Genomic DNA, 72,089 nt, shown 5'->3' on the forward strand with positions numbered 1-72,089 from the left:
CAACTGCAGCTTGGGGTGAACACACTTACTGGCTGGGCGGACACAAACGGTTTTAAACTGCACCCTGGAAAAAGTACTTGTGTTGTGTTTTCCCGGAAGCGCGATATACACGTGGACCCTGATATCTGTAATAATTGTGTAGTAATTCCTGTCAAAGGGGAAAAGAACTTTTTAGGCCTCACAGTAAGCTCACATTTACCCTCTACCTGAAACAGCTCAAAAACAAATGCCTAAAAATATAGAGCACTCTTAAAGTGCTGCCACACCAATCCTACGGTGCTGATAAAGAACTCCTTCAACGAATGTATAGTTCTCTGCTGGGTTCCTGGCAGGACTATAGCGGTGTTGCCTATTGGTCAGCGACTAAAACATCCATGAAAATGCTGGACTCAGTGCTGCACCTCGGCCTCCGGCTTGCACGTGGGGCTTTCCGTACTAGCCAAGTTTAAAGCCTCTATGTAGAATGTAAAACATGGAGCCTAGAACGTCAGCCAAAATACCTGAACATTCTTTATGCTTTTAAAATATCGTCAACGCCTAACCATCCTTTTATGTCAGTCTTTTATGATACATTTATTTCGGAGCTTCTCTTAACTCTTTCGTTACGGCGGAAAAACGGCCGATTCAACCAAAGGTTTTTTTTCTCTTGAGCTACTGGACATACGTAGCCTTGCTATGCATGAAATTGTAGCTTATAGCTTGCTCTTTCAAACAAAAAGCAGCAGTTTGGTTAAAGGTACAGTTGCTTATAGTTTATTTGTGAAGTAATCAGAAAAAAGCCCTCAAGAAAAGTAGACGAAAAACACAAACCGGCACTTTTACCGAGACTAAAACTTATTTCACGTATTTTAAGATACACAAATTGTTCCTACGTTCCCTGGCTATGATGCAATATACAAATCAACAGTGTACACCAAATTTTGGATTTTTGACGGCCCATCAACCTAGCGCGACTGGCGGCTGTGCCACGCCGCGAGGGCACTTAAGGGTGAGTGAGTCTCTGTAAAATGTGCATCCAAGTGCCGTACTTACCCGATTCTAACGCGCACTTTTTTCCCGGAAAAATAGGTAGAAAAATCGCATGCGCGTTAGAATCGGATACAAAATCGAAACCGAAACAGCGTAAATTTCATCCCACTTATCGCCATCACCATGTCAAGATGGCGCTAAAGCTTTTAGCAACAATTTTTCGGACGCAGGAAGCATAACCGCCTAGGCTTGTCTATCGGCGTTCACACAAATCGTCAAATCGTTCCACTTGCGCGCTTGAAAACAGCAATGGCAGTAGCGGCTCTCACGCGTTCAAAACGAGTGGTCGGCTGAAGCGAGCACCTCTGGAGAAGCTCGCGGGATGGGCGTGTGAGGCGTGGGCCACGATCCCATCCACTATGGTTGAACGTTCGTTCAGAAGTGTGGTATCGCGAACGTGCTTGACGGCACCGTGGACGAGATGTTGTGGTCAGGGGAGAGCGACGAGGAGTGAGATGAGTGAGATTACTTCGGAAAATAAATCACCCGTTTCTCTCGCATTCGTTTTTCTTGCTCACACAGTTCAGTGCGCGTTACAATCGGAGGTGCAAGTTTTTACTGTTTGTTGTCAGGAAAATCGTGTGCGCGTTAGAATCGGTGGCGCGTTAAAATCGGGTAATTACGGTATACTCTTTTGTGTCCTAGCACAAAATCCTTATTAGTTCGGTGGTGAAAAACAAGAAAAAAAATCGAGCGCTCTCGACAAGCGTTGCAGCGCTAATGACACGAGCGCCAGGTTATCTTGAAGGTGATAGCGCGATACGGCGCGGTGAATTTGGCAAAATATCCCGGCCGTACGTTCTCGGGACCCTAAACACAAAATCCAAACCGCAGTCGTCAGATAAGCAGCACGTTTTGTTTATAAATACAGCGCGGCGGCACAACGAAATTACCTGCCAGAGCTGGTTGAAGTGCGAGGCACCTGAACCGGAGTGTCATCGTCCTAACTGAAATCTGAAGATCCCACATCATTGCTTGACCCCTCACTGCTGCTGGAATCAGAAAAATCGACAGCAGGAGCTGCCGAAGTGCTTGTACAGCAGTCCCACTGTGCTGAGCGCGGCGCGAAACCGACGTCATTTTAAATGCAGAGCATTTCTTTAACTCACGATGTCACCCGGCGTTGGCGTGCCTCGGCGTCCGCAACAGCCGTTCCAGGTGCGCCCTCTCCCCCACTCCTTCTCTCCCGCATCACGCTACCCTCCTCAGAATGAAAGGCTACGAATGAATGAAAGGCTACGAACAGAATGAAAGGCTACGAACGCACAAAATGAAAGGCTATGAACGCGCCTTATATCCTTGACTCATTCAAACTACGTCAAGAAGCTGCTGATACAACGCATTCACTACCACCAACTCCCCAAACACTAAACGTTAACGCAATACACCCACCCCCTATGCGACGCATTTACTCGAGTTCCCCTCGCGGGGAGATGGGCCTTTTTTCCTCCTCCTTCCCTCTACCGTCGGTTCAAATTTCTCTTGCTCACCTCACCACACGAGACACATAAACAAACGAAACCGAAATTGAAAGAGAAGTTGCCAACGACCACACCAGATGGCGATAGTTGTCTGTGGAGCGCGGGTTTCAGATTTTGCGGGAGATTTAAAATCACCGGATGCCGGCTTCCGATTGCCAATGGCACCGACGTTAAAGAGTTAAACCGCCCATCTATTTCTTCTCTGTTCTCATACGGAGCCAGAGAGGAAGCATCAGAACTCTCAGCCTCCTTTTTAGGTACCATGAAACCGACGGCTAATAATTCTATAGCCCCATGTCATCTTCATCTTATACCATGTGACTTATCTTTTATACATATCGATACAAACGGAGTGGCGAGAAGTGCGATCCCGCCACACTGGTTGTCTCTTCAACACAAATACAAGTGTGTAGAATTTCATACCGACCCCTCAACCACTTCACCACTCGGTCCTGTGCTGCACGGGGACCCTGCTTGAATATTAGTAAAACCATGAATGTGCATACTAGTATCTTCAGAGCCGAGGCTCATGGTATGTCATGAACCATATCCTCAAAACTAAAATTCCACAGTCCGTAATCTATACTGATTCCTAAGTGTTGTGCGGGAATGGTCAGCGAAAAAAAACGTTTAACTACCATGCAGTCAATCTTGTGATTAGCACCATTATGTCTTTATATGCGATAGATCTCGAATTGACCGTGTGCTGGTTGCCAGGTCACTTTGGGATCATAGGGAATGGGACCGCAGATCAAATGACCGCTGCTGCAGCACTTAGTGCGACAGTTGACATAACAACAGTAGCATACACTGACATGAAGCCACGCATGAAAAACCAACTTCGAGAAACCTGGCAAACATACTGGAGTGGACGGACAGACAACAAATTCCACGTAATATAACCACACTTGGTACCATACACCACTAACACACACAACAGAAACACAGAAGTTGCCTTTGCTAGGCTATAAATAGGGCACACACATGCAAAACGGTCGTATCTGCTCACGGGGTCTTCAAGACCTGTGTGTAGCAGGTGCGGAGGGGCCCTATCTGTAGTTCACATACTCATTCCATGCAAAGCACTCCACACAACACGACGGAAACACTTCTCACAAATGTACAGACTACATTTTCAATTACACCCAGACCTTTTCCGCTCTGACGATCTCATGTTTTCTGTCCAGTATATCTTCAAATATTTAGAACAAGCAAAATTTTTCAGACCTAATTTCCTTCTACGTATAGCCACAACCTGGCATTCTGCACCAGTCCTCTTCATTGTCTTTTAATGATTCTACTTTTGTTCTTGTTGAATGATTGTAGTGTTTACACCTTCACTCTTCATAATAACCACTGTTTTGACGCTCCTTGAGCCAGTTGGCCTTGCGCCATTACCATCCAACCGTCATCATCATCATTACAATTTTTTCTCGGGCCGTACTACTTTTCTAAGACACCCTCCAATTCTGTTTGTGTGTGTTTGGTAATCAATCTCAGACGTTGCCAGTTTTTTTAAATAGACATTCTCCAATTTTACGAAAGTGGCTAACTGTTGGTAAGGGTACGAAACAAAGAGCGTTTTTTTTCAGATAAATTTAATAAACTCGATCACACACTTACAATGGCAACATTTTTGTCTGCCTAGATGTCGTTAGGTGGCAACGCCCTCTTATGCACCCTAAAATTGTTACGATAACTTCAGTGTGTTTACCAGGGGACCCGTATGTTGTTATAAAAGCCAAAGATATGCATCTATATTCTATTTGTTGTATCCGGCAACACATCGGGTGCACGGGTGTGCAAGTGAACACACAGAACATGTTTTGCAGACCCGTGTACTCGTCTCCAAATACAAATTGCTTCGACCACGCTGAACTGGTACTATCGAATGGACGTTGGGACACGAATCCAGGACCCTGGGTCATGGGAAGCTGTTTACTTTTTTCTTTTCTTCATCTACGGTCCTCATCAGCGTCATCATCAGAGAAAGTTGGTTTTCCTGTAGTGCGGTTGTGGTGCGTTTCCTTCTGAAGTGTTTTAGGTCATTTGCGAGTTTACGACGGTCTGCAATAGTACAGAGTGTTTGAAAAAAATCCAACAAACGATACGTCTGATGGAGGCGAAAAGTAAAAACCGCCCGTATTTTCGAGATTTCAGCGCACGTTAAAGATACCAAGGTGGTCAAAATAAATTTGGAGTCCTCGCCTATCACCTGTATAGCGTCCGCACGTTAACACCAACAATCAATCAATCAATCAATGAACAACAGTACATCAATTCATCTAACGACGACGATGCTTGAAAATATACGGAAAGCCATCGTATGGCCGTATCAGTAAACCTCTAGGGGGCAAAAGCGATGTACGCTAGACCGTCTTAATAGGCAACAGTGCATGGAGTTGTTAAATCACATAGCTGTTTTAAAACTAAAGAGTTTGACGCCGGGGTCCACCAATATCACTGATGTCATATCCGTAGGTAAATGTCATCACCAGAAAAACTTCAATTGACGTGGCGGCGCCGGGTTTCGATCTACGAACTTACACGCTTACGCCACATCGGCAGGTACGAAACGCTCTCCCGACTGCGCTATGAACAGACGCGTAAACAGGATGCCGAACGCGCCTGATATCGTTCCCTGCAGATTGTGCTGCCGTCTAGGAGAGGCGAAGCGAAGTAGTGCATTATGACGCTAACGAGCTTTGATAGTTGGCTCCTCGATGCCTCGCCTACGTGTACGGGGGACGCGTAGTGTAACCTGCCGATAAGCCCGTAAGGCAACGATCACGGAGTAAGATCTAAGCTGACTTGCGAATTTTGCGATCTTGGCACGGTCCTGTGCTCCTTTCGCTACAGCGAACCGTGTGTTCACCAAATGATTCGCTCACAAGCCGTTTTGTTTCGTTCGCATGGACGGTTTTCGAGCGCCTGTGGTTTCAGTTGGATTTAGCGAAACATCCGGCGCGTGCACTCCTGTGTCTAACGTTGATGCGTATAACGGTGCCATGCCGACGAAATACAAATAGCAATGTGTAAGTTCATATCGATGCACAAGAAACATTCAACGGTTTCTGTGAAGGCATATTTTACTTTCGTGTTTTACCATGCCGACGAAATATAAGTAGCAATGTGCAAGTTCCCACGGATGCACAATAAACATTCAACTGTGAAGGCATATTTACCTTTCGTGTTTTACCCGTACCTATGGAAGAGGGATCAACCACATTTTTTAGGAACGCAGTAGGCAGATTGATAATGCTTTTTGCCAAGGCCGGCTCATTTCTAGCGAACATTTTTTTGCATATCAGTAACATACCAATTACTTCTTTGGGTAGGCTGATAAAGATATATAACAGCACTGCCATTTTTTCAATAAAAAACTTGTTAGAAAAGAAGACGGCGCAAGTTTCCACGAAGGATTGCGACTGTTGTGAATGCTGTAACTCAGCTATGATGTAAGGCAATGCTGGCATGTTGTCCGAACTTTGTTAGTGAAGGAATAGATTCCTGTTGTGTTTATTGTGCTCATTCAGGGTTGCAAAAACAAGATTATATGTAATCATTTTTTTCCTGCTGGTGGCGGCACAGTAATTCAGTTGGCCGCAGATTGCAGAGCTGGTTTCAGGGCGTGAATGGCAAAGTCTTGGAGCAGCACTAAGGTGTTATGCGTTTTGAGCCACTTTTTCATTTCCTCGCGAGCGTCTCGAGTCAACATTTCTTGTTCTGCAGGCGCCAACGACTGAAGTCCAGGGATCAGGGCAGCCAGCATATCTGTGAAAAAACCATGCCATAAAATTAAGATTAAGTACACAGAAAAATATGGCAAAATAAATTTTGAGCTGTTAACTACTCGGAAACGATCTGTGTTTTACGTAGAAAAGAACTTTGGGGCAGTGTAGGAGAGGCAATCAAAATAAAGAAGCTTCACAAGAGTGACCGAAAGAGGACAATAAGGAGTCAGCGCTTTCCTGCTGCAGCATAGTGCAATCATCTCGACAGAGAGATGTTTGATTGCGATGATGCAGAATAGAAGTGATGCTGTGTTTTGCAAAACATTACATAGGTCTATGAAACGTGACTTCCTATAGGCGGCATTACCCCTGGCATGAAACGACCCTTAGCGGGGTCAGTATATCCCCAAGAAAAAAGAAGAAAAGGTTGTTAACTGAAACACCAAGGGGAAGAAATCTTAGTCCGAATAAATAAAACTTTTAACGTGTTAACGTGGAGATTAGTGACAGTAAAGAGCGACTGGAAAGCACTAGGGCATATCCACAACATCAGGCGGACGTCGGCCATTGCAGTCAGTTGTTCATCAACACTCTGTTTGCGTGCTCGCATCTCATCCTGTTCTATCGGGCTGTTGTGGCGGCGAAATCGCTCTGGTTGTGGACTCGCTTTCACATCGATGTAGTTCTCAAAGGCGATATCCTCGAAAACATCCGCCTAGAGTGTTTTATTTGACTGTAGCTAATTTTACCTTCTCTATTTGTTCTCTATGCCCCATTTACAAAACACCACCGTGTTAAGGCAACGGGTGATGTGAGCAGTTCTTCCAGGCTCCAAGTAGCGGAACGGTGGCGCGCAAGGTGAATTGTTTGTGCGGATTCCACTCGCGTCGAAGTGACTGCACTCTTTGTAAATAAATTTCTTGAACATTTCGCATAACGAAGACGTAGATTTTATATGATTTTTAAATTGTAGAATAATACAAAATAACGATCTTTCCATGAACCATAAACAAGGTAGCAAAAGTATTTTAATTAGAGATTTGACAATCGGAAATTCACGTGGCGCTGAGCCAAAAGCCAGTGTAATAGTCGTCCAGAAAGTACCACGGGCAATGAAGCTTATGCTTCATTGCCCGTAGTACTTTCCTACAGTTTGTATGATATGCTTCTTGTGTTACTATACGTGATTAAGTAATCCGAATTTTATTACACTTTCCTGTGCTTGCTGCTCTTGCCTTGTATGTGGTTTCCAGGGCGTTGTCAAGCTGCTAAGGCAGCTTATACCTGGGAAACCACACCAGTCTGGAAAAATAAACTCAAATTGCAATTGGTAAATCTCAAGTTGTAGACGTTTTTCACCCAAGCTTATACATTCAAAAATGTGTTGGACCTTTGTCCTGTTCACAAATTATTTTATTGTTGTTTTTAACGACGTTACGTTATTGTTAGCCACTAACCTACGTTCTGTCTTTTTGAAGTGAAACACAAAGGAAGTTGATAGAAGCTGTTCTCGATGTTCTATAGCCAAATAACTTAATGAATATGATGCGTGGCCGCGCTGATAGGAGCTTCATTTCGAGAAATTGTTTGTGACAAAACCGCTCTCATTTGTGCGTGCTCCACCAGTAGTAAACAATGACTTACGGATTGGTTGAATAAAGGAAGGAAGAGTCCCTTTATTTTACAGCAGTATAACCTGTTGCACAAACTTTTATTCGTAAAGGTAGCTATAAAACTTGAATCAACGACAGGGCTAAAATATTCCGGCCTTAAAAGTTGCATCTGGCATTCTAGCCGTATTGACTGTGCCTCGGATAATCAACCGCTCGTTTTTTCCCGCTTAGATTGACAGCCCCCAGAAATGGTGGGCCCCTTCAGTGATCTCGTATCATCTCATTTGCAGAAATAGTCCTGTCATCCAGATTTATAGATGTTTAATATTTCAATGAGTTCATGCTTAGTCGCATACCTTTGTTTGCGCTTTTTATGTCGTAGTTTGTTTCGTTATGAATAGGCTACCGGAAACGCTGGTGAATCACCGGTGGAGCAGCTGCGGCTTGTGCGAGTTTTTCGTTTTCGAAATGGGGGCCCGCAACACCAACGAGGTTATTTTCGGAAATACTGCTGTATCCAGCAACCGACGGTTTCACTACGCAGGGGCGCTCAGTGATTGGGCGGGGCTGCGGCGGTGGAGTTGAATTGTAAGTGTAAAAGAGAAACCTGTGTTAGGAGTAAAAAAACACAACCCATATCTTAAGAAATACATGGTTAAAACACGCACTCCCATAACACCTGAGATTAAGTCAAGGTCCGAAATCAAATCTGTTTCGATTGTGCCGGAACGATGCAATTGAAAAGGCGTCGTTTTGATAACGCGTTGGAACAAGGTTTGATTTCGACTACAGGAATCTTTTTTTCTTTTCGGGTGCTTGCTCTACCTTCGCGTATCGTAGTTATTTTTATATAAACCACATTGTTCAAAGTTCCCTTTCCTGTAGCGAATTTTCGCATGACGCCGAAAGCTATCAGTGAGGCATAAAATACTTTGCTTTATTCTGAGTACGTCTGTTCGAATGGAAGCACTGTAATAACAAAAGGTCGAAATATAATTGCCCGAATGTGGAATTGCCGGAACGTGGAGTGATTTGCAGGGACACCCAAATCGCTAACTAAAATCACACCTGTTGCCTGTGCAAACGATTCCAGGTGTGTCCTCGAAGGGGAATAAAGTTGCTGTGCACAGGTGCTTTTGCGTGCATTAAAACTAAAAAGTGAGGGTAAAGGTAGTGTAAGTGTGATTTATATAGCGAAATAAAGACGCCAATGACGTTTTGGGATGCCACCTCAATTTATTCTGGGTCACATAGTTTAATAACGTAGGCTCTCCTCACCAGCCTTAGTTTTGAGATGCCACCTCATTTCATTCTCGCACACATAATTTAATAACGTAGGCTCTACTAACCGGCCTTAAGTATATTTGATAATTTCATATCTAACATGAAATGTTGACGTTCGACGTTTACTTACGTTTACGCTGACGTTTGACGTGTACTTACTTATGTTGACGTTTACTTAAGTAGCGGCAACGCGACCTGCCTTCATCAAAATACATTTATATGATTTTGCTGTCACAAACATTTGGAACACATTCATTATATAGATTTGGAGAAAACTGCGTATACAAATCGCTTTCATTTTACCATTTTGGCAACAAAATGTTTTAAATTCAAAAACATCTACATTTTCTTCGGGTTTATTTAGGTCATACAACAGGGTTTTGGTTTCGTCTATGCCAGTCCCAACTCTGTCACGATAAAGCCAAGGACTACTTATCAAATGCAGGGTATGTTGACTAACTCATGTGATGAGAATTTGTCGCTCCTTCTTTTGTACCCTTGTTGCTGTTGCTGTTGCATCTAATTACGTTGAAAATTCAAGAAAAGGGTGCAGAAAAGGAACCGGAAAAAAGATTAGGCTGCGTGGTATTAGAAAGCCAATAAAGGAGGCGCTGGCTGCATTCATTTCATTCCGACTTTGTGACTACAGTACCGCCTGCAACGAGAAGCGTCAACGTTTTGTGCAGCAATTGCGCGCGGGTTCACAGCGTGCTTTTTTCTCCAAAGCCGAGCTCGCAAAACACACGTTATCCGCGTTAAACCGAACCAGAAATTATGGCTACGATTCCGCGTATGTTTTGTTTCCGAGATGCAAAACCTTTCATAGTGGTGATCGCTGTATTCGCTGGAGAGAAATAAAATTGGCTGATCCATTTCCCTTTAATTTTAAGTCCAGTCTATGCTGTGTGCTTAAAGCATTTACTGGTCACCATCCTTCACAGAATACAATGATCCTGAATTTCTTTTTATTACTCGAAAGCGGTACCCGGGGACCAAAGCAGCTCGGCATCGCGACTGTGGGGCTCAAATAATCTCATTACAGGTATTATCGTGAGAAGACCGCCATAAACAATCTGGTTCCAGCTGATTATATGGGTATGCATATTCGACGATCCTAACCAGCTAATTCTAGCGATAAGTGAAGGGCATAGTAGCCATATCACGTCGTTGTTACCTTAAAAACCAAATTTCTGAAAACTAACGAAAATGATTACAATTTTTCGCTCGTGGTGAAATTTGCGAATTGCCACCATAACACAACATGTACGATGATCTACCAGTCGCTGTAGATGAGTTACTCTTTTAATAATAATTACAAATGATATTTTGTTCTATTTTGTGAGTAGACCGTTATTCAATATATTCTGGTGTCTGTTCAAAAAGGCACCCTAGTTCATTTTGTCGAAGTGTTTCGACGAAACGGGGTATAAAAAGTGCGTCATTGGCAATGCTCCTTTATAGGGTACTTAAATGCCGTGACGATACTTTAAAACTCAACAAAATGTAGTACTGTAATGCACTGTTTGTATGAATACTCGCCTTCATATTCCTGCGGCGCTAGGTGAAGGTTCGTCATCTCGCAACTTCTCAAAACGAGTCCGACATTGTCTGCCAAAGTGCGCGCATATTTCAAACGTTCTTCGGTGCTGTCCATGTCTTGCGTGGCTGGAATAATGCTCTCCCAGAGCTGCAGATATATGAGAAGGCCGTTTAATACAAATTGAAATACAACTGCAACTAGAAGTAGTCGTTTGAAAACATTCGCTTTGAAATGGTTCATTGCAGAAAACTGTTTTACGCACTCTTTTAAAAGACGTATTAAAGGACGGCTGCCAATTATAATGCGGGCTGGTATGAACGACTGAATTGATGATAAGCAACAGACAAAAAGATTAACCCCAAATAAACAGCCAAAGAGGGTGAAGTGAAATTTTACTTTATGTTTGCGGTTTTGAACGGCAACAGCGTGGATTTCAAAACTCCGTACTCCTTTTGGTTTTTTGTCATTGGGAGACAATTTCTGATCTCTTCTGATAATTCTTTGGATATATTGGAAACCTCAAAAAACTTATGGGAACAAAGTACCGTCTGTAACGTATCCGACTAGCTTTCTTATGTGTTGCTGTTTTTATGAGATAAAAAGACATCGGGGTGTCCTTAATGTGAACCTTCGGTATTTTTAAAATGATAGACATTACCGGCTTATAAAAAAACACCGCGAAAGTTGCGAGCTTGATGTAAGGAAGCCGTTTTTGTGTCGGTTGAGTTTTAAGATAACTTTTGCTCCCGAACTGCAATGCTTGTTCAATGCTTAATAAATCATTTTATCGACAGTATTTTTTCTACATAGAAGCAAAGCACAGTAACCGTGGCATATTTGCTTCAGACTGTCGCGAGTAGGTCTGACCGCCATTCTATTTTACGTTCCAGTCAGTAGGATGAGTTTTATATGTTTAGCGAAACAGTAAAGCCGTTGCTTCTAAAGATAACTTCACAATATGTCCATAAGTTGGCAATACCTTCCAAACACGTACGTTTCTCAGTACCCGATATTTACCCAATGACTTTTAGCCGCCCCTTGAAGGCTCAAATTTTCAAAGAATAATATCGTGTTCGCGGTTACCATTTTTCTGGTTTTTGTGGTTGTTTTCTGGCTTACGCAATACCATAAATTATTACTTGTGTGGTCATGACGCCGAAAATAAGTTTAATGCAATGGTAATCGACACACATTTCTACAAAAACTGATTGTGAAAATAAATACTTAAAAGAAAAAATATACAATTCCGCACAATTATACGCCTAAGACAACTCACCTCCGACAAGATAAAAAGTTAGGACTCTATCATTATGCTGCTGCTGTATTAGTGATTGTAACCAGATGCATTGTGCTTTTCAATTTGTTGTGCCATCATTTCCCTTTGGGAGTATTCTTGTGACCCTTAATAAAGAACTAAAAAAGCCCAAAAAATGTTCCCAAAAATTGCTTAAAATAATTCCTCTTAGTAAAAGTGAATTAGGTGTAAACTTCGTTCATCAGGGAACAAACTCGAGCAGACGATATCACACTTCAAATTAAAAAAATAGAAATGGATTTGAGGTGGGTCTGTATTGAGGCGAAATGGAAACCGGTGGCACACCAGGGTAACAGTGTAAATACGAAGACACGGGCACGGAATAAGGGAAAGGCAAATAACTCGACGGAGTGAAGAAATAATGAAATCGGTAGCACAGATTGGACCCGAGAAGCGATGGACAGGGTGGTTGGATGTCAATGGGATAGGCTCTCACCTGACCGTGGAACTCATTAGTCTATTCAAGATCGTGGTCGTGATAATTACCCTTAGGGGGCTCACGCAGTTATCTTCTTTATATCCAAAACAGTAGGATTGGAGCTAGAATTTTTTGCGTGTACCATTTTACCCATTTTGTTCTTCAAGCTCTGTATGTGATGTTCGATAATGAATCACACAATGGCCATTTTGTTTACATACATATTTCTTCATGGTGTTCAAATGCATAGATCCTATACGGTGCGTTACAAACAGCGGTTTTCTTGAAAAATTTACTAAAACGATAAAACACACTGTATTTTGTACTGTGCGCCTACAAGTCGTCCTGTGGAAACCCTGAGTCACTTGCTATGGTGAATTAGCAAAAAGAATACTGCAGTGTACACACTTTCTTAGCGCTAGGTTGATAAATCCGTCGGTTTATCTCCCGCTTTGTTAAAATAAGTAACACGTCAGATGGTGTGAAAAGCAGCAACATGAGTGTTCAAGGTGATTTTAGTAAAAAAATAGAAACACAAAAATTTTTAACATCAAATAACTAAACGGTTCTCAAAATATTTCAATGAAGGTGTTATTATTCTTCATTCTGTATGCAGTTATTAACCTTAAAAGTGAGTAAATATTGTTCCTCTCTCATTAGGGTCATCAGTGCCAGTTTATCCAGAAGGTCAATTTGTGGTTTATGGTGGAGACAAAACAACACGTTTTTACAAACCTCCGAAAACCGGCTCCACTTTTCTTTTTTAGCCAGCGCCCTCCAGATGTCCGGAGTTGCGTACCATGCTGCATAAAAAAGAAGACACTCTCCTCCAGGCTTCAATAGCGATGAAATATTCTTCCAAGCCGTGGCCTGTTCTTTAACTCGATTTAGGCTGTGGAAGCAGTAAATACGGTCGAATGTTCCAAATTCTTGCAGAAAGTTTGAAATATCGCCCGCAATATCCAGTTGCTCGTAAATAATCTTTGGATGAGCGCTATGTTTTCTGGCGTAAGACACCATGTTAGCGCAAATGTCGACTCCCACAATCCTTCGTATGTTCTTCGGGCAGCTCGGCCAAAGTAGTTCTTTGGTCACGCGGCCGCAACCGCAGCCGATATCGAGGAACTGCTGCTGTTCGTACGGAGTTCGTTCTCGATCTGAGCGACAGTTCCCCATGAAATCGCTTTCGAATGTGGTGTTGTAAAATTCAAGCGTGGGAGAAATGAGATTGAAATAACCATTCACCACAGTGTTTGCGTAGGCTTCGGCATCATACGCTGGTTGCTCCCTCTGGGGTTTTTTCGCAGTACCGTTGCCTCCGTTCATCGCGAGGTCTGAATCGTATTTGTCGTAACAAGGTTCAGGTCAACGAAGATAACAAAGGCACCTGCAAAATATTTGAAAGGCAATGTTAGTCCTCCTGGCCACGTGATGGGTACCACCGTTATGCTCACTTGTCGCCTAACAGCAGGGTGATCAGCCAAGTATACAAATTCGCTTGAGCATCAGAAACTAGAAACGTGTTGAATGCTCTTTTTATTCAAGACAATGTATTTTTGTAAAGGTCCCAAAGATGAGGTTAAGAGAAAAATATTTTAGTAACAACGTCGTTATCGGCGAAGACCCACTCGTGAAGCTTGCAGAGCCCTCAATACATCTGACTCGTATCTTTCAAAGTCAGCATGTTTTATCAATTGCTTTATTTATCAAGGGAATACATTGAACGCAATACAGCGAAATCACGCAAGAAGTTACTATTCAATGCTCAAGTTGAGACTTTTTTTCACATTAAGCCATGTATTAAAATGTGATGCCTTGCAGTTGGGAAAGGCTTTTATTTACAGCTATATTCATATCCCGGCGATACTGGCGAAGGAACTGCTTCGCAGTTTTGCCCCGAAATCTATTCAATCCACACCAAAACTTTGCAATGATTAAACTCCGGTCTGTTTCTCTTGCAAAGCCACAATTCTCGCTTGTTTTGTGTGCTGAACAGCACCGTTGAGTTGTTAACACTATCATTCATGGGTCATCGGGTTTACATTGTGGCAAAGATAAGCCATAAGGATACGACGAGTGTAATATGAGGACGTTCTTTTGCGTTTACACCCTTAGCAATTATTAAATTACTGATACCACAATGTTGCGGGGTTGAGTAATATTTTTATTTATATATGTCAGTTTCACAATTTCGGCCCTTTTCGAACAACTGCGAAGAGAACGGTTCTAAGTCTGCAGTTTTATTTTTATTTTTATTCTGATGAATATTAGTATAGCGCAGGTAGTAAGACAGGAAAAGCAGCACCTAGAAAGTATAGGCACGACCCTATCGATGCACTTTCCTCAAATTAACCTCGATACCCCAAGAAATACCGACAAAAATTACAGAAAATTTACTTCAAGAAATTGATGAGATTAGACATCATCGGCAGTGGCTGATAACGACAAAGCGCACCTAATTCCTTCTGCCACCCTTCTACTTAGTATGACACATTTATTTGTATTTATTATATTGAAGGGTGTTATTGAAGGGGTGATTTACTGTAGCCCATTTTTGATGATATATTTGAAAAAGAAAACCGAATAAGGTTCACTAAACTGCATATAACAGAATTATATATATATATATATATATATATATAGAGAGAGAGAGAGAAAGATAAAGCTCTCACAGCCGCAGAAATAGTATAAGTAAACAGTCGATACACAGCACGAACAATGACAAAGAACGTTTACTTACGTAGCGGCAACGCGACGTGCCTTCATCAGAGTACAGTTACATGATTTTGCTGTCACAAACATTTGGAACACATTTCTTATATAGATTTGCAGAAAACTGGGAGAAGGATCGGAAGGTTTTTCGAAAACGGAGAGTATGCATACTGTCTGGCTAAGCCTATGTTACAACAACAACAACAACAACAACATCAAAAGAGAGAAAGGAGAGAGGGAGCGAGAGGGGAAGGAATCGTATTTACAAGGCAGCGGTCAAGGTTGCTCCACGATGGGGCAACGTACGTGGCATGGGCTGCAAGTGCGGATGACCAGACAATCGCGGTTGCCAAAGGAAGGGAAAAGTATACAATAAGGTATTCAGTGGGTGGGGAGACTGGTTCGGAGGGATCCATACAGGCATGAACGAAGAATGTGTTTCGGGTGTGCCCCCCCAAGGATGGACAGAATAGACACAGTACACAAAAGAGCATTGCACAAGAGCTAGCAACTCAACAGGAAATAGGTAGGGTCCATAGATAACAAAGAGATACACGTTTTTAAGTGGTGGGTGGAACGCGGCCTCCTTCCCACGGACAAATCGCATTGTTGAGTCGCATTAGGCTAAAAAGCTGCTGTGTTTGGGGAGTTTCTGCGAATTCTGATGGGAAACTCAAGGGTAGGGTTAATGAAGCATGTGATAAAAATTAATAAGTCGCCCATTTCATTCCAGGGATAACCACGTTAGTTTTTCCTAACTTTCAATAATACCAAGCGTAGCTAACCCAAACATAAATGAGATAAGATTTCCGAACCCCATGGTCGTGGTGGGTTTTGAAAGCGGATTCTAAAATTGTTGCTTTAATATGTTCAAATGCATGACCGGGACAGTTCACATGTCTTGACAGGGGCAACTTAGGGGAACTTTTTGCAAGTGAGCGGTGATAATTTAATAGTATTCGGTAGGGCGTTTCAGTTTGGCCGATAAATTGCTGCCTACAAACAGTGCACTCTAGAAGGTATACGACATTAGCAGAGTCACAGTTGAAGTTACCCTTTATATTTACGTAGTATTCTGAAGCCGTGCTGGCGGCACGCTGTGTAGTGGTCAGGTGTGGGCATACTTTACATCGACGTTTATGCCATACCAATTCAGCTATCTGGGCAACTGTGTTATCCTTCACTTTCTGGGGTATTTATATTTACTACAACTGTATCTGACGCTTGAGGGTGGTAGCCAGCGCCACTCAGACGAAGGGGACCTTCTTTTCAACCCCTGGGGCGTGACGCGAACGTCTACAGCCTGTCATAAGCGGGTAACTTACGGGAAACCCTCTTATGTTACCTTGGCATCAAGGCTGCCAGACCGGTCGCCCTCACTAAGCTTTCGCACGATAATAGGGTTTGGAAATGAGGTGCTCGTTAGGAAATACAGAAAGAAATGCTAGCAGTTAATTACAAAAAAAAATAATGCAACGTCACTAAAGGTAAAAAATAGTCTAACCATTCCCCTATGCCTTCTTTGGCGTTGTAGACTGCCAGCATATATATATATATATATATATATATATATATATATATATATATATATATATATATATGTGTGTGTGTGTGTGTGTGTGTAGCGAATCAGAATAGGAAATGAGGGGCTCGTTGAAAATAGCACAGAAATAAGAGTTGCCACTAAAGAAAACCTCGGAAAGCAAAGGGGAGGATGTGGTAGGTCATTGACACAGATAAAGAATTTGGAAAGAAAGAAAGAAAGTGGAGAAAAAATGCCCACCAGGTTCGAGTGGCGCTGGCTACCACGCCCAAGCACAGGAAACAAAAGTACTAAACATAAATACCCCAGAAAGTGGAGGAGAAAATCGCCCCGCCGGTAGCGTAGTGGTCATCGCACCAGACCGGTATTCTTGAGGTGGTGGGTTCGGATCCCACCTGGCGGCCATTTTTTCTCCAATTTCTTTCTTTCTTTCAAAATTCATTATCTACGTCAATGACGCACCACATCCTCCCCTTTGCTTTCCGACGTTTTTCTGACTGGCAACGCTTATTTCTGTGTATATATATATATATATATATATATATATATATATATATATATATATTTATATATATATATATATATATATATATATATATGTGTGTGTGTGTGTGTGTGTGTGTGTGTATAAATAAAAATAAAAGTTTACTGACGTTTCAGGAAGAGGACTTCCTTTCTTCCCAGTACAGAATAAGTTGGTTTGAGGTTATATATATACAAAAAATGTAGCAAGGACGAGGGCAGGGCAAGGGAAAAGAGAGTTTCTACAAAGGGGTCAGGGTTGGTGGGCAGCAAAAGAATGAGAGAAGTCGAAGAGGGAAGGAAAAAATAAAAATAAAATAAATAAATGAAAAGGATAATGAGAACCCACAGTCACATTGTACAAACATCAGAAAAAGACAAAACAAGAAAAGAAACAACGAGAAAAAAAAATAACAAAGTAATTCCCCCCACCCCTGTGGCCACAGGGGTGAAAGAGGGTTCAATTCAAGATATGCCCATGCACGTGTATGACATCGGCAAAAAAATCAGTCACGCGGAACGAAGAAGGTTTAAAGAAGATATGCCCATGCACACAAAAGGCGAACATCTGCCCAAACACCCGTTTTATGAATCGGGGTCAGGTGATTGAAACATGAGACACTTGGCTACTGTCTCTGGGAGGCAAGGGTCGCGCCCAAAAGCAGTAGGACAAGCAGTTCTGACCGGAAATGAATGTACATTGGTATAAAAAGAGGAGAGAAAAGCAGGGAAAAAAAGAAAATAAAGAGGGCTAAACAAATCATTAAAATAAAGAAAACAGAACGCAGGTGCACGCGTATGACGCGGCACCGGGCAGTACGCACCTGGCCGGCACATGGTGCCAGTTCAGGAAACGCCGAGGCGGTCAGCAACGAATATTAGACAGCAGGAATGCCAAAAACAAAGGGGAGATTGAAGCAATCACACACGCTCGCGTGCACAAATTGATTACAAGGTAATAGCGTCAAAGCTAACAATTGTACCGCAGCTGTCTACCCAGAACATAATGTCCACACTTGGTTGTGATATTTCGTAATGAAGCCATTGTGCGAAAAAACGTGGTGCTAGCACAAAACTATAACCATCTACGGGGGGTCGCCAACTGATATGAGGATTGTATGGAGGGAAAGAAATAAACAATCCTAGAAATGCAGCCGAACTTTTAATCGGAGGAACGACACGTCAATTTCACACAACTTTCATTGATGCCAAACGACGCTGACTCGTGATGCGTTTTAAATCGTCATGCGTTTTAACTCGTGATAGATCGTGATGCGTCTTAAAACTACATTCAAGAATTGTGGCCTTCAATTGTTTAAAAGAATGACCAGGAGTGTCAACATGTTTTGATTGAGGGAAAGAAGGGCAGGTTTTTGCATGAGAGTGGGGATTGTTAAACCTCAAACCAAATGGTGTTTCAGTCTTGCCGATGTATTCTTGGCCGCAGAGGGTGAATTTCAGCAGGTATACGACGTTGGCGGAATCACAGTTAAAGTCCCTTTCACATTAACATAATAGTTTGAAGCTGTGCTGGCGGCGGGTTGTGTCGTGGTCATTTGTGGGCGTCCCTTACACCGTGGTTTGTTATAGGGCATGCAACGAGTAGTCTGTGGTCGGCTGATGCTGGGTTTGGTGAGAACGTCGCCCAAATTTTTGGTGCGTCGATAAACAACGCGTACCGGCTTCGGAAATAATCTTTTTAGGCGTTCAGTTTGAGCAACGATATTGTGATGTTTCCTTAGTATGGATGCAACTTTCGGAGAAGAGGCCGATAGGGTCAAAACGAGGTTTGTTTGTGGATTAGGATTTCGAGCTTTTTTACGAAGAATGTCGGTGGGGTTGAACTGGTTAGCTCGTGTAATCGCGTCTTGGAACATACTCTGGGTATTTTTGATTCTGCAGTTATAATCGACATCCGCCTGGCTTCTGCAGATTCGCCTGAAACGGTGAGACTGGCTTTAAGGTATTGCAGTCTTTCAGTGCCTGACATGGCTGCTGTGGCAGTGCAAATACTGGTGCGTGTCCGTAGGATTCCTATAGAGATTAGACTTAAGCTTTTCCTGAGAAAATGCGACTCTAACATCAAGGGAATTTCTGAATTGCGTAGAGTAGGAACGAGAGAGGGTGATAGTAGGATGCACAAGGTTTAAAGCCTCCATAAAGCAAGAAGTTCCATTTCACCATGCTGCCATAACGGGCTAGTGTTATGCCTGTTCATTTCTTTCCCTCGATAATATTCTCCCATCAGTTGGCGACCCCCCTAGATTGTTGTAGTTTCGTGCCAGCACCGTGTTTTTTAGCACGATGGCCTCACTAAACCAAATTTGACAAGCAAGTGTGGACATTATGTTCTGGGTAGAAGGCTGCGGTACCATTGTTTGCTTTGACACTCTCAACTTGTAATCAATTTGTGCACGCGAGCGTGCGTGATTGCTTTCCTCTCCCCTTTCATTTTGGTATTGCTGTTTTTATATTCATTGTTACCGCCTGGGCGTTCCCTGAACTGGTACCATGTGCCAGCCAGATGCGTACTGCCCGGTGCCGCGTCATACGCGTGCACATGCCTTCTATTTTCTTTCTTGTCATGACTTGTTTGACCGTCTTTTTTTTCTTTTGTTTCTGCTTTTTCTGATATTCGTATACCAATGTACACTTATTTCCTGTCGAAACTGCCTGTCCTACTGCTCTTGGGAGTCACACTTGTCTCCTACCAACAGAAGCCATGTGTCTCATGTTTCAATCAACTGAACCGATTCTTAGAACGGGTGTGTATGTGCAGATGTTCGCGTTTTGTGCGAATGGACATATCTTCTCTGGATCTCCTTCGTTCCGCGCGGCTGATTTTTTTGGCCGATGTCAAACACGTGCATGGGTAAATCTTGTTTTGACCCCTCTTTCACCCCTGTTGCCACGGGGGAGGGGGAATGACCTTGTAAATATTTTTCTCGGTGTTTCTTGTCTGGTTTGGCTCTTTTTTCTCATGTTCGTACCGCGTGACTGCAGGTTCTTGTTATCTTTTTTATTTTTTTTTATTTTTTTCCACACCTCTTCCACTTCTCTCTGTTTTTTGCTGCCCACAAAGCATGATTTTATTGTACAAACTCTCCCTTCCCTTGCCCTGCCCTCGCCTTTGCTACATTTTCTGTATATATATATAACCCTGAAACCAACTCATTCTGTACTTTGAAGAAAAAAATCCTCTTCCTGACACGTCAGTAAACTTTTATTTTTATTTTTAATGTCTTGTGTGTGTCTGTCTCTACTTACCCTATATATATACATGTGTATATAACTACTCACACACACTAATATATATATATATATATATATACATATATATATATATATATATATATATATATATATATATATATATATATATATATATATATATATATATATATATATATATATATATATATATATATATAGTATATATATATATATATATATATATATATATATATATATATATATATATATATATATATATATATATATATATATATTGAGAGACGGCGTTTCGCAAGAAGGCCTTTATTCGGTCACCGAGCCCAGACGTTCGTCCGCAGTCGAAGCGAGAGATGATGATGATCATTTACAGATGATAATGGCGATGGGTGCAAAGACATGACTAAACGGGAAACACACCCCTTAGTGTCCACAATGCAAGCGGTGATGGTTATGCTGCGTTTGGGCATAATGTCCGGCAATAACGTCCCTATGCTCACAATATATGTATATGTATATATATATATATATATATATAAAATGAGAAGTAAGGACTTGGGTAGGCTGCCTGAGAAGCACCCACATGAGCAATCACAACCTAGTTTATGTGATTGTAAGGACGCATCGGCAGCGTGGATTGCTTTTGCGATACTATTATGATGTTTTGCGTTGTCGAAGATTGAACCAATGATTCGCAAAGGATTTTGGTTTTGTTCTTAACAGACCTATACAGCATAGCCCGAAATACCACGTACAAAGTATTTGTACTGATACGTAGGCCAGTGAAGTATTACTTCAAGTGAAAAACCAAATCCAGAGGAGATGCCGTGCTCGAGAGCCTGCCAAATATTGGGCATGCTTCGTGGCTGTAGGAATTCATCATTTGCCCGGAAAAGGTGCTGAGAAAGTTATTAGTTTAGCAGGAATCGCAGCGCCAGAACAGATGTCTCTGCAACGTTTTAATCTGCTCGAAATGGGGCCAAAAAAAAGTCGTTTGGCAGCTGTTCTGCGCCAACAAGTGGCGTGCCATAATAATGGTAACGCGTGTATCATCTCGTCTTTCTTCTTTATTCAGTAAGTTGTTCCAAAATGAGGTTGACGTAAACACTGCCCAAGCTGACGATCAGTAAATAATGTTCGCAATACATTGCTTGAATTACACAAAAACATTAGGGACGTGTACCTTTTAGGCCTAACATTAACTAATATTTTCCTTTTAAATTGTAGCTTCTAACAACTCTATAGCGCTGTGTTGTTATGTGCTCCCGCCGAATGTACCAAATGCTCGCTTAGTATTGCAGTCACGGTCTGAACTGTGTGGCCCTGAAATATTAGCGTTGTAAGTTCTGTTAAAATTGATCTTTTCTTTCTCCTACCTTTTAATATAGTGATTATACACTGATTTTTATCGAATATTAGTCCCCCCTACCAAAATTCCTAACGGGTCCGCGAGATATTTAACAAAGGATGTATATATAGGGGTTGAGTATACTCCCCGCATTTCTCTAACCCCTGATTCATCGCGTGAATATGGTCTACTGTTGAATACGCTTAACGAAACCTTGCTTGTTCGTTTGTTTTAATGAAATCTAACTTTTCAGGAACTCTGTTAGTGATTACCTTACCAAGAACGTTGTAGACGACTGACAGTAACCCGATCGCCTGGTAATTTAGGTTCTTGATGATACCTTACTCATGTATTATGATGATGTTCGCGTTCTTCCAATATTGTGGTATACTTGCAGTCATTAGGCATTCGGTAAACAGGTTTGCCAGTACAATATGCCCGCCATAATTCAAGAGGCCAGCTTTAATCGGATACTCATCAGGTGCTTTGCCCCTTGCATTTCTTTTAAAGCCTCGTTTACTTCTTTTATCGGTGCTGGTGGGATGTCTACATCCTCTGAAGTACTTCATTGTTCGGTATTATCATGCACATCGCCGATAATGTACAGATCTCTATAGAAGTCTTCGGTTAATATAACTATGCTATACCTATTTGTAATGACATTGCCTTAGTTGTCTTTAGGTGCATAGATTTGATTTTTCAGTATGCCTAGGTGCATCTTCACTTCTATCAGTATGCATCCGTTCATTACGACATGCTGAATCCTATTCAGAATATGCTTCCGTATGTAATCTGTCTTACGAATATTAATTAACTTCGAAAAGTTCTGTAGTTCTATTTTATAAGCGGGTGTGGAGCTTTTCATGCTTTGCCGTTTCCTAATTAAATATTTATTCTCCTGCGAACGTTTACCTGTATCCTTTCTAGCGATCATACCTATGAATTCAACTGCCCACTCCGTGATAATGCGCGAAAGATTGTCGCTCGCTTCCTGTGACGTCAACTGTCCTGCCACGGTTAGCAATGAAGATCAGTTTTGCAGCCCGATCCCTAATTTTTTAACGTCTCGTTTTGCTGTGAGATCATTGCTCGACATCTTTTGTACTTGATTGTTGGAGTTCCTCCTCGTAATTTAGCCTAATGCGAGATCATACCATCATAAGGCCAGTACACCTCACCCTTTAAAGCAGTGTATTATCCTACACATTGCCAGGGTTATTGCATAGTACGAAGGTTATTTCATTTTTTGCACCCTATTCGGGCTCCTTTCTGTCCATTTCCGGCTCTCCTGCTTGCGAAAGAATGTATCCATGATGCGTAGATGATTCGGTTCAGTGAACTCTACTAATAGACCCCCTATGGTATTTCTACAGCCTGCACCTTAGGTCTCAACTGCCTTGTATCGAGCCTGCTTCTTCCTACTGTAGCGTTGACGTGTCCCAAAACTACGGTATACTGTGTTTTTTTTCCTTTAGCCATTGCCGATTCCAAATGTTTATACAGGTTTTCCAATATTTCGTCGTCGTGGATGGATGTGGGCGCATAGCCCTGGACCACCTTGAGTTTCTACATATTATTGAGCCTAATTACAAGACCTGCTATCCTTTTGCTATTGCTTCAGTATTCCTCTATGTTGCCAGCTATGCATTTATTGACTACAAATCCCACTCCCAGTCCCCTTTTGTTCACAAACCACGGTAACGTAGGACCTTTCCATGTTCAGCAGTGTAAAAGCTTCCCCTGTCCTCCTACTCTTACTCAGCCCTATTACATCGCATTTATTGCCCTCTAATTCCTCTAACGACACCTCTAGAACCTCTCTCTAGATAAAGTTCTCCTGTTGAAAGTTGCCAGCTTCAGATTGCAACGGTGGCCTGTCAGGGTACAGGGATTCTAAGCACAATCTGCTGCCTCAAAGGTCTGACCGCCGCCGTGGTCAGTTGTTTCCCACCCGCTTGGGACTGATGCCCGAGCGTTAATTGACGTATTCTTGAGAGATTGGGGCCATTAATACACCAAGCTGGCCAATCCTGCTCTGGTGAGGGAGTGCGTTACCCGGAATGATCACCCTGATCAGGCAGCACCCGGAGCCAATATTCCCGCGAGAAGTTTGCGGCTCCACACTTCAAACCACCCTTCGTCTGCATGGAGGAAATATTTATTATAATAACTCAGAATCGAAAATCAATAGTTATTGCCATTGTCTGTTTCCTCCTGGCCGCATGACCCAAGTGAAGATGTGGTCTTGACGAACATCTAAAGCCCGAATTTTTAAAAAACCTGTTGCTTTACCTTTGATCACCCTGCATGTGTCCTACAAGATCACCACCTTAAACGCAGTACAGATATAAACATTACTAGTTCCTTACACTGACATTGTGTGCCACCCTTTGTCATCTACCTGTCGGTTAGTTTCGCAATACCAGAATAACAAAATAATTTGCATTCACTGATTAGTTGTGGTGTAAGGGGTCGTGTACTCTTTCTTAAATCATATTCTCTTTACTTCCATTTTCATCCCCTTTGAATCTTTTTTTGGCACCAGAAGATGCAAGAAAACTCCCAGGCGTTTAGAGAATGGCAACTTTGCTGCAAACGTTCTTCTGATCACAGAGGGTATTAGGCAAGAAGTAATCGGCAGCAATAACTTCCTATATGTATTCACGGCATGATGAATGCTTTTCGCTAATACTTCCAATCACTTCTCCCTAGAGCTAGCCTATTACAATCTCTCCCACAAATTTTGTAAGTTCGTCGCTACATCGAGTCCTTTGCCTGTCCCTATTTTTTACGCCCCTTCATTGTCAATCTGTTAAAGAGATTGTTCACTTGTCTATAATTTGCCATACTTTCCTACCAAACCCTACTTTGGCTAAATCTGAGCTTGAATATTTTGTACAGACAATTTTCACTTTTCACAATGTTATTTTAAAACTCAGCGTGCAATCCCTAACAAGTGTCACCTCACCTAGAGCTCGTTGGGCAGACCAAAGAATCCTTTAGTGTTCGGAGTAAGATTCGGAAGTTTTATACATTACATTACAAACCCATTATCGGTTGGTTCCGTGGACGTTTTCACGGCAGAGGTAGCTTATTGTCGGAAATTTTAGTCTACATACTTATTGGCGCCTAAGCGAAAACTTCAATGGTCTAAACCACAAGGTAACACGTATATTTTCACAATAGCAGAATTCTTGAGAGCACTAGCGACAACCAAATCCTCATAGCGCGAGAGAGCAGAGGGCTACGGAAGATTTTCCAAAATGGTACTAAAATGCACGAGAAAAGGCAGAAGGCATTCTAGTGCAATGCAGACCAAAATTGGTAAGCGGAATAAACGGCTTGAAGCTACAAATATTCCATCACGTGATGCAACGAAGCCTAACTCACCAATCTTGCGCAGATCCTGGCGAAGCAAGGAGGGCAATATGCCTCAGTGTCACACTTATATAGGGGCGTGCTAAAAGACTGACTAATTGCTGGCTCGAGCAGTATAATAAACTGCTGCGCAAGCATAGTCAACTTAAAAAAAAACCAAATGTCCTTGGTTGCGCGGCTGGCATGGTACCCCAAAACAGATTGAAGCTGATATCCAATAACTATGACAGCGGTCGATAAGTAAATGATTTTAGAGTCGACATGCAAAACGTTTAGGGTGCAACTTGCTTGCTAAAGAAAACAAATTTTACATCAAGCATTGCACTACACATGTCTTTATTGAAAAATGACTGCTGCTTCTGCTCGAGTGCGTTTCTGATGGCCTAGCGCGGTACAGCAAAAGTGTTCTCTCAATTGACTGACAGAATGAAAAATGGACATGTCAAAAAGCTTAAAATCGCAAAACATCCTCACTCAAAATAAAGTGTTCAAGCTGTTTGTCTGATGCCTGGTTATTTAGACGGAATACGTAAAAAAGAGACCACTTTCGGTTGACACAATTTTCCCCCTTTTATAATATTTAAGGTGAAGGTCAGAGCAGACTTGCCCCTGAATCGCCGAGGTGAATTATTTACTGCAAATAACACTGTAGGTCAGACGGTTTCATTCTATTCTGACTGTTCCTCACAGTCCTAATTACCCTGGCAGGTACAGTCCTCATGCTTGTGTGATGGTTGGCTGTCATTGCTTTAGCCATACGGACAGTACATATTATACCCCTTGCATTATTATCGCCGTGACAAATGCGACGGAAGACATTCTGCATTTTGTTTCTCTACTGCGGTTGAACTCTTACTAGCGAACGCACTTATAACAGCTGTGAGGAAATATTTTGGAGGGGGGGGGGTCGGCACGCATTGGTCCCCATAATATTTTAAGAAATGTAAAACTGCATTTGTCGCCAAAAAACCAAAAAATTCAATATCGCGTGATTGCTTCCTAAGATGAATCCGACCTTTTTTGTTGGAAGGTGGAATAGCAGGATAATCTTACGGGGCTTTTTGTGAAGCATTCGCCTCCAAAATTCCAATTTGTACTCGTAGAAAAACTGTCCGAAAATTTCACAGAACACCTTAAAACTAACTGAGGTTTACAAGTGTATATGGTTTGTAAAACCTACGAGACTGCGGCTATTTTTCTTCATACCAATGGTGTTAGTTGGGTAAACACTATTGCTGTGACATTTCCGAAGACCTTTACAAACACAAAAACATAGTAGAAACATTAGCCCATGAAAATTAGCTTGAAGAAATACGTTTGGCTGCAATATATCTAACCGATTATGACAATTCCTTATTTTTCTATGTACAATAGTGCCTTGAGTCGCACCTGTTGCGGTGGCTCAATGACTAAGACATTGCGCTGCTGAGCACGAGGACACGGGTTCGAACCCCGCCACGGCGGGCGGTTTTCTGTTGAAGGCGAAAAGAAAAAAAATGCCCGGGTGCACGAGCTTTCGCGCACCCCAAAGATCCCCAGTGGGTCAAAACTAATCCGGAGACCTCCACTACGGCGCGCCTCTTCACCTGTGTTCAGTCGGCACGTTTGACCGCACAATCAATCAATCGCGTGTGGTGGCAGCCCTCACGACAACAAACACCACTGTAATCATATGTGCGCCCTACAATGAACATATATAAAGTATCCCTACGGGTGTAGAGAAGGGAATACACATAGGCTTTGCTGTGAATGTGAATATTTCCCCGTAACAATGTTTTTTTATCTTCGTAGGAACTACATAAACGAAGCGCCTATAAGCTTGTATACTGGCAAGTGTATATAACTACATCAGTGAAACGTACGTGATGGCTAGTGCCAAATCATTCCAAGTCAAAGCTAGCTAATCGGCATAACTGAGAGTACTTAGTACCAAAATGTAACAGATGTAGTAACTCACGTTTTTAAGGTCACTTTGCTCCACCTAACCATTGTCCTCAAAAGAGCGCTCATTCTGTTTGATTGGTTATATTCCTATATACGTCCACACACTAAGGCAGACCCTTCTCCCGTGAGCTTGGTGCTTTGAAAATTCCCTTCAAGAACAAAAGAAAAATAAAACAAAAACGATGGAAGAATGAACAGAAGAAAAACAAACCATGGTGAATATAATAAAAAACAGGCATAAACAGCAACAAGGGTACATAAAAACTTCACCCTCTACATTATTAACTGAGAGCTAGGAGGCTCCCGGCCCTTTGCTGAATTAGGCTGATATCTTCAAGCAGCAAACCCTTTTACCCCAAAATCCATGTGGCCATCGCGAGACAGACATACGGCACATTACTGGCCGGCTCCTAAGGAGGCTAACTATGTTTCATCGATATTATACTGCCACGACCGCTATTGGGCCTGCAAGGCAACACTCGTGCTAACGCCTTTAATTGGTCACTGCTGTTTACGCTGCGACGACGCAATAAAGCTCATCTTTGACAAACAAACTGATCTGTTGACAAAAACTCAGCTAAACCCTTTGCAGCCTTTCAACACCACTGCTTGCTTGAACAGGTCAACGGTCCGAATCCCTATGCTCAAGGCTCTGGTTTTCCGTGTAGCAATTTTAAAATTTGTCGCGCTCTTCGGGCCGTATGAAGAACTTCCGAAATATTTACTAGGTAGGACAACATTATAGGTTAGTTGCTATTTTCTTATACTATTCATTATTGCGACACCTCCTGTGAGAAGATATTTTCCTTTTTTGGATATGTAAGCAATCCGATATTGCTTTTGCTCAAGTGCCCTTCCCAGGATGCAGAATGTGTCGTACCCACAAAGCGATATAATGCCTCTAGTTTGTCCATCGAGCTTTCTGGAAATAATAACATGAACATTTAAATCACTCTTCATGACTTACTGAAAAACCCGCTGACCAAGTTTTTTTTACAAAAGACTTCCCCGTTTTGTTACGTAACCATTACCTAGTTTAAAGCATGAAATGGGCAGCAATATGTAAATTTGTTTTCAAAATTGTTTCTACTAAAGCCAGGTGTTGTGCAAAGAGGCGTTTTTAAAATGGCAAAAAAAACTCTTTCTAGATTTTATGTTTTCGAGGATACAACAGGATTACTACTGAGGAATTGTTATGCTGAGACGTTTTTTTGGCTGCATTCGTGAAGAAAGCCGACAAAACTCATATAATTTTCAAAAATTCTCTTTCGTCCCAATGGCAGTGAAACAACTACCACCGCGGAGCACACACACAAACGTGACGGCAATTAGCACACGTGTTGTGCTCGGAATCTGAAGCTGAACCCTTTCATGCCTGATTTTTTGCTTCCCATTAGAAAAAAATATTCTGTGTCTGTCCTTAATATTTGGGTTGTACAACTCAGAAGCGAAATATTGAGCTATGATGCAAGTAATTAGCTACTTACAAGCAGGCCACTTAAGTATGTCATCGGGAACTTTAAATTTACATTGACAGCACAACAAATTTTTCGCTTGTTTTTCTCTTAATTCGAAAGCAGTGACCACACATAAAAATAAGGCTGGTATTGCGAGTACTTTTTCATATACAGCCTTATCATTAAACTAGTACTTCTGTCTTTGGGGTCACCCAGATGTCCGTTTGGCCTTCACTGCAATGGCTTCCTCGTCTTGCGATCAGCTTTAAAATAAAACAAACGGTGATTTCTATCAAATGAGCCATTCTTTAACAGCAATTTCCAGGAAAAATAGCTGTTTTGTTTGGTCTCCAATTGCTAGGGGTCTTTTGGTTGCTGTCAAAAATGTAAGACGTCCAGGCCGAAAGGAATAATAAGGAAGTAATCGTGGCTATAGGGAGCCGAATTTTATGGGCCAACAAAATTGACTAATACTGTAAACGTGGATATAGGCGTGCACACTAGAGAGATTTTTCTAGGTAATGGCTTTATACACCACGGTTAATACGTCAGGGCACGACAAAATATGCTTATGCTTTCTACTGCGCGAGCTGTTCTCTTTTAGCCACTATCTGTTTCTCGGTAACTTGACGACCTATTCAATGGTTTTATTATTGCCATTTGCCGTTTTGGTAGGTACTAAAATTTGGACCTTTCGTATGCCCGGGTGTTCTTTTTTTGTAGTATGTACGTATTTCTCTGTATATATGGTGTCTATACGTAGGCATCTGTACCCGCACGTACGTGGTTATGTACATATGTGTGTACGTACCAATGTATGGGTGTATGCAAGGACGTATGTGTATTTCAATGCATTTATGTATGTATTTCGGTATGTATGTACGACTGAACGCATTTCTCTCAAACCAACAAGTGATGTTGCCAGTCAAAGCGGTACTGGTTTCACAGGTGGACACTACTGTAAATATTGCCCATTTGTGAAACAGACATTATCCACATTTGATGCTGATGTGCCAGATAACTCAATACCTGATGTGCGCTTGTTGTACCACCAGAAAATGTTTTGCAAAAAGTAGTCCTTATAATTGAAACTCTAAGTGGTCTTGTTACGGCATTTCACAGGTTGAAGGTTAGCCTTCCCAAGTGTCTGAAGGTAGACAAATCACTGCCTACCAAAAAAAGCGACTGTTATCGGATCCAGTTATTTTGGAAAGAAATAGACATTCTTCAATTTAAGGGCAATTTTTTCCACAGACTTTATTCATGGTTATTTTATGTCTCGGTCAACGAGTCAAATATTTATGTTTGAGGATTGGGCTGGAAAAAAGCCCTTGCGTATGCCTTGATTGTGAATAAGAAGGCTTTCAATAAACCTCACAAATGTATATAAAAGATTTTACTCGAATGGCGGCCTCACGTTTCTCGGGACATGCCTTCGGTGTATGAGTACTTCACTACTCGTTTCTCTTTTATGCATTGAGTAACGTGAATGAACAGTTCGTCGTATTGAACGGAGTAACACAAGTCATCAGATCGACCAAAACTGCGCAGTTGATAGGCTGACCAGACTACAAAAATAAATTCTGCAAGAATCTCTTCTGTCAACGGATTGATCAATTATAAGGCCAATAAATGAGTGGTTGTCAGGCAGCGCGTTTAGGTACAAGTGCCCTGATTGGCAATCTCGGTTTGCAGCTCCAGGCGTAGAGCAAAGCCCTGGAGACTGTTTAATATGCTGGTGTTTCTTCTTGGGCTAGTTTAGTAAAATGAGTTCTTTTAAACCTCTTGCAAAAACCAATAGCACAGTGCCCTTGTGCCAAACATCACATCGTATTTCCGGTCCAGTGTAATGCTAGAATCAGTAGGCATTAGCCTCCCTCGCTAAACTAGCTTAAATTAAGATAGCAGCCTTTCTAGAGGCAAAAGACTCAGCAACGACACTATCATCTCAAGAAAGGCTACAATCACTAGAAAAGCTATTCTCAATATACTCGGGAACAACTTTCTGTGGCAACAGAGAAAATGCTATGGGTGGAGGCAGGAGGAGGAGCTAACTGCTCTGTGTGAGTGCGCCGAGGTATTTCTCATTATACTCGTTACGGTGTCAGTGTCGGCTGGGGAGCTACGCGTTTGGTAAGGTTCAATAAATCGCATGAGCTCCGTTGTGGGTACGGAAACCCGAATCACCGAGCATGCAGGGATATCGGCGTGTCGTTCCCAGCGCTTCCTTTGTTGGTAAACACAAGCCAACGCTTTGACTGGAGAACTCAGACAAACCGTGGACTACACCGCCAAACTTTGCATCATTCAGAAGCGAAGTGAATTTTTTCAGTGCTGCAGTTCTGACGGCATGCACTCAATTCTAAATTCTTCTGGAGATCAAAACTAGGCAGCACCACCGACATGTGTAGCGTATTTACATGGCGCGGGCGCTGAATACCGGAAGTACCGTATGCACACACTTTTAGGTACACGTTCGCTAATGCTGGCAAAGTGACAAACCACACTGATTGGGGAATTGACGGAGAGTCCCGGTTCTATCAGTCTCACTTGGGTGTGGAGTTTGTAAACCACTTGCTTCATTTGTTTTAGGAGCGTTTGCTTCTCAAGCTTCTTAAATATATCATGTGTAGATGAAGCAGTGAGTTGCCGCAGGCCGTCAACGAGGAAGCTATGTTTTTTCCGGAAGAGAATTACCGCGACGCAAGAAGCGACAGCCACAACAAAAAAATCCGAAAATTCAAAAATAATCCACCGTGTTTCCTATAATCTGAGAAGTAATTTAGTGACATAATCAATCCAAGGCCAAAGCATAAGAAATACGTTTTAAGGAATTGCTTAGTGTACAGCTAGGTGATTATTACGGTTGAACTCTTGAACGTGCGAAGCAAAACGGCGTAGTTCGGCTCTGTAGCCTCGACTGTAGTGCCAAAGAAAGTTGTCCCCGAGTGTAGAGATACTAGCCCTATTGGTTTAATTAAAAAAGAGCGTTTTTATAACACTACCTTCTGCGTGTCAAGTTAAACTTTTACCCGTCGTTTCAGCAATAATAAATGCAATTGGTTTATAAAAAATTATTTTACTTTACGCTGAACACCCGTGCTTCTCTCCTCCTGCGACAGCATCCCAAAGTCTCCTATTTGGCTTGTCTAAAAAACAAAGTTATCAAATTGAAGCACCCACTCTATGTCAAGGTCTTACGACTAACTTCCAAAATGGATACTTTAGTATACCAATTTTTAGGCAAGCATAGCCGTCACTCCGACAATGATACGCTGAAGGTTAAAACAGTTCCGAGGTGCAGACTTCGCTCGTTCAAATCATCCTGAAGCTCGTCTCACCTACATCAGACCTCATTTCGAAAATGTTGGTGCCTACATTCAATAAGTATGTTCATTTGATATGCCTAAGGCAAACGAGCACTCACAGTATTTCGAAGTCCCTCTTTTAAAAAGAGAGTACCTAGGCAGGCACAGATCACTGACCGTGCTTCATGCTGTGCACACTACACACAATGGCTGCCATCTGATGAAACTGCTGGGAGTTGTGCAATTTAGTGTGTGCCTCATTTTGTAAGTACTAATATAAATCATTTTTAGTGCTTTTTCTTTCACTACCACTCCGCTTAAAATGCAAGGTGGGCCCTCCAGCAAATAGAATTGAAATGAAAAAGCCGGAGAGCACTGAATATTAGTATACAATGGGAATAAGTGCCAACCAAGATATTGTGTGTCTTCTTCTCACTCTGTAATCCGGGCTGTTGTAGGCCTAATGAATTGTGAAATCAAACACTGGAGAGTCGTGAGATACAGAGTAGGCAGAACACGGTGGTATGAACAACTCTTTATTTTGCACTCAATTTGGCCGACTGCCCAGGGGAGCTCAAGCAGAAAATGAACAAGGGGAAAGCACAAACAACATATAATCAACAGGTAACATATAACGTATAATCTACAACGTTGATTACAAAGGTGGGTGATAGGAAAAGGCCCCGTAAAAAAGCACTCGTGCTTGGTGAAACCTAGTGATCAGATAGAAACTGCACTTCTTTTCATGTTCATGGTATGGAAGCAGTGCTAGAGCATTTCTTATCAAAAGAAACTACGAGGTAGGCCTCAATGGTTTCTATAGTCATCTGATCAATGCATCAAGATACAGTTGTGGTGTTACTTAAGTGTGACTTACCCGCACACTCCCTGCAAGAAATAAAACAGCCTGCAATGTGAAAAGAGAAAAACTGGCATTATTTGTTGCAACGTGTTAACAGCTGTTGATGCACATTTAGCAGATACGAAATGAATTTTTTTGCCCACAAAAGACACATTATTGACATCGAGGCACTGAAGGCATCAGAAATGTTTTTTTTATATTTTCCTGACGAAAAAACTCACCTTTACCAAAAAGCTGCTCATTGAGCAGCTCAACGGGATCTGAGGCCCTACACACCAGATGCTGCTCGCAGAAGACCAACATATTCAGTCGCGAAAAAAAGGCAAGGAGATATAGAGGAAAAAAAATACTAAAAATAAGTACTCACAAAAGGGTGTGATCAACGAAAAAAATTACCTACGTAAAACATAAATACACGAATACAGTGCACGCACAAATATAACACATGCACACGAGTATAAATTTGCAGAGCAACCGTGATCACGTTTACACCGTACATATGAACGCGTATGACATGTCCACACAACTCCAGTGCACGCATGCATACCGGTAGGGTAAATGAATTTATCTGGTTATTTTAGAAACACAAATACACAGAGCTCGGTATTTATTAAAACGAAAAAACTCCAACTGGAAGAAAATGTTCACACAATGTTGTGAACAACTCAATAAAAACACGCACTCACACATAGGGAACTCAAAGGCAAGTCTAACAGGCTATTTTAGAGTAACAAAGGTAACACAATGTGATCCGCCAAGTGTTAACTGACTTATATCATCTACCCTCACACAATTGTGCATAAAAGGTGCTCTATTACATCAAATTTATTTCTGTTCGGACCATCAAACATAGTTATTGTAATGTTCAGGGTGTAGAGTGTTACGTATTTTAGCATTTGCTGAACGTTCTTTGTTCTCGGTCTGGAGATAAGCCACTTCTCCGTGTTTCGAGTGTGGGCGGCCGGTGGGCTTTCTTTCAACGCTGACATTTCCAAGGAAGGAAGTGCGGAGCGAGGTTCTAGCAGGGACTGTGGATGCAAGCCAATTTCAATAGTACCACTACAGTAACATTACACGGAGTTATGTGGACAATACAAATCATCGAGGCCCACCGAATAGTCTCTTTAAATCACAAAAGCATTAGCAGTGCGCCCATTCAATTACACACACAGAGCTGCAAATGTTATCCCATCACTAGGCTTTACCAAGCACGGGCCCCTTTTTAGAGCCGCCTTTCATGTCACCCAGTTTTTCGAACTTTTCTATATTGTTTGTGCTTTCACTTTCGTTTCCTGCGTATTCTTCTGTGCCAAATTGATCAACACACAGTGAAAATAAAAGTTGAAACTAAAACGTGATCATGGCGAGTCTTCTGGCGAGCTTGTTCTTCGGTCGTGAAGGATCGCGCTAGCTGACGGCACTCTTCGGCGTGTTTCACTACGTCAGAAATCGGCCTGGTTTCGGAAGCATCGGCGTGGAATGGAAGAATCGTGTCGATGGGGCAGGAGGGCTCACGCCCATACAAAAGAAAAAAAGGAGAAAAGCCGGTTGTGGACTGTGTGGCGGTATTATAAGCGTATGTGACGAATGGAAGCAGTACATCCCAGTCAGAGTGATCCGACGCCACATACATAGCCAGCATGTCACCCAGTGTACGGTTGAAGCGCTCGGTTAGGCCGTTGCACTGCGGATGGTAGGCCGTAGTGGTGCGATGGACGGTACGGCATGCTTTCAAAAGCGCCTCGATGACTTCCGATAGGAAAACCTTACCGCGGTCACTGAGGAGTTCGCGGGGCGCTCCATGACGCAGAATAAAATGGCGAAGAAGGAAGGACGCAACGTCGCGGGCCGTAGCAGCGGGTAACGCAGCAGTCTCGGCGTACCGGGTAAGATGGTCAACAGCTACGATGACCCAGCGGTTGCCAGCCGCGGTGCAAGGGAGAGGGCATACAGATCAATTCCGATGCGTTCGAATGGTCTCATTGGACAAGGTAACGGTTGCATGAGGCCGGACGAACGCTGAGGCGGGGATTTTCGGCGCTGACAGTGTGTGCAAGAGCGAACGTACTGGTGCACAAAGCTGTACATGCCCCGCCAGTAGTAGCGGAGCCGAAGACGTCGGTAGGTCTTCAGGACACTGGCGTGGGCACAATGAGGCTCACTGTGAAAGGAACCACATATTTCTGAGCGCAAGTGGCGGGTGATGACGAGAAGCCAGTTGCGCCCGTCGGAGTGATAGTTGCGTCGATACAACACGTTGTTATGAATGGCAAAGTGAGATGCTTGGCGCCTAAGTGCCCGAGACGCTGCAGTTGGGGTGGCACTGGACAGATGGTCGTAAAGGGCAGCGATCCACGGGTCTTTGCGTTGCTCGGTTGGCATGGAGTCAGCGTCAAGGGGAGCTGCATAGCAGCTTGCGCTGGAAACGCTGTCAGCATCAGATGTCAAAGAAGAACGCGAAAGGGCATCAGCGTCGTTGTGCTTGCGTCCTGAGCGATATACAACACGAATATTGTAGTCCTGCAGACGGAGAGCCCACCGCGCAAGACGACCTGCTGGATCTTTTAGCGAGGACAACCAGCAAAGCGCGTGGTGATCGGTTACAACGTCGAAGGGGCGGCCATATAGGTAGGGTCTGAACTTTGTAAGGGCCCAAACGATGGCTAGACATTCTTTCTCAGTGACTGAATAGTTTGTCTCTGCTTTTGTGAGGGTGCGACTGGCGTAGGCGACTACGTATTCATGAAATCCGCGCTTCCTCTAGGCTACGACTGCTCCCAACCCGATGCCGCTGGCGTCAGTGTGGATTTCCGTCGGGGCCGTGGGGTCGAAATGCCTCAAGATGGGTGGAGATGTCAACAGACGGCGTAGTGTGGCAAACGCGTCGTCGCAAGCCGGTGACCACGCTGTGAGGCCATTGTCGCCACCGAGGAGCTGGGTTAGCGGAGCGCTGATGGATGCAAAGTTGCGTATGAAGCGGCGGAAATAAGAGCACAGGCCGAGGAAGCTGCGAAGAGCCTTCTGCGTGGTAGGTTTCGGGAATTCCGCCACCGCACGGAGCTTAGCTGGATCGGGAAGGATTCCATCCTTGCTAACGATGTGGCCGAGGATCATCAGCTGCCGAGCACCAAAGTGACATTTTTTAAAATTCAGTTGTAGTCCTGCTGCCGACATGCACGTCAGTATTTGGTCTAGGCGAACGAGATGCGTCGAGAAATCCCGAGAAAATACCACGACGTCGTCAAGGTAGCACAAACAAGTCTTCCACTTCAGGCCACGAAGAATGTTGTCCATCATTCTTTCGAATGTTGCGGGCGCGTTACATAGACCGAACGGCATGACGTTAAATTCGTACAAGCCGCCGGGAGTAACGAATGCCGTTTTAAGCCGATCTGCGTCTGCCATGGGGATTTGCCAATACCCTTAGCGTAAGTCGAGGGAGGAGAAAAATTCAGCTCCCTGCAAGCAGTCGAGGGCATCATCTATTCGTGGCAGAGGGTAGACATCCTTGCGAGTAATCTTGTTTAGACGTCGGTAGTCCACACAAAAGCGGATGGAGCCATCTTTCTTCTTCACAAGGACAACAGGGGAGGCCCATGGACTGTTTGATGGGCGGATAACACCGCGCTGCAGCATGTCGTCTACCTGATAGTCAATAATGTGGCGTTGAGTGGTGGACACGCGGTAGGGTCGCTGCCGTACAGGTGCGTGGGATCCGGTGTCGATGTGGTGTGTTACAGTTGAAGTTCGGCCGAGTGATGTCGTTGCAGAATCGAAGGACGACTGAAATCGATGTAGTAACTGCAGAAGTTGGTCTCGTTCTTGTGGAGTGAGATTTGCGTCGATAGCGTGACGGAAAACTCCGAGGGAGGCGGCGACGGTGGACATGGAGAAGAGAGTGCGTCGATCTCAACATGCGGCAAATCGTCGGACACATCTATGACGACGGCAGATCCTGTCGGCTCAATGGTGCCGAGACATTCACCGCGCAGCAGGGAACGGGGGCAGGAGTCGGGATTAGCGACAACGATTCTGGTGCGGCCGTCCGTAACAGTCAACATGGCGAAGGGCAACGGAATAGACCGACGATAAACGAACAGGGAGGACGGCGTAAAGAGAACGTTTCCCTCAGAGACAGCGCTGCAGGATAAACTCACGAGGACGTCAGCAGATGGTGGAATGGTGGTATCCTCGGCAACGACAAGTTTTTGAAAAGGGGAACTGGTAGCAGGAAGGTCCAGGAAGGGAGAGAATTCAACTTCAGCACGGCCGCAATTGATAACAGCTCTGTTCCGCGACAGGAAATCCCAACCCAAGATAACTTGATGTGAGCACGATGAGAAAACAATGAACTCGATGACGTACAGAATGTCCTGAATCACGACTCGTGCGGTGCATGCGCCCAAGGGATAAATGTGTTCTCCGGTAGCTGTGCGTAATGATAGTCCCGAATGTGGCGTCGTCACCTTCTTTAAACGGCGGCATAATTTTGCGTCTATAACTGAAACGGCGGCTCCAGTGTCGATGAGTGCGACCGTAGCGACACCTTCGACAGCGACATCAATTACATTAGATGGGGAAAAGTTAGGTCTTCGGCTGTTTGATGACGACGCAGTTCTTGCCTCCGGAACTGCGGCATCTAGTTTTCCGCGACGCGGGAGGCAGGACGGCGGCGCATAGGAGACAGAGAGCGTCGCCGTGGGGACATGGAACGACGATTGTTGAAGTCGCGGTGGTCAGACGGGTCAGACTCGAGCAGGGGATGAGTGGGCGGCACATTGAAAGGCGGCGACGAACGGTAACTATTCGGGGGAATTCCTCGCGGGGGTACCATGTTGCGACGGCAGTACCGGCCCACGTGTCCCGGAATGCAACACGAAAAACAGATGGGACGGTTGTCGGCCGTGCGCCAGGGATTGCCAGCTTGATATCGTGAACGCGGCGATGGCCTCACAGTAGTGATGGGAGGGGCGGCCATGGGAAAGCTGACCCTGGGCCTCGCTGCGACCTCAGCATATGGTGTCGGCATGGCGTCGTGGAAAATCCTAGGCGCAGCGACGTCGGCAAATGGTCTAGCGGTGTTATCGGCGTAGGTCAAAGGAGCGGCCACAGGAGGATGCGGGCGTACACAAGGGAATCCTTCGGCAACCTGCTCTTGGATGACGTGACGAACAGTAGCGGCAAGTGGGGAGCGCGGCGGTTCCGTGTACGGCAGCAGGGACAGCTGGCGAGCGACCTCTTCTCGCACCAATTGCTGGATGTGCTGGAGCATGGCGGGATTCTCATGGGCATCAGTGGCTAGGCTTGCCAAGGGCGCATGCATGACTTTGCGCCTCGTGAGTGCCCGCTCTTTGCGCAGCTCTTCGTAAGACAGGCAATTACTGATGATGTCGCTAACCGTTTGCGGGTTTTTAGCCAGCAACATCTGAAAAGCGTCGTCGTCAATGCCTTTCAGTATGTGCTTGACTTTGTCGTGTTCAGTCATACTGCTGTTTATCCGTTTGCAGAGGTCGACAACATCTTCAATATAACTTGTGAAAGTTTCACCCGCGCGCTGTGCACGTTCGCGCAAGCGCTGTTCTGCGTGAAGCTTTCGGACTGCTGTGCGGCCAAAAGTAAACAAAAAATCAGCCTTGAAATCAGCCCATGTCTTGAAGCGATGCGCGTTGTTCCCGTACCAAAGTTCAGCGACGGCGTGCAGGGAGAAACTCACTTTGCTTAGTTTCATAGCTTCGTTCCAATGATTATGCGTACTCACTCGCTCGAATGATGCCAGCCAATCTTCCGCGTCATTTTCATCGGCGCCGTTGAAGCCCGGTGGATCTCGCTCACGTATGCCACCAGAGCACATCACAGTCGGCGGCGAGGGCGTAGCGCCCTGGCTGCCTCCGGTGTTCATGGCTGCGGGGAGTTTGCGGCTCCGGAGTTCCAGGACTGGATCGATACCCCGGCTCCTCCACCACTTGTAAAGGAGATAGCCGACGCCTGGGTAGTCGCTTAGAGAGGGGTTTATTCACGGTCGAGGCGTGCACACGCAAGAGCCGAGAGCAGGGTTCCGCGAGACCAGACGCCGAGCGTTCTTCTGCTTCTTCGTCTTCTTACACCGATGCACCGCATACCCGCATAGGCGGATAGCGCTGCGTTAGTTCTACTTGCTCTGAGGCGTCCGCTCATACTCTTCGTTGCAATATATATATATATATATATATATATATATATATATATATATATATATATATATATATATATATATATATAAATATATATATATATATAGATGTGTGTGTGTGTGTGTGTGTGTGTGTAAATATCAGCTAAAAAAAGGACACGTGAAAATTAAGACCCCGAATGTGACTACGGGTTTTTCTTCCAGGGAAGTGCAGCAAACGTACTGTACTCGTGGCCAGTTGCCTCACTAACAACTAAGTGAACTTCGCTTTTATTTTAACCTGAGTTAGTTTCGTTATTCCTTATATTTATGGAACGGTTTACCAAATTGCTTTGCTTTTTGTTTATGTATCAGTATCCATACCCGTAATTACGAAATGGCTCTTAGAGGCAATGTTTTCATGTACGCACAGACCAACATTGGTTAAAGTTGGAAGCTATATATTTAGAACGTCGAATGTCCAACAAGTCTGCTGTTCTACCAGTGCAACATTCGCTTACCCAGCACACATCAATGACACTGATGCTTTCATGGACGCATTTTAAGCAGGTATTGCGGGTTTTGAGGCAATATTCTGGGTTAAAATAGCCAAAAACATTGAAGAATGTGAATTAGCAAATCGCTAAAATTTTTTCACCTGTTGTAAGTGGAACGAAGGTCATAATTTAAAAACGTGCCGCTGGAATGTACATTACGGGCTGCCAGGACATGATTGACAGCACTCTGGCCGTTCTGTGTTTTACAGTGATGGACTGAGGTAATTAGAAGCAGCATTTATAATCCAACTAGAGACACGTTGGCTCTAAAGCCACATTAAATATATTTTGTGGGAGATAGAGTGCCAGACTGGATCTGGCTGTCATACTGACTTTAAAGGTTCTACAGAGAGCTGGCATGCTTAGGAGGGAACAGCACAAAATTATTTCACTGGAATCACTCCAAGCAAGCTGCCAAGAGAACTGTTTTTATACATTGACCAATCTGGGAAAACAATAAAACACCGTACAAGCACACCGTCACTGTCCTTTTGCACAGCTGTGCTAGAAGCAACCGTTGTGTCAAATTGTGCTCACAGCTATGCTTCACCTGCACAGAGAGAAATATGTGACTTTGTGTTATTTTAATTCCAAATTTTCTTGCAAATGATGCGCATTGAATTCTCGTTTCTATAGCCCAGTAATTTTGGAATATGGTTCTTTTGTTTCAGCTTCACCAAAAAATGTCGCAGAGCTTTTTAAGAATGCTTTTTTTTGTTGCCTGGTGTGAAGAAGGTTGTGTTATGCGGCAGAAGGATTCAGTCATCTGGAAGAGGACGAGGCGATCTGGCATCAGACACAGAGACAAGGAACAAAATGTACTAAGGGAAATATTTATTGGCATAGTGGTAAACACAAGAGTAATGAACCTAATTGAATCAGACACTATAAAAATGTGCTGATTAGGAATACGCATGAACACCTACATGGTCAATGTTGGTGGACAGGGGCGGTGCGTTAGCGCAGTGCTCCAGCAGGTCGAGCTGTTGCCGTCGCCAGATGACGGAAGGGGTTCGCCACTCGCCAAACACCAGCCGCCTCCCGAGAAGCTAACGCGGCCACACGAAGTGGCTCGGCGCGTAGGCCTCCGGAACGTTTACTGCCAGATTAGAGCTTTGCGATCTCACTCTTCCATCCTGACTGCTAGACTACCCACATCCCTCTTCTTCTTCCTCTTCGTTTTTCACGTTCACTTACATGAAATCGGTACGGGCTTCACCAACCCTCACTTTCTTTCCAGCGGCGACCGCGGGCTCCGTGAACAGCGCCTCCTTACACGCGCCCCCTTCCGAAGAAGCGCTTTTGCTGTGAAGCCGCCTATGTATAACCCTTCGTTTTGCACTCCTGAGTAGCCAATTTACTCGGCGATCCTACTCACCACTGCCGACACCGCTTTCACAACTGTTATTCGCCTCGGCAACACCAAAGCCTCTTTAACAAGGCAGCGCAATCGGCTGATAAATGCAATAGCACGCTTTTGAGGCTTTACCAGGGCAACTTGCCGGCTTTCAACGCCAACGTAAGCCGTTACTTTTGCGTCATGAAAGACATTCCGCGCGATATTTTCACCCATATATTTTACGACTAACCCCACGCCCGTCTCCGGTTGCCGGCTTTTGCGAGCACTGGTTAAGGTGAAAGCAGGGGGTCTTCTATGCACAGCTTAGAATGCACAGCACAGCAATTGCCGTTGTTACTGCTGAAAAAATTCAGCGTGTTCTTGCTTATTTCAATGGCTTTTAGGATTGTATTCATTCAAGAATTATGTGCTTTAACAAGTGTTTAGAGTGTCTTTACCGTTTTTTTCAAATTTACTATTGACGATGTGTACTGACATGCGTGTCTGCAATTCTTGCATTTTTTTATTGGACCCCTTACTAGCCGCTGGCTATGGGTCCAAACAGCTTTGGGTATGTTTTGTAGCGCCACATAGAACAATAAATCGAATTGAATTGTGAATTGAATTGAATTGAATTGTCTTCATACACCTAGCGATGATATGCGCATAGCACTGGCGAGAAATTTAAACATGGAAGTCTCGCTGCTCAACGCGGCCTGTGAGCTCTCCTCAGTGGGTGAGCGGTTCGGCTTTGGGTTGGTGTGTTACAAAGACCGCGAGATGCCTACGACGCGGGACGGAAACGAACAGCCAAAGTTTGTCCACTTGAATAAAGCTCGAGTCCTACTAGGTTTTAAGTCCCTATGAACAGACGCCTGTTTTTCACTCGGAGGAAGAACTGCGGGAATCTGAGGAATGTATGCAGGAACAGTAGCGCGAAAGGTTGCGAAAACAGCAGAAAGCCGCCGCCGTTTCCACCGCATGATCCAGCACGCCGAGTAGCTGGGATTCTTTCTGGAATGAACAGCAACATCGACATGAGGCAGTATTTTTGTTCAGTTTGAAGGACCTTCAAAGCAAAACATTTGGTGGTGCCTTTCAATTCTTTCCACGCCACATCTTATTTGCCATCACCTCCCCCAGCGTATGAGCGTCTTGAGCGTGACTAGTATTCCCACTGCAGTGGTATCTTGCATTCTCTTGCGAATCTCTGCCTTGAATTTTCTTCAGGTAAAGCTGCCAGTCTAAGCGTGGTAGGTGTTGCAACGGGGCACTGGAAACCACTGGACGTGTGTCAAGTCTCTCTCGGCCGGCGGTGTGAGCCGTGTGGTTTCCATGTGCCGCAAGCCCCTGTTCCGGCGACCCGACGATGCGGATGGCGATGCCTTATAGTTGAAGGTATCGGATGGCGTATATTACATACGTGGTGGTATAAGCAGGTAAAACTTTTCTGTTCAATTTTTGAGGGGATGTCAGAACCCGCAGTGATGCGAATTGTCCGGGTTGAGAGAGTAACACTGGTTGCGGACGGAGTAGACAGCGGCCAGGACACCCATGGGTTCGGCGCCTTCAGCTGGCTATATGTATTGAACACCTTCGGGTAACTTTTCGCAAGGGTACGTCTGAAGACGTGCATGCGATCGCAGTCTCGGTACCGCGCATGGCGGCAGCCGTAAAGATGTTGACTTAATTTTTCATCTGGTCATTCTTGATGGTACGAACGTATAACTAGCATGCTGTTGCGTTCCGCAAAGGGATACGGCGATTCCTGGGTTTGGCAATCGCAGGCACACTGGGAGCACCCAGGGTGGAAGGGATGTCTAGATATTCCTACGAGCATTGAGCATTGCCTTTGGGGGACAGCTCAAGATGTTCCTGAAAACGTAGCTTGATATCTTCGATGAGGGTATCAAGGGAGCGAAGGCCTACAATTTCGTGAAGAATGTCTAAGGGGTTAATTGAGGAAGACAACTGACTGTACGGCGGAGGTGCCGATTAATTCTATAGAGAACCTTACGTGAGCGGGGCGAAAATCATATAACGGTAAGCCGTAAGAGAGGCACCCATGTGCCTCTCTTTTCAAGCATTGTACTAGCCTGTTCACGGACACTACAAACTTATTGTATACAGGAGGATGGCATGCATGGTGTTCTGCCAAGTCGCTTTAAGATTAAGGACCCATATCCGGGGGCTATTGCAATTGCCAATTGGGAGGCCGAGGAGACGGATGGCGCCGTTACAAAATCCAGCTGCATATCGCCGATCTGCAAGGAAATGACATGATCTGAATTAGTGTCATTTTTACTGTCAACTCTGAGTAACTTTGTTTAGTCGGCGATATACGTAATTGGAAGAGAGAAAGCAGGAGTTAAAGGCTGAAAATGGCAGTCTGGGGTTCCGTTTCCATGGGACCTTTAGAGGGATAGTCTTTAGATTCGGTCAAGAATCCTGCGTGATCCCCGTTAAAAGCAAACCGAGCCGCGGTGTCTTGATCGAGTGTTTGTGCCACCCTATGCGTGGATATGTTAAACAAAGGGGAGCTAAGATGGAGCCTTGTGGAATCTAAATTGAAAGTCGCGGATTGTGTATGGAAGGATGTAATCGGATGGGTCAGTGCTGAAGGTGATTTCGTACCCAATTTTGTGCGTTTCGACTCTGGGGATGCCCTAGCAAATCTCTGCAATATTCCGCATTGAGTAACCTTATCGAATTCTTTGTGAATGTTCAGTGCAAGCATATAATCTGGCAAATGTGGTCGATAAGTTCTGGTAATGACGCAGCGTAGGAATGTAGAAGCCGAATTGAAACAAGAAGGAACTTTGAAGGCGACTTGGAACCAATTCCCCAAGGGCAAAAGAAGAATGCATGCACTCAGGGATGAGAATGGCCAAGCAACAAACAATATAGACGATATATTAAAAATACCCAAGGATGTTAGTGTAAAATTTCCGCGACTGGCCCACACCGAGAGACAAACTTTCTTAATACGAATACAGCAGGTCCCGCCTGTTATGAGAGATGGTGTATAAACGGCGCCCAAAGCAACGAAGAAATGAAGAACGGCCTAAGATGCATGCATTACAACACCTGTAATAGGCTTTGTTCGAGACAGTGTGGTATGACGGTTGCACATATATTCTCGCAGTTCTTTGGGATTTTAACGGCACCAAAGACGAGAAAAAACGTGCATTTCGTTGTTCTATATATCCATGGTGAAGCCAAAACGTCTACAAATTACTGGACCATCAGCCTGCTCTTGGTACCAGCAAGTAATTTTAAAACGTTTTCATCAACCCCATAGGTCCGACTTCAGAACTTCCGAAGGCACGACAGCAAGCCGGTTTTGGCAAAGGGCTTTTAACTTTACACCATATTCACGCTATACCAGAAGGTAACAGAAAAACGTTCAGAGTATAATGCAGAGTATAATAATATAAGCCCGCACTAAAACGATTTTTCAGTTTATAATACACTTTTGTACAAGGCAATTATAGAATATAAAAGGCAGCTCACTCAGTGCAGTTTAGCAGTAATTAAGGCATTACTTGATAAAAAAGTTGACAAGCTGGACATTACCCTTTTCAAAGATTTAAACGATGGATGTGGGCGAACTCTTCGACTCCATCAAATAATAGTACGTTTTTTATGCAAAGGCTGTCGGCAGGAGGACACAATCTCTCCGCAATTATTTACGCCTTTCGGGAGAATCTATTTAGAAACCGTAAGTAGAGAAAGCTAGGAGTGAGTATATATGAGTGATATTTGAGTCGTCTAAGGTTGTCCAGACGACATTGTTTTGTTCGGTTAGACCACACGAAATTTCTACAGCATGGTTCGCCAATTGTGCTGGAAAATGCAGGACATGCAGGACTAAAATATGCACACAAAATCTTGGGTACGTTCACTAAGCATGCCAAGGAACGTGGCTTAAAGGTAGATAACAAAATATGGGAAACAGAAAGCGATAACCATTATCAGGGGCAAGTCGAAGGAGCTAGTCCAAGTTATCAAAAGAAAATTTCCCCAATAAAAATTTTGGATGGGCGGCTTTTGATAGGAAGTCTGATATCCCATATGGTAAGCATCCCGTGGCACTCAAAAAGCTGGTGTCAAACCAAGGCGTTCTTCCAGCAAAGACTTACCTTGCAGAACTTTGGGCTCTCACTAAGCTACTTGAAAGGAAAGTTAGGTACGCCTTAGGGGCCACAAAAACAAGAACGCTAGACATAACACTTAGGTATAAGAAATAGTCCATATATAAGAAATAAATGGCATGGAAGACATTGTAGCTCAGATTAGGCGAAGAAAATGATAATGAGAGGGTCCCGTCATCCGCGCGAGGGACCACAAGTCGACCATTCGTTTAACGGAGTAGCTGTCAATATACCGTAAGCATAATAGGGGAAGGCCAGTGCCTGGATTGGGGAATAAACATGGAAAATTTGCAAAAAATGGTTGGCATTTTACGAACTGGACTGACGTCAATGGAGATATTCGGGAGAGGCCTTGGTGCAGTGGTGGACACAACATATCTGATGATAATTATAATAGGGGCGATTTTGTTCTATGATCGCATTGATAACATATTTTGTCCAGTGACTTACGCCAGATACCGTAGCTTCCTCTCCGATAGTTCAACCAGTCTTCCTCATGGTGAAACAATCTGCATTCGAAAAATGGCACAGGCGACACGGCTTTCACTTATTTCCGAAAACTTAAAAGGAAAAAGTTTGTAGCGCCACCATCATCATTTTCTGAAGCGCCACCATCATCATCAGCAGATTGGCCAGCTGGCACGGAACACACTCGGCACCCGGCTAACCTCGTGAACGGCACCCGTGTTCTACGCGCCTCGTCGTGTTCATGGCACAGCCAACGCAACCACAATAAACGTGGGCTCGGCCGCACCGCCTCATCGGCCGCCTACAATTTGGTGACCCGGACAAGCGGCTTCGCCATGGCTTTACAACGCTGCTTCCCCGGCTACAACGCGGACGACGGCACGCGAAGAACGTTCCCCGCCCTCCCAGACCTTCCCTTGCTGATCCCGTTTGATTCCATCTCAAACCACGCTGTTTGGTTGGTCATCTTGGAGAGCCATTTTTATGTAAATGACATCTGCTCCCCGGAAATCAGGTACTTCTTGACACTACAGAAGCTACTTGCTGACCTTATTCAGTAGATCCAGCTGCCGTCCCCAGGACCCGGTGCGCATGACGACATGAAGGCCGCTGTCCTAAACCACTACGGTATAGGAACGCCTTTGTCCACACCATCACGCCTTCCAACGGCATCCGTGGATTCTAAGTCGCCGGCAGGTCCACCCTCGCCTGACCAATAAGCGCGAGCCCCGACTACGACTTCCGGCACTTCCGAATTGGCGTTTCACTAAGCCAACTCTACGCCACACCACGGCGCGGTCCCTCACGTGGTTGCGTCTCCTGCACAAACCCACCCGTGTGTTGACTGCTTTGCCGCTAATAATTGGGACACTTCACCGCCTTCGCCGCACGGCACTGGTGAGAAGGATCTTTCAGACCCTTCTCCTCCCCGCAAACGCGAGCCCTCTCCCCCGTCACTGGTGGAACAGCTTCCTGCAGTCGACAACAGCTCGAGGTCCTCGGAAGTGTAACTGACACTCGAAACTGATCTGATTGCCTCCGACAGTCTTGACACCCTGGCTACGATGGAGACACCGGAGAAACAATTGCGGGACAAACGTCTCAACAAATGTCGCCGAAAGAACCATTTCTTGTCCCCATGCAGTCAGACGCGCCGCAAACTGGTTCCCCCACCTCGACCGTTTCCCTGCTACGGGAGCGTATTCGGTATACGGTGTCACAGGCGCTCTCCTCTCCGACCCCGGATGAAACCAGCGCGAGTGCACTGCACGACAGGAACTCGACACACCGGTAGTTCGAGAGACGCTTGTCGTTGGCGCCCTCCGTTGCTCCGTCTCGCACGGCGCGTGCGCACGTTGCCCAGACAGCGACACATCCCAAGAGCTCACACCACAGCACAGTCAAGACCGAACTCCGGTCGTCATTCTGCTGCACCGCGCTGCACCTTGCCGATGTCCTTCGAGTTACGCCTGCCGTTAACTCCACCATCAATTGCAGCAGCCGCTTCGCATCCAACAATGCGTCCGCGGCCGCACTCCCAGCCTCGTCCACCAGAGGTTGCCCACATCCCGGACGCTACCTCGCCGACGACTAGGACCGTGCCGTTTAGTCAACCCCTGCCACTCGAACACTGACTGCCCACGGACTCTGCCTGACTACGGACAAATTGTACATACCTGTACATAGTGCATAGTGTATTTTCCTGCATTGCTATTTACATTTGTCACTTTACCGCACTTCACGCTAAGGGGGGCGCCCTGTAGCGCCACCATCATCATTTTCTGAAGCGCCACTATCATCATCAGCAGATTGGCCAGCTGGCACGGAACACACTCGGCACCCGGCAAACCTCGGGAACGGCACCGTGTACTACGCGCCTCGTCGTGTTTATGGCCAGCCAACGCAACCACAATAAACGTGGACTCGGCCGCACCGCCTCATGGGCCGCCTACAAGTTTTTCGGAGAGGGGCATACTTGGCGGCAAACATGGAGTAGTACAAACTGTCAAGCAAGGCTTGAGAGTGGGCTAGGTGGTGATTTAATATCTTGAAGTGCCGAGTTGCGCTGCCTGACACGCTACCTGACAGGAAATTCCCCCTGTTCACAGTACGTGTTCGTGTCAGATAGCGAACCTTTGCACTTCAAGATGTTTTGTAGTCGCTGAATTCAGAAAAAGGTTAGAGAAAGAAGCAAATGCTGGCAGGCGAAATCCGCCCAACAAGAAAGAATGCTGGTGACAGACGCCGACATTCCAAAGCTAAGTCAAACTTGATGCTCTACATGGCGAAATACGGCTGGCAGAAGAAAAACCACCGAAAGTAGCAACTAAAGACTTCCTTGAAATTGCTAAATTGGAACATCAGTTTGAGGAAATATGATGCAAAAAAAGAACGGGACCCGGTGTGAGAGAAGGCACGCGACAAAACGTTCGCCTTGAGGACCGCTGTACAATAAAAATAAAATATTTTTCCGCTTCGACCCGCGGATGCGAAGGACACGTGCGCAGCACAAGATGATGAACGTGATGAGCGGGTCCCAGGTGGTTCGGGTCAACATCGAGAGAAGCGTACTGGTACGGCAGAGGAGGGTAGGCTTCTGCCCATAGCCACATCAGAGATATTGGGTTATAGAACAGGAATTTAAGAGAGCAAAGTAACTGTGGCATCTTTATTCTTACTTTATTACTACAATGGCCATCATTTCACTTCAGGCCACATAATTCTTTCCTTACATTCACTCTACCACCTTGCGCTAAAGCGTTCTCATTTACTGCATTAAAAGTGGCGCATTATGATGATACTTAGTTTTTTTTGCATTTGCCTAAAAAAACACTTAGTTTTTGCTACTAGGCTCTTTGAATGCCAGAACGTTTCAAATTTTAAGAAAGGTCGTAGTTTAAGATGTGCAATTGGACGCTGCAATATCTGGTGGCAAGCTCAGTGCACATTTCTTGTTTTGTACATACCAATACTAAAACTACGGTAGTTTAAATCATGCATTAAAGATCGGCGTGGTGTGCTCATCATGTGAGAGTTTTGTCTTACAAAGTGGGCCTGTTTTTTACCATGTTGGTTGCTTCTACCCTTTTGGTACGCGGGCTTTCGTTAATCACAGGGTATGTGTTGGTCTTCCCATAAACCTTGCATTCTCGATCAACCTTATTTAGGTGAATATTTTCACTACTCCATCACTTAGATGGTAATATTCACCTTGTATAAAAAGGAAGGGTCAAACTTCTTTCCCCACTTGTGTGGGTTGAATTTAAAAGCACCGGACCACCTGTACGATCAAGGAAGATAAGATTGCCAAACATTTCTGAAGACTTCGCTTACCAGCTCGGCCAATCAAGTTGTAAAAAGACTTTCAAGTAGTAAAAAAGTGATGAAAGACTTGTCTCATTACTGTACGCGTAAATTTATACCTAAGGGAATATAGACTCATTGTTAAGGTGGAACGCAAGGCCGAGCCTATTGAAAAATGTTTTTTACAGAATTACTGTGGACAGCATTACTTCACGTATATTATGGTAAAATTCGTAAAAAAACACGCACACGTGGATATGCGCGTGAGAATGCTGAGCTGCGCAGTGCTGAAAAAGTGCAGAGTGCATTAGTGTTTATCTGGTTCAGACTCAGCCTAAGACTTTAGGAGTTCTCTAGCAATTATATCATTTCGTAGCAGGCAACAAAAACTAACACATTTTTAATGAAGGTGTGTACGTTGGCTTGGATATTGATCCAAAGGCACCAACGTAATAGATTTTTACAGGAAAACTACTAAAATGCATAAAATTATATGCAAAAAGTGGAAATGTAGAGTTGAAAGATGTGTTGTTTAGTATTTGTTGACTTAGGAGCCCCACACATTTTTGTGGGAGCGGTATAACCTTCATTGGCACGACATAGATGAACGACAAAGCAGTTTTCTGACACAATTCACATTAACATGATCAAACCAGCAATACCTGTTTCAAACCTATAAACACACATATATAATCTGTAATTATAATACTTGGTACTTACAAACAACAACTAAATTTAAGGTACAAAAAGGTGCTCAGCCATTTACACCTGTTAAGTCAACCAGCAGGATCAAATATTGTTTCTCGCAATAGTGAGTTGTATATAGGCATACGAAAAAGGGTCATTGTGGACCTGTCTGTTGTAAGAAACTTTTGCCCGCATTGTGTCAGCTTTAAATCAAAGAGAATGTCCACGCATAGCAGCCTCATCCAAAAAATTCCCCCGCATTTCCCCCAAAGGGGAGTATGAGGAAGTGCGAAGCACGGGGTGATGCTATGAGGGGGAGTTTGTTGAAGTTTGGTGGCATTTTGCCCGTTAGTTACATTAACACCCCCTCGTGATCACGTTCGGCTTAACACGCCTCGTTTGTCCCCCTGCGGAAATCTTGGTGAATTAACGTGTATGTTCGAGAGGAGGAGCGCACCGCGCCGCAGCGCACAGCAGCTGCGAAGCGCCGACCGGAGTGAAGGGAGAGGAGGCGCAGTCACGTGAGAGAATGCAGAACTAGCGGGTTTGTAGTATCACGTGTACACCACGCAGTTATCAAGCCGCTATAACGCCGCTGAGTCGCCAACGCACGCCGCTGACGACGTAGTTTGAATGCGTTAAAGATATAAGGCGCGTTACTAACACTGATATCAACGTCGCACCATCACGAAGTGAGCTTTTCACCGCCACCCGCCCTCTTTTGAATGTCCCATGCACCGTAATATTCGGCGGTGACTTTAATTGTGTGACGGAAAAAAGTGACAGAGCGGGTGGGTGCAGCAGCACCGATGCCTCGTCGCGAATTTTCAAGTCAGTAGTTCGCGACTGTGACCTGACCGACGTGGCCTCGGGACGGAGGTGGGCCACCCCACGACACACCAGATGGAGTGGTGCGTCTCAGGCTCGGCTGGGCCGGTTTTATGTCTCAGAAGACTTACTCTCACGAATACAAGACTACGCTGTGACACCCGTCCCACTGTCTGACCACGGCTTAGTGACATGTGAAATTAGGTGCGAGGTAAACCAAAAGCATGGCAAACTAAATCCTCGATGGATAATGAACGCATCGATCATGCAAAACCCAGAATTCGTAGAACGCGTGCGGGAAGAAGTAAAATGCTTGGGATCCCGCACGATAGGGTCTAGCGAGTGGGAATCTTTCAAAACTAAAATCAAAGAAGTTGCAACCACCATAGGCAGGCGAGAGGCCGCGCGTTGTAGAGCTACCCAAAACCGCCTCATGTCAACGCTCCGAGACCTCATCGAGGCGGATAAAGAGAGGCCTGGGGAATTTCGCGAGGATATCCGCGTAACTAAAAAGGAGCTTTTCAATGAACTGGAACATCGCTACTGGGGTGCCTTGGTCCGCAGCAGGGAGCCGAGTGTTGAGCAGGAGGCACAGCCCTCGAAAATCTTCCGCACGCTCGAGAGAGAGAACGCTACCCGGAAAAACATCACCGAGGTTCAACACCAAGGGCAGCTCGCACGGGGATCGCGTGAAGTGGCAAGCGCCTTTGAGGACTTTTACTCCAGCCTGTTTAATTTGCAGATCGGATTGGACCCCGTCCCCGAGGACGTTCTTTGCGAGCTCCCAAAGGTATCGGATGATTTGAGAGAATTAATTAACTCTCCAATAACTGCAGCGGAGGTAGAATCCATAATTAAACAGCTACCCAAAAACAAGTCCCAAGGTCCAGACGGGATTGTCTCAGAATTTTATCAGGCTTTTCAAAAAATTTTAGGTCCGGTACTCGCTTCAGTTTTCGAGGACACAATGCACAAAAAGCTACTTCCTCCTTCCATGCGAAATAGCCACCTGGTCCTCCTGCCGAAAACACCACAATCCGATCCAATTCCAAGCACATCCGATTTCCGCCCGATTTCCCTTTTGTCGTCGGACTACAAAATCCTGGCTCGGATACTGGCTCATCGACTCGAAACGGCCCTTAGTCCGGTGGTGGGCCCACACCAGACTTGCGGTTTTAAAGGGCGAACAATAAATTCCAACCTGCACTGGATGAGGACCGCTTGTGAGGCGGGAGAGCTAGGGTTGGCACCACTGGCTGTGCTACAGCTCGACCTCAGGAAGGCATTCGACAGGGTACAACGGCCTTTCCTGTTCACACTCCTCAGGCACTGCGGAGTTGGAGATGCCATGATGGAGTGGATCCAGATATGCTACACCCAAATCACGACGAGCATAATCGTTAATGGGCAAGTAGGAAACCCCATCATGGTACAAAACTCTGTCCGCCAAGGCTGTCCAATGTCTCCACTACTTTTTGCTCTTTACCTGGAGCCGCTGTGTCGCATGGTTGCTGCGTCCACCAAAATCGAAGGACTCGTTATGGGCGGACGGGAACTCCGAGTGTTGGCATATGCCGACGACGTTGCCCTTATCTGCACAACAGCTGCCCAAGCCGGAGAAGTACTCCGACTGGCACATCAATTCTGCGGTTTCTCCGGTGCAGAGCTGAACCTTGAAAAATCCGAGGGAGCCTGGTTAGGGTGCTGGGAAAGAAAGCCGCGCAAGTGCTTCAACATGCGGTGGTCGGACCGCGTTGAGACATATCTAGGGGTAAAGATCGGTGTGGGCAAGGCGGTGGCGCCTCGGTTGAAAGCAAAAGTTGACGCGGCCGAATGGAAGCTTCACCCCTGGAGGAACCGTAACATATCCATTTACTCAAAGTCCCTCTTGTGCAACATGGTAGCATACCCCGCGATTCTGTACGCAGCGCGCATCACCACCATCGATGCCGGCTCGATACAGAGGCTACACCGGTCGTGGGCGGTGTTTGTTTGGCGGTCACAATACGAGCCCATGCGCCGAACGAATCTCTTCTGGAGTGCGGAGGGGGGAGGCATAGGACTGATAAACGTAGAACTCAAGTTAGTCGTCCAGCGCTTCATTTTCTTCCGCGACCAGGTTGACCCGTTCCTTCAAGCGGCCATCCAATGCCTAGGCTCCTTTCACTTGCGGCCGTGGCTTGCCACGTCAGCGTCTGTCGATCACGGCTCTCGCATCACCGGGTTCTAGGGGGAGATAGCGAACGCGGTGGCATCACTGCATACGTATTTTTCTTGGGAATACCTGCTCACTGTGAACCCAAGAAAGTTATACTGGGACTTAGTAGCGCAGACTTTGCCACCACCTCTGTACCGTCAGCCTCCGGTACATCAGGGTGGAGGCGATGTGCTCAAGCGAGTCAGGCAATCGCCCATCCCAGTCGGCACAAAAGATTTTTTTTTCCGTTTCCACGCGGCAGTGTTGCCAGTCATGGCGCGTCAGCAGGAGCGGGGCTTCTTCCTTCCCTGGGGGGCCGGATGCCTTCTGTGTGGCAAACCTGAAACCGCAGAACACGCTTTCCTTGACTGCAACACAGCGATGTATTTCTGGCACGAAATACAATCGTGCTTCAGAACATCGTGGAACGTCACTTGGACGGGCCTCAAGTTCCTGTGCGTGGACACAGAGCACCCCGCTTTCCGTGATTGTGTCCTAGCCATTGGACTCCACTCCCTCTGGAAAGCGAGGGTAGACGCAGTGGAGTGCGCCCTCCACCCACAACCCGCATGGCGACACTTTCTGCGGGAGGTCCAATGGACGGTTAGTGCATTGGGCACATCTGACTGTGACCTGGAACTGCGAAGGAAGCTCGCCCGAGGCAGCCATGCGCTGAAGCGCTACAAAACCAATAAGGAAAGACGCAGGAAGGGACACGTCTAAGCCATTAATAAAATAAAAAATGTGATTGGACCGTTTAACGAGCCAGCGCATCAACGTTGACCAGCCCCTCTTTTGAGGCACAAGAGAGATTAGCGCCAGCTAATAGGACACTCACAATTCCTTCAGCCCTTGTTTTTTGTATAGTCTGTGTTGCTGTTCTCTTTGTCCTTCTTTTTTGTTTGGTTTCTCTTTGCCTTTCTGTCTTTTTTCTTCTCCTGGATTTACGTTTGCTGTCATCTTACCACTCAAACATGTAACGGACACATCCGCTGTCAGAGCTGCTCCTGAACCATGTGTAACACTCGGCATTACGTGTATATTTATGTGTAAATAAAGTTATTGTTAAAAAAAAAAATCGCGTCCGTGGCTTAGTCGGTAGAGCGTCGCGCTGCGGCCGCAAAGTCCGCAGATCGAAACCTGGCGCCGGATGCTGTTTTTTTTATATAGTGTAGTGGCCTGGCTGGCGCGCCGAGAGAGGGTGTTGCGAGCTGGAGAGTAGTAAAGGGGCTTTAGGAGAGTAGGCGAGGGGGGAGAGGAGGCGCTATGCGAGCGCGACGATTCAGGCTCGCTTAAGAAGTGCATTCGCACTTATTCCTGGCCAATCTCCCACGTGGGTATGTGCCATGTCAGCGGCCAGGCAGCGCGCGCCCATCTCCCCCCGTTGCTAAGGAAGACGAAGAGCGCGCGCACCCTCAGCTGTTGCTATGCGGACGGTGGAAGGTTCGGGGTCGCTTATAAAGTGCATTCGCACTTAAAAAAATGAATTTTGGTGAATGTAACCACAGTGTCAAAGCGGTGCCGCAACTCCTGTGCTGTGGGAATTCTAGTCATACCCTTCATATCTCGTTCTCGACAACGAGGTGCAACCCCCTGAAACCTTGATTCTAACGTTACCTTTGTAACGCGTAAATCATTTAGCTACTCCGGTAAACTATATGACAGAGAAATGCAGTTGCAGCACTTCAATCGCTTCAGTTTTCAGGCAGAGGGCAAATAAAACGTACAAAATATCAGGAACTGGCAGACAACCAAGCTATCAAAAATATTTACAACTTTTGTGCTTTTTTTACGTCGGTGTTACAGTGGCTCCGCAACTACTGGATTCTCGGCATTCTAATCGTACCTTTCATTTCTCGTTGTCGACAACAAGGTACCTTCCCTGTATGCTTTGAATCCAATGTTGCCCTTTCGAAGCATAAATAATGCAGCAACTCAAATACTTTATCTGAGAGCAAAGCGCAGTTCTCGCCATCTAATCGCTTGGATGTTTTGAGGAGAGCAACATCACACGTACAAAATATCAGGACCCGGCAGAAAACCTAAGCCTATCATATTATTGAACTCAGTTGGGGTTATGTGACCTTGTTGTAACAGCTGCGCCGCAACGGCTCTATTTTAGGTATTCTAGCCGTACTTTTCATATCTCATTCTCGAGATCGAAGCAGAACGATGTCTTCAAAGAAGCTACCGTGCGATTTGCAGCCACATATTTGTCTACCTAGATAATACTGCAGTCCTTCCAAGTTTTCCTGCGGTATTCGACCGGAAAATATTCTAAATCACTCATTACAAACAATCATGTTTTCGTGCTTAGACTCATTACGACTGCAACCTCGTCACATTGTAAATAAGTGATGAGGGTGCCTTGGGCATGTACGGTGCATTAACATTTTTATTGATGTTTTCACATATTTTCTATAGAATCGTTTGAGTGGAAACCGGTGCGAAACAATGTATTTTCTTGACTTCCGGTGTTGCTCTTAAACCAGTTATTGCTTTGGTCAAGCCCCTGAACACGCATAATATTTTCTGCGCTGCGGGATCCAGGCATGTAGCGCAGCTTTAGGTAGTTGCCTCTTCTGGGTTTATGTACTACGAGAAAAAAAAGAAAGGTTGATGCTGAGGGAAGTATGCATGGAAATACTTCGCACTAATTTTAAATCAAACCTTTCTACCTCTACCAGACAAAAGGTTTCTTTGCTGGCGACGTGGGGCAGTATACGCCTAACTGGGATGAGGAGGCGAAGGGTGCTTTTTATTCACGCCGGACAGTGCAGATCGCGCGGGGTTGGGGCGTTATTACCCAGTGTTCCCGCGTCGGTGGGACCATTCCGTCGGCTTTGTCCTCTGCTCTACCGATGTGGTTTGGCCTGTTGTTGTGCATTTCGCGTCCAATGCACGCTTACTTCGTACGGCTTCATGAACTTGTTTTCAGCTCCTCCTGGGTAACCCTTAGCGGACGAAACAAGTGGTCATGCGGCAAAGATACGTTAAGGATAGGTTTGCAGGGCGGGAAAACATCATGTAGAGAAAAATTACAGACATCTGGCCGCTAATGAAACGCCGCCTGTAGCGCAGTGCTTGACACGAATAGACGTGCATTTCCTAAATTGCTGAACACCAATTCGGTTGTGTTCTAACAGGTATTACAAAAGACACATGGAGCACGTGGTTCTCATAGAAACGAATATAAAAGGTCTGTCGGCTCTCTCGCAATTTTCAAACTTACGTAACTATTTAGTCTAAATCTGTATAAAGGAGAATCACTAAGCTCACATGCCCGGTTGTTTTGGTGTTTGCGCTTTTGTCGCGCGGTGGTGTAGCCCCGAACCAGCACATAAGGATGGCTAGGTTTGGCTGTCTCGCCCTTCGAAACACGCTGCTTTCGGTTTTCTTGCGACGCACGGCCGGGCTACAGCGGCGGTGTCCACCGCTTGAGCCCGGCCGTGGCCGACGCTGATGCGTTCGGGATGGTGCCACCATATGGAGAGCCCCGTCCCGAATATTTCGGGCAGAATCTTTGATTTCCGTCTTTCTGGAGTCACGTGAGTGAATTCAAGTGGCGTCGCATGTGAAATTGTTGTGGAGGTCGTTGACAGCTTTTTTTTTCAATCACCTTCACCTTCACAGCGTGGATTGGAGCCATTTTTTTTAGTAAAATGTTCTCGGGGGGGGGGGGGGGGGCGGTCGGAGCAGGAGTGGTGGTTTGTGGATTCTGCGATGGAATTTGAAAAAAAATGTCTCCTCTTTTACCCTGCTTTTAGAAACATTGCCAGGTTTGAAAACTATGCGACACTGCATAAACGTATGTTTGTGTGACATATACACATACCATATGCTGAATTGTGCTTTTCAAAAAACATCACAAGTGCGAAAAAGCCGTGAACAGGGCTTAGAATAGGTCTGTAACGCCTTAAAAGGGAAAATGTTTGCCAGTGCGATTTGTGTAATGCGCTACTTCATTGGGTTCAGACACCATTTATGTAACCCCAGAGCACTGTGGTTTTATAACCACTGATTTGGGCTATAATGTCAATGTTCAGACTTTTTGTGCCTGTAAATTTGCTGCAAACTATACAAGTATAGCTCGGATAAATGTTTTAAATTCTTTTCCCCAACTACATTGTCATGCACTCACTAGGCAATCCAAACATTAGGGATTTTTTTTGCCATGTGGGGGCATCAGAAATGTACGATTACCCTTTAACTCCTGGTTGCGGCCCATATTGACTTGGCTGATTGGCTCCAACTCATCACTGGCCTATGCTACCGACTTTGGTCAGCTGCGTTCTCCTATAACGTTTCATGGTGAGCGCCCGCTGGGGTAAGTTTAAGAACCAAGTGGTCTCCCCTGTGGACCACTTTCAATGGACATTTCCTTGAATAATAGGAATGGAAGCTTGAGTTCGTGGTGTTTTTCAAAGCGGAATATGTCCTATTTTCTGCGCGTATTAAGAGAAAAAAAAAGGACAATACAGCAAAGCTGGAGATTGAATTTTAAAATTTACTATGTGTTGCAGCTCCATTCATAAATGGATTCTACGCAAACATCTACATTGTGGTCACTTGTGTCATTTTGATGTTATTATTTCCACAGCTTCATTGTGTTTTGAGGTGGTACATGTCACCAATAAATTATTTCTCTATGGTACCTGCTGAATATTTTGTTAGGGGCCAAGAGCTCTGTGTTGTTGGTTACACCTTTACTATTAGCAAGAGTTTATATTTCTGGCGAATGATCAATTTTACGTTTATAACCTGGTTCACAGTTAATGGCTCGAGCAGTCTGGCAGCTTGGAGAAGGCCGCGGTTTCTACGAGAAGATTTTAAAGCCATGCTTGCTCAATAAGAAGGATTCAAACGAGATATACAAAGGACAGCCTACAACTGATGAAGTACCGTAGTAAAACGTGTAGGTTTCCCCGGCATTCCGGAGAAATCTTCGAAATTTTGTGCTAGTTACTTTGGTTGCATTTGGGTTGACATACTTAGTATGTAAACGCATTCGGGTCAACACTTTTGCCTGAGGACTGCATGTGCAGCCCTTTAACCAAAACGTCCAGTACCTGAGTGAATCATGAAACTAGCTTCACCTATTTAATGTGTGCTATTCTCATTCACAGCTTTCTAATAGAAAGCGCCCAGCAGCGCGAGAGAAGAGCAACGTACGAAAGAAACTTTTATGAAGGAAAAGAAAAAAGGACGCACAAGCATCATCATATATGCTGTTACCTGTGACCCTCGCAGAGGGTCACAGGTAACGCAGAGGGTCACAGGTAACTGCATATATCGCTCGTTATATCGCGCCCTATATCGTTCCCTTCAGATGGTGCTGCCGTCTAGGAGAGACGAAGCCAAGTAGTGCATTATGATGCTAACGAGCGTCGATCGTTGGCGCCTCGATGTCTGCGCCTACGTGTACGGGGGACGCGCTTACAACCCGTTTTGTTTGGTTCGCACGGACGGTTTGCTAGCGCCTGTGTTTTCAGTTGGACTTACCCAATGCTCCGGCGCGTGCACTCCTGTGTCTAACGTTGATGCGAATAACGGTGCCATGCCGACGAAATACAAATAGCAATGTGTCAGTTCATAACGATGCGCAAAAATGCCGAAGAAATATGCCGAAGAAATATAATGTGCAAGTTCGTATGGATGCACAATAAACATTCATCTGTGAAGGCATATTTAACTTTCGTGTTTTAGCCGTCCCTATGGAAGAGGGATCAACCACATTTTTCTCGAACGCCGTCGGCAGATTGAGAATGCTTTTGGCCAAGGCCCGCTGATTTCTGGCGAACATTTTTTGCATATCAGTTACATAACTATTACTTCTTTGGGCAAGCAGATAAAGATATATAACCGCACTGCAATTTTTTCAATAAATAATTTGTTGGAAAAGAAGACGGCGCAAGTTTCCGTGAAGGATTGCGATTGTTGTGAAGGCTGTAACTTATGATGTAAGGCAATGCTGGCATGTTGTCCGAACTTTGTCAGTGAAGGAATAGATTCCGGTTGTGTTTTATTGTGCTCACCCAGGTTTGCAAAAACAAATTATATGTATTAATTGTTTTCCTGCTTGTGACGGCACAGTAATTCAGTTGGCCGCAGATTGCAGAGTTGGTTTCAGGGCGTGAATGGCAAAGTCTTGGACCAGCACTGAGGTGTTATGAGTTTTGAGCCACTTTTGCATTTCCTCGCGAGCGTCTTGAGTCAACATTTCTTGCTCTGCAGGCGACAACGACTGAAGTCCAGGGATCAGGGCAGCCAGCATATCTGTGAGAAGTCCATGCCATAAAATTAGGTACACAGAAAATCATGGCGAAATAAACTTTCGAGCTGTTCACTACACGGCAGCGATGTGTGTTTTACGTAGAAAGGAACTTTTGGGACAGTTTAGAGAGACAATCAAAATAGAGAAGCTTCGCAAGGGTGACCGAAAGAGGACAATGAGGAATCAGCTCTGTCCTGCTGCAGCATAACGCAATCATCTCGAGAGAGAGATTTTTGAACGGGATGATGCAGAATAGAAGTGATGCTGGGTTTTGCGAAAGATTACATAACAGTCCATGAAATGTCACTTCCTATAGGCGGCATTGCCCTTGGCATAAAACGACCCTTAGCGGGATCAGTATAGCCACAAGAAAAAAGGTAAAGAAAAGCTTGTTAACTCAAACACCAAGGGGGAGAAATCTTGGTCCGAATGAATAAAACTTTGGACTTCTTAACGTAGAGAATAGTGACAGTAAAGAGCGACTTGAAAGCTCTGGGGCATGTCCACAACATCAGGCGGACGTCGGCGATTGCAGTCAGTTGTTAATCAATGCTCTGTTTGCGTGCTCGCATGTCGTCCTGTTCTATCGGGCTGTTGTGGCGGTGAAATAGCTCTGGTTGTGGACTCGCTTTCACAGCGATGTAGTTCTCAAAGGAGATATCCCCGAAAACATCCGCCTAGAGTGTTTTATTAAGTGCAATGCACTTCTTAAGCGACCCTGAACCTGCGTCCACCGACGATGTCCGCATTACATACCCACGTGGGAGATTGGCCAGGAATCTCCTCGTCTTCCTTGGCAACGGGGGGAGATGGGCGCGCGCTGCCTGGCCGCTGACATGGCACATACCCACGTGGGGGATTGGCCAGGAATCGGGCATGAGAAGGGCTAATGCACCCGCTAAAAGGAGTACTGACACGAAATTTCAAAGCTGAGATCCGCTCTAGCAATCAAGTACAACGACAACACAAATAGGTGTCTGTGAATAAATGCATCTTTCTTTCTTTGTAGTTGTGTGTGTGTGTGTGAGATCTCTCTTTCGCGAACATTACCGAACCGCGCAAATTCAACTCGTGCATTCGCACTTTCACATTCTTCACCTCGGGGAAATGCGGGGAATTTTTTGCATGTAGCTGATTTTATCTTCTCTATTTGTTCTCTATGCCCGATTTACAACACACCACCTTGTTGAGGCAGCGGGTGATCTGAGCAGATGGTCCAGGCTCCAAGTAGCGGAAAGGTGGCGCGCAATGTGAATTATTTGGGCGGATCCCACTCGCGTTCGAAATTACTGAACTCTTTGTAAATACATTTCTTGAACATTTGGCATAACGAAGACGTACATTTTATAATATTTTTATAATGGAAAAAAATAAGAAATAACGATCTTTCAATGAACAATAAACAAGGTAGCAAAAGTTTTTAAAATAAACTTTTGACAATCGGAAACTGCTATTGCGCCGAGCCAGAAAGCCAGTGTAATAGTCGCCTGACTAGGCCCCAGCACTAGACAGGGCAAGCGACAGAGGAAGAAGAAATTATACATGGCGTGATACATACAAAAATAAACACAATTTTCCCATGGACTTCAACTGTATGATAGTTTAAATTGTTTGTCGAGGCTTTATTTTTGATTGAATGGGTTTAAATCCCAGTTTTTAGACGTTTTTCACCAAAGCTTATACATTCAAAAATGTGCTCGACCTTTGTCCTGTTGACAAAATAATTTTATTGTTGTTTTTTTTTAATGACGTTACCTCATTGTTAGTCTGCAACCTATGTTCTGTCTTTTTGAAGTGAAACAGCAAAGAAAGTTGATAGAAATACTTCAGGATGTACTATAACCAATTAACTTAAATAATATGGTGCATGACCGCTCTGATAGAAGCTTGATTTTGAGAAATTGTTTCTGACCACCCCGCTCACCTTTGAGCGTGTTCCACCAGTAGTAAACAGTGACTAACGGATTGGTGAAACAAAGGAAGGGAGGGGCCACTTTATTTTATTGCTCTATAACCAGGTGCACATTTTTTTATTCTGAAGGGTAGCAACAAAACTTGAAGCACCGACCGGGCTAAAATATTCCGCCCTTAAAAGTTGCATCTGGCATTCTAGCCGTATTGACAGTGCCTCGGAAAATGAACCGCTCGTTTTTTCCCGCTTAGATTGACAGCCCCCAGCATTGGTGGGCCGCTACAGTGAACTCGTATCATCTCATTCGCAGAAGATACCCTGCCATCAAAATTTATGAATGTTGAATATTTTATTGAGTTTATGCTTAGTCGCATACCTTTTATTAAATAGCCAGAAGGGTACGTTGAACCAAGCTGGCTCTGCAGAGCTAAATCGAAGTGACAGATGCCAGTGCGTAATGCGTTTGCACTTTTTATGTCGTAGTTGGTTTCGTAATAAATCATCATCATCATCACCAGCCTATCTACGCCCACTGCAGGGCAAAGGCCTCCACCATTATTCTCCAATTACCTCGGTCCTGTGCCAACTGTGACCAATTTATCCCCGCAAACTTCTTGATCTCATCTGCCCATCTAACTTTCTGCCGCCCCCTGCAACGCTTGCTTCTCTAGGGATCCACTCTGTTACCCTTAATGACCAGCGGTTATCTTGCCTTCGCATTACATGCCCTGCCCACGTCCATTTCTTTTTCTTAATTTCTACTAATATGTCTTTAACACCAGTTTGCTCCCTGACCCACTCCGCTCTCTTCTTGTCCCTTAATGTTACACCTATCATTTTCCGCTCCATTGCCCGCTGAGTCATTCTCAATTTAAGTTGAACCATCTTAGTGAGCCTCCAAGTTTCTGTTCCGTAGGTGAGTACCGGTAAGATGCAGCTGTCATACACTTTCTTCTCCAAGACAATGGTAGTCTGCTATTCATTATCTGAGAATGTCTGCCAAATGCACCCCACCCCATTCTGATCCTTCTAATTATCTCCGCCTCCTGGTTTGGATCTGGGGTCACAACTTGGCCTAAGTAGATATATTCGCTTACCACTTCCACTGCCTCGCCACCTATCTTAAACCGCTGTGCTGTCCCTAGGTTATTCATCATTAATTTAGTTTTCTACATATTAATTTTCAGGCCCACGGTTCTACTCGGTTCGCCCAGTGCGGAAAGCATGCTTTGCAATTCGTCCCCCGAGTTACTTAGCAAGGCAACGTCATCAGCAACTCTGAGGTTACTGAGGTATTCTCCATTAACCCTTACTCCCACCTGTTCGCAATTCAATGTTCTGAATACTTCTTGTACACATGCTGTGCATTGGAGAGATTGTGTCTCCTTGTCTGACACCCTTCCTTATAGGTATTTTACTGCTCTCCCAATGGAGGATGATGGTAGCTGTAGACATAATTGTAGATATCCTCTAGTATTCTTACATAATGCTCATCTACCCCCTGGTTCCGTAATGCCTGAATGACTGCTAGGGTTTCGACCGAGTCAAATGCTTTCTCATAATCTATGAAGGCTATATATAGGGGTTCAGTATACTCAGCGCAATTCTCCAACACCTGAGTGATCGTGTGAATATGGTCAATTGTTGAATAACCTTTACGGAACCCTGCTTGTTCTTTAGGTTGACTGAAATCTAAGGTTGCAGAAATTCGGTAAGCGATTACCTTAGTAAATACCTTGTAGACGACTGACAGTAAGCTGATCGGCCTGTAATTTTTCAAGTCCTTCATGTCGCCTTTCTTATGGATTAGGATGATGTTCGCGTTCTTCCAAGATTCCGGTACCATTGCGGTCATTAGGCATTGCGTATACACGTTTGCCAGTTTTCCAAGTACAATTTCTCCGCCATCCTTCAAGAGGTCTGCTGTTATCTGATCCTCACCAGGTGCTTTGCCCCCTTTCATTTCGTTCAAAGCCTTCCTTACTTCTTCGGTCGTTACTGGTGGGATGTCTATCTCCTCTGAACTACTGTCTCGTTCGGCATTATCCTGGATGTCCAGGCTACTGTACAGATCCCTATAGAACTCCTCGGCCACTGTGACTATTTTATTCCTATTTGTGATGACATTGCCTTGCTTATCCTTAAGTGCATACATCTGATTTTTCCCCACGCCAAGACGTCTCTTCAGTGCTTTCAGGATAAGTCCGTTCTTTATAGCGTAATCGATTCTCTCCATATTATACTTCCGTATGTCAACTGTCTTACGCTTATTGATTAACTTCGAGAGCTCCGCTAGTTCTATTCTGTCAGCTGCGGTAGAGATTGTCATGGTTTGCCGTTTCCTGATTAGATCTTTCGTCTCCTGTGAAAGTTTACCAGTATCCTATCTAGCCATAGTGCCCCCGACTTCTACTGCACACTTCGTGATAATGCGTGTAAGGTTGTCGCTGGCTTCCTGTGTCGTAAGGTCGGCTTCCTCGTTAAGAGCGGAATATCGGTTTTGCAGCGCGATCCTGAATTCTTCTACTTTACGTCTTACTGTTAGCTCTTTTATCGGCTTCTTTCGTAATAGCTTGTTGCGGTCCCTCCTCAAATCTAGCCTAATTCGAGATCTTACCATACGGTGGTCACTACACCTTACCCTTCCGAGCACTTCCACATCCTGCACGACGCCAGGGTTATCGCATTATATGGAGTCTATTTCATTTTATGGTCCCCATTCGGGCTCCTCCAGGTCCACTTCCGACTCTCCCGTTTACAGAAGAAGGTATTCATTATGCGTAGGTTATTCCGTTCTGCAAACTCAACTAGTAGGTCCCCCCTGCTATTTCTACAGCCCAGACCATAGTTCCCAACTGCCTTGTCTCCAGCCTGATTCTGGCCTACTTTAGCATTGAAGTCCCCCATAACTACGGTATACTGTGTTTTTTCTTTAGCCATTGCCGATTCCTCATCTTCATAGAAGCGTTCCACTACTTGGTCGTCGTGGCTGGATGTGGGCACGTAGCCCTGCACCACCTTGAGCTTGTACCTCTTATTGAGCCTAATTACAAGACCTGCTGCCCTTTCGTTAATGCTATAGTATTCGTCAATGTTGCCAGCTATGCTTTTATTGACTAGAAATCCCACTCCCAGTTCGCTTCTGTACTCTAGACCACGGTAACATAGGACGTGTTCATTTTTCAGCACCGTGAAGGCTTCGCCTGCCCTCCTAACCTCGCTAAGCCCTATTACATGCCATTTAATGCCCTCTAATTCCTCGAACAACACCTCGAGTCTTGCTTCGCTAGATAAGGTTCGCGCGTTAAACGTTGCCAGGTTCAGATTCCATTGGCGGCCTGTCCGGATCCAGGGATTCTTAGCACCCGCTGCTGCGTCACAGGTCTGACCGCCGCCGTGGTCAGTTGCTTCGCATCCGGTGGGGACTGAGCCCCCCCCCCCCCCCCCCCCGTAATAAATAAACTGCTGCAACCACCGGTGAAACACCGGTGTAGCAGCTGCGGCTTGTGTTAGTTTCTCGTTTTCAAAACGGGGGCCCGCAACGCCAACGAGGTTGTTTTCCCTCCGCAGGGGCGCTTAGCGATTGAGCGGAGCTGCGGCAGTGCAGTTGAATTGTAAGTGTCAAAGATATCCCTGTGTTAGGAGTAAAAAAAACACAACCCCTTTCTTAAGAAATAGATGGTTAAAACACGACACTCCCATGCCACCTGAGTTTAAGTACAGGTCCGAAATCAAAACTGTTTCGATTGTGCCGGAACGGTGCAATTGAAATGGCGTCGATTTGAGAACGCGTTGTACCAAGGTTTGATTTCGGCTGCAGGAATCGTTTATTTTCTTTTCGGGTACTTGCTCTACCTTCGCTTATCGTAATTATTGTTATATTAACCACATTGTTCAAAGTTGCCTTTCCTGCAGCGAATTTTGGCATGACATCGAAAGCTATCAGCGAGGCATAAAACGTTTTGCTTTATATCCACTTACCTATTCTTAGTACATCTGTTCCAAAGGAACCGCCGTAATAAACAAAGGTCGAAATAGAATTGCCCGAACGTGGAATTTCCGGAACATGGAGTGATTTGCGGGGACATCCGAATCGCTAACTAAAATCGCACCTGTTGCCTGAGCAAACGATTCCAGTTATCTCCTCGAAGGGGAATAAATTTGCTGGCCATAGGTGCTTTTGCTTGCATTAAAATTAAAAATCGAGGGTGAAGGTAGTAAAAGTGTGATTTACATAGCGAAATAAAAAGACACCAAAGACGTTTTGGGATGCCACCTCATTTCATTTTCGGTCACATAGTTTATTAACGTAGGCTCAACTCAACGGCCTTAAGTATAATTGATGATTTCATGTCTAACAGTGTTAGGTAGCGTCTTTGGCAACAAAACATTTTACATTCCAAAAAGTCTACATGTTCTTCGGGTTTATTCAGATCATACAACCGGGTTTGGGTTTTGTCTATGCCAGTCCCCACACTGTCACGATAAAGCCAAGGACTACTTATACAATCGAGGGTATTTTGACGAACGCATGTGTAGATAATTCTTCGCTCCGTCTTTTTTACCCTTGTTGCGGTTGCTGTTGCATCTAATTACCTTAGAAATTCAAGACAAAGGGTGCAGAAAAAGGAACTGGAAAGAGGATTAGGGTGCGAGTTATTTAAAACCGTTAAAGGAGGCGCTGGCTGCATCCATTTCATTCCGACTTTGTGACTACAGTACCGCCTGCAACGAGAAGCGTCGGCGTCTTGTGCAGCTATTGCGTGCGGGCTCACAGCGTGCTTTTTTGCTAAAACCGAGCTCGCAAAACGTGCGTTATCTGTGTTAAACCGGAGCAGAAATTATTGCTAAGGTTCCCCGTATGTTTTGCTTAAGAGATGCAAAACCTTTCGTAGTGGTGATCGCTGTCATCACTGGAGAAAAATGAAATTGGCTGATCCCGTTCCCTTTTTTTTAAGTCCCGTCTATGTTGTGTGCTAAAAGCATTCACTAGTCAGCATTCTTCACACACTTCAATGATAGTTAATTTCTTTATACTACTTCAAAGCGGTACCCGGGGATCAAAGCAGCTCGGCATAGCGGATGTGGTGCGCAAATAATCACATTACAGGTATTTTCGTGAGAAGACCGCAATAGACAATCTGGTTCGAGCTGATTGTAAGAGAATGCATATTTGACCATCATAACCAGCTAATTCTAGCAACAAGTGCATTGCATAGGAGCCATAGCGCGTCTTCGTTACCCTTCAAACCAAATTTCTGGAAACTAACAAAAGTGGTTAGAAATTTTTGCTCATTGGAAAATTTGCGAATCACCACAATAACACAACATGTACGATGATCTACCAGTCGCTGTAGATGAGTTACTCTTTAAATAATACATTACAAATGATCTTTTGTTCTATTTTTCGCGTAGACCGTTATTCAATATATTCTGGTGTCTGTTCAAACAGGCACCCTGGTAATTTTGTAGCAGTGTTTCGACAAAACGAGGTATAAAAAGTGCATATTCAGCAATGCCCCATTATGGGGTACTGAATTTCCATGACGATACTTAACAACTCAACAAAATTTAGTGCTGTAATGCATTGTTTGTATGAAAACTCGCCTTCATATTCCTGCGGCGCTGGGTGAATGTTCGTCATCTCGCAACTTCTCAAAACCAGTCCGACGTTGTCTGCCAAAGTGCGCGCATATTTCAAACGTTCTTCGGTGCTGTCCATGTCTTGGGTGGCTGGAATCATGCTCTCCCAGAGCTGCAGATATTTGAGAAGGTTGTTTAATGCAAAGTGAAATACAACTGCAAATAGGCGTAGTCGTTTGAAAACATTCGCTTAGAAATGGTTTGTTGCAGGAAACTCTGTTTTGCGCACTCTTTTATAAGAGATATGAAAGTACGGCTGCCAATTATGGTGTGTTGGTATGAAGTACTGAATTGATGATAAGCAGCAGACAAAAGAATAACCCCAAATATACAGCGAAAGGGGGTGAAAAGAAATTTTATTTGATGTTTGCGGCTTTGAATGGCAATGGTGTGAATTTCAAAACTCCGTACTCCTTTTGGTTCTTTGTCATTCGGGGAGTATTTCTGATCTCTTCTGATAATTGTTTCGATATATTGGGGACCTGAAGCAACCTATTGTGAACATGGAATAATTTGTAAATTTTCCTACTAGCTTTCTGATGTGTTCCTGTTATTAGGAGATAAAAAGACAGGCGTGTTCCTAATGTGAAAATTCGGTATTTTTAAAATGATAGAAATTGATGGCTTTAAAAAAAACACCGCGAAAATTGCGAGCGAGATGTAAGCAAACCGTTTTTGTGTCAGTTCAGTTTCAAGATAAGTTTTGCTCCCGAACTGCAATGCTTATTCAATGCTTAATAAATCATTTGATCGACAGCATTCTTTCGACATAAAAACAAAGCACTGTCTCAATGGCGTATTTGCTTCGCACTGTCGCAAATAGGAGTGAGCGCTGTTTTATTTTACGTTCCGGTCAGTGGGATGGGGTTTATATGTTTAGCGAAACAGTAAAGCTGTTGCTTCTAAAGATAACTTAACAACATGCCTCCGTAAATTGACAATACCTTCCAAAGGACTTACGTTGCTCAGTACCCGATATTTACCCACTGACTTGCAGCCGCCCCTCGAAGGCTCAAATTTTCAAACAATATTATCGAGTTCGCGGTTACCGTTTTTTGTGGTTTTTATAATTGTTCTATGCTTACGCAATACCATAAATTGGTGCTTGTGTGCAGATTACATCGTAAATAATTTTAATGCAATGGTAATCCACACACATTTCTACAAAACTGACTTTGAAAACAAATACGCAAAAGCAAAAATATACAATTGCTTATAATTATACGCCTAAGACAACTCTCCTCCGACAATATAAAACGTTAGGACTCTATCATTATGCGGCTGCTGTATTACTGATTGTAACCAGACGCATTCTGCCTATCAATTTGTTGTGCCATCATTTCTCTGCGGCAGTATTCTTGTGACCCTTAATAAACAACTCGAAAAGCACAGAAAGTGTTCCAAAAAATTGTTGAAATCAATCCCACGGAGTGAAAGTGAATTAGGTGTAAGCTTCACCCATCAGGGAACAAACTCGAGCAGACGATATCACATTTCAACTAAAAAAATAAATGGAATTGAGATGGGTCTGTAGTGAGGCGAAATGAAAACCGGTGGCCCACCAGGGTAACAGTGTAAATACGAAGACACGGACACAGAATAAGGGGAAGGCCAATAACTCCATGGAGGGAAGAAATAATAAAATTGGTGGCACAGAATGGACCCGAGCAGCGCACGACAGGGGTGGTTGGATGTCAATAGGAGAGGCTTTCATCTGACATCAGAACTCATTATTCTATACAAGATCATGATCATGATAAATACCCTTAGGGGGCTCACACACTTACCTACTTTATATCCGAAACAGCGAGCTGGGAGTTATAATTTCTTGCGTGTACCATTTTACCAATTTTGTTCTTCAAGCTTTGTTTGTGATGTTTGACAATGAATCATACAATTGTCATTTTGTTTACATGCATATTTCTTCATAATATTCAAATGCATAGGTCCTATACGGTGCGTTACGAACAACGGTTTTGTTGAATGATTTACTAAAACGATAAAACACAGTGTATTTTGTTCTGTGAGCCTACAATTCGTCCTGTGGAAACCCTGATTCACTTACCATGGTAAAGCAGCAAAATAAATACTGCAGTGTACAGACTTTCTTAGCCCTAGGTTGATAAATCTGTTGTTTTATCTTCCGCTTTGTTAAAATGAGTAACACGTTAGAGGGTTGGAAAAGCAGCAACATGAGTGTTCAAGGTGGTTTAAGTAAAAGTATATAAATATAAAAATTTGTAACATCAAATAACTAAATGGTTCTTAAAATTTTTTAATGAAGTTGTTATTATTCTTAATTCTGTAGGCAATTAGTAACCTTTAAAAGTCAGTAAATAATGTTCCTCTGTCATTAAGGTGATCAGTGCAAGTTTATCCAGAAGGTCAATTTGCGGTTTATGGTGGAGACAAAAATAGGTTTTTTACAAACCTCCGAAAACCGGCCCCACTTTTCTCTTTTAGCCAGCGCCCTCCAGATGTCCGGAGTTGCGTACCATGCTGAATAAAAGAGAAGACACTCTCCTCCAGGCTTCAATAGCGATGAAATATTTTTCCAAGCCGTGGCCTGTTCTTTAACTCGATTGAGGCTGTTGAAGCAGTAAATACGGTCGAATGTTCCAAATTCTTGCAGAAAGTTTGAAATATCGCCCGCAATATCCAGTTGCTCGTAAATAATCTTTGGATGGGCGCTATGTTTTCTGGCGTAAGACACCATGTTAGCGCAAATGTCGACTCCCACAATCCTTCGTATGTTCTTCGGGCAGCTCGGCCAAAGGAGTTCTTTGGTCACGCGGCCGCAACCACAGCCGACATCGAGGAACTGCTGCTGTTCGTACGGGGTTCTTTCTCGCACACAGCGACTGTTCCCCATGAAATCGCTTTCGAATGTGGTGTTGTAAAATCGAAGCGTGGGAGAAATGTCATTGAAACACCCATTAACCACACTGTTCGCGTAGGCTGCGGCATCATACGCTGGTTGCTCCCTCTGGGGTTTCTTCGCAGTACCATTGCATCCGTTCATCGCGAGGCCTGAATTGTATTTGTCGGAGCTAGGTTGAGGTCAACGAAGATAACAAAGGCACCTGCAAAATATTGGTGAGCGAAAGTTAGTCCTCCTGGCCACGTGATGGGTACCACCATTATGCCTACTTGGGGTCTAACAGCAGGGTGCTCAACCAAATATACAAATTCGCTTGAGCATTAGAAACTAGAAGCTGGTTGGAGGCTTTTTTTATTCAAGACAAGGTATTTTTGTTCAGGACGTAAAGATAAGGTTAAGAGAAAAATACTTTAGTAACAGAGTCGTTATTGCCGAAGGCCCACTTGTGAAGCTTGGCAGAGCCCTCAATACATCTGACTCATATCTTTCAAAGTCAGTATGTTTTATAAATGGCTTTGTATATAAAGGGAAGACACCGAAGGCAATACAGCAAAATCACGCAAGAAGTTACCATTCAACGCTCCAGTTGAGACTTTTTTCACGTTAGGCCATGTGTACAAATTTGATGCATTGCAGTTGGGAAAGGCTTTTATTTACAGCTACATTAATATCTCGGCAACACTTGGGATGGAACCGATTTTCAGTTTTGCATCACGATCTATTGAAAGCCATAGCAAAACCTCGCAATAACTAAACCCCGGTCTGTTTCTCTTTCTAAGCCATATTTCGCGCTGGCTTTGGGAACTGAACAGCACCGCTGAGTTGTTAAAACTATCATTCATAAGTCCTCAGGTTTTCTTCGTGGCAACGATAACCTATAAGGATACGACGAGAGGAATATGAGAAAGTTCTTTTACGTTTACACCCTTAGCAATTAATAAATTACTCATACCACAACGTTGCGGGGTTGAGTAATATTTTTATTTAAATATGTGAATTTCACAATTTCGACCCTTTTAGAGTAACTGCGAAAGGAACGGCTCTTAGTCTGCAGTTTTAGGCTTATTTTTATAGTGTTGGGTATTAGTATAGGGCAGGTAGTAAGAAAGGATAAGCAGCACCTAGAAAGCATAGGCACAAACCTATCGACGCGCTTTCCTCAAATTAACCTCAATACCCCAAGAAATACCGGTAATCATTAGAGAAAATAAACCTTAAAAAAATTGATATGAGATTCGACATCTTGGCCTATGGCTGATAAAGAAAAAGGGCACCTAAGCCTTCTGCCACCATTCTACTTAGTATGACATATTTATTAGTATTCATAACATTGAAAGGTGTTATTGTAGGGGTGATATTCTGTAGCCCATTTTTGATGATATATTTGAAAAAGAAAATCGAATAATGTTTCACACTAAACTGCATATAACAAAATTATGTATATATATATAAAGCCGGTCTAAAATAAGAAAAACGTTGGCGACCCACGTGGAAGACAACGTTAAAAGTAACGTTTCGGCCAAGGAACCCGCCTTCGTCACATTAAAGGGGGGGGGGGGGGGGCATTTTGTCGTACTGCTTACACATGTTTCGGTACTACCAGACATCAGAAAATAGTAAAAGCAGTTGAAGCAGTAAAATGAAGGAGGTAAACACAAGATGCAAGCGCCTGTATCCAAAATACACCGGCGCTATGATGCCTACCGTTATTAATAATGGCCTCCTGCACAATACCAGTGCATACACGAAAGTGCGAATTTGTTTCAAAGGTTCGCTGTAAAAAAAAAGAAGCGCATGAGCAAGAACATTTAAAAATCGATAACGCTAACAATCGCCTATAAATGTCACGTGCACAAGCAACACAGAGAAATCACAATGCTCGCTTTTGTCTGCCTATTGTCTGCTATCTTTCTAATGCGTATCAATGTCCCCCGCTTGTGCACAGGACATTGATGGGCGATAGTTCGTGTAAACTCGGTTTAGCGTTCTTGCTCGGGTTCTTTGTGTTTCGTACAGCCAACCTTGTAAATTTGGACCCGCTTTTGTATAGGCGCTGATATTGCGCTGGAAATACTTATTCATAGCCCTTGGCACCGTATAACCAATCTTTTACACAAGCGCCTGCATCTCGTATTTTCCTGTTTTTTCTCCTTTTCTCTATTTTATTGTTTTCACTGCTTTCACTTTTCGTGATTTTTTTGTAATGTCAAAAAATATATACGCTGTACAAAAGATGACACCACCCTAATCTGATGGGGAGCGGTCCCTCGCGCATACGTCATTAAAAATATTCTTTTAACGTAGGTGCCAAAGGTGTCTTGATTTAGTATGTATGTATGTATGTATTATGTAGCCATAAATATACATCTTTATAAATTAGATGTAAGGACTTGGGTAGGCTTCCTGATAAGAACACAAATGAACAATCACAACCTCGTTTAAATATTTATAAGGACGTATCGGCGGCGTGGATTGCTTTACCGCTACTATTATAACGTTTTGCGTTGTCAATAGTTAAAAAATGATTCTCAAATAATTTGGGTTTTGTGCGCCACAGACCAATACAGCATAGCGCGATAAACCACGTACAATGTACTTTTATTGACACGTAGGCCAGTGAGGTATTACTTCAAGTGAAAAACAAAAATTCAGAAGAGACACCGTGCTCTAGACCCTGCCGCATTGTGGGCATGCTTCCTTGCTGTAGGAATTCATCATTTGCACGAAAAAGGTGCTGAAAAAGTTATTACTTTAGCAAGAATCGCAACGCCAGAAAAGATGTCTCCGCAAGGTACTAACCTGCTCGAAATGGCGCCGAAAACGAAGTCGTTTGGCAGCAGTTCTACACCAACAAGTGGTGTGCCTGTACTAATGGTAACGCATGTATCATCTCGTCTTTCTTCTTAATTCAGCAAGTTGTTCGAAAACGAGGTTGACGTACACACTGCCCAAGCTGACGGTCTGTAAAATATTTAAGCA

The 72,089-nt window shown here is 44.3% G+C and overlaps 2 protein-coding genes across 3 annotated transcripts; both read right to left on the reverse strand.

Annotated features, from left to right (window-relative positions):
• Nucleotides 1–5,985: 5,985 nt before the first annotated feature.
• LOC144141819 (juvenile hormone acid O-methyltransferase-like) lies at nt 5,986–25,233 on the reverse strand. Of its 2 annotated transcripts, none has more exons than XM_077673310.1 (4): nt 25,161–25,233; nt 13,660–13,801; nt 10,681–10,828; nt 5,986–6,284 (listed from the first exon to the last, which is right to left on the reverse strand). In XM_077673310.1, exons 2-4 carry the CDS (start codon nt 13,738–13,740, stop codon nt 6,106–6,108), a joined length of 408 nt encoding a protein of 135 aa, XP_077529436.1. In that variant the 5' UTR covers nt 13,741–13,801; nt 25,161–25,233; the 3' UTR covers nt 5,986–6,105. The 2 variants fall into 2 exon arrangements, with proteins under 2 accessions (XP_077529436.1, XP_077529435.1); XM_077673309.1 differs by having other exon boundaries at nt 13,150–13,801.
• A 33,183-nt stretch (nt 25,234–58,416) lies between these two features.
• On the reverse strand, nt 58,417–69,310 carry LOC144141821 (juvenile hormone acid O-methyltransferase-like). Its single transcript, XM_077673311.1, has 3 exons — nt 68,661–69,310; nt 66,194–66,341; nt 58,417–58,676 (listed from the first exon to the last, which is right to left on the reverse strand). Exons 1-3 carry the CDS (start codon nt 69,249–69,251, stop codon nt 58,498–58,500), a joined length of 918 nt encoding a protein of 305 aa, XP_077529437.1. The 5' UTR covers nt 69,252–69,310; the 3' UTR covers nt 58,417–58,497.
• Between the last annotated feature and the right edge of the window lie 2,779 nt (nt 69,311–72,089).

Source organism: Haemaphysalis longicornis, unplaced genomic scaffold (assembly GCF_048455015.1).
Source record: "Haemaphysalis longicornis isolate Haplotype H1 unplaced genomic scaffold, Haemaphysalis longicornis Haplotype H1 scaffold_6, whole genome shotgun sequence".
Taxonomy (NCBI): domain Eukaryota; kingdom Metazoa; phylum Arthropoda; class Arachnida; order Ixodida; family Ixodidae; genus Haemaphysalis; species Haemaphysalis longicornis.

Excerpts from the sequence above, each read along its gene's own strand:
- LOC144141819 (XM_077673309.1), bottom strand. The coding sequence starts at position 13,740 with ATGAACGGAGGCAACGGTACTGCGAAAAAACCCCAGAGGGAGCAACCA. Across the intron at positions 10,829-13,149 it reads AGTGGAGCCGGTTTTCGGAG|CTCTGGGAGAGCATTATTCC; the intron begins GTTTGTAAAAAC and ends ATATATCTGCAG. Across the intron at positions 6,285-10,680 it reads AGCGCCGCAGGAATATGAAG|ATATGCTGGCTGCCCTGATC; the intron begins GCGAGTATTCAT and ends GTTTTTTCACAG.
- LOC144141821 (XM_077673311.1), bottom strand. The coding sequence starts at position 69,251 with ATGAACGGATGCAATGGTACTGCGAAGAAACCCCAGAGGGAGCAACCA. Across the intron at positions 66,342-68,660 it reads AGTGGGGCCGGTTTTCGGAG|CTCTGGGAGAGCATGATTCC; the intron begins GTTTGTAAAAAA and ends AAATATCTGCAG. Across the intron at positions 58,677-66,193 it reads AGCGCCGCAGGAATATGAAG|ATATGCTGGCTGCCCTGATC; the intron begins GCGAGTTTTCAT and ends GACTTCTCACAG.